Source organism: Carcharodon carcharias, chromosome 5, assembly GCF_017639515.1.
Source record: "Carcharodon carcharias isolate sCarCar2 chromosome 5, sCarCar2.pri, whole genome shotgun sequence".
NCBI classification, from domain to species: Eukaryota; Metazoa; Chordata; class Chondrichthyes; order Lamniformes; family Lamnidae; genus Carcharodon; species Carcharodon carcharias.
Genome location: NC_054471.1, coordinates 125,634,797 through 125,695,744, shown reverse-complemented (window position 1 = coordinate 125,695,744; position 60,948 = coordinate 125,634,797). Strand labels below are relative to the sequence as shown.

At 43.5% G+C, this 60,948-nt stretch overlaps 1 protein-coding gene across 1 annotated transcript; it reads right to left on the bottom strand.

Annotated features, from left to right (window-relative positions):
• Positions 1-278: 278 nt before the first annotated feature.
• Positions 279-18,152, bottom strand: hddc2 (HD domain containing 2). Its single transcript, XM_041187240.1, has 6 exons — positions 18,052-18,152; positions 15,264-15,385; positions 13,588-13,690; positions 6,838-6,906; positions 1,789-1,927; positions 279-1,249 (listed from the first exon to the last, which is right to left on the bottom strand). Exons 1-6 carry the CDS (start codon positions 18,121-18,123, stop codon positions 1,107-1,109), a joined length of 648 nt encoding a protein of 215 aa, XP_041043174.1. The 5' UTR covers positions 18,124-18,152; the 3' UTR covers positions 279-1,106.
• Between the last annotated feature and the right edge of the window lie 42,796 nt (positions 18,153-60,948).

Below are 60,948 nucleotides of genomic sequence, written 5' to 3'. Positions count from 1 at the left end.
CAGTGAGACTTACCTGTTCTTTTAAAGGAACTTTAAGGTAACAACTGCTCTTTTCAGAGCAAATTTTACACGATGTAACTGTAAAATTACTGCTCTCACCATGAAAAGCTTCAAACAACTGAGATCTTTTACAAAAACAGAATTACCTGGAAAAACTCAGCAGATCTGGCAGCATCGGCGGAGAAGAAAAGAGTTGACGTTTCGAGTCCTCATGACCCTTTGACAGAACAGACTGTCGAAGGGTCATGAGGACTCAACGTCAACTCTTTTCTTCCCTGCCGATGCTGCCAGACCTCCTGAGTTTCTCCAGGTAATTCTGTTTTTGTTTTGGATTTCCAGCATCCGCAGTTTTTTGTTTTTGTTGAGATCTTTTCGTTTGCAGTCTTGTAAACAAGTGTTCTATGTATACAGTTTACTTAACGGCATTTTCTAATGTTTTCTATTATATTTGTTTAAGACATCTGCTTTACTGAACTAATGGGGCAATTTTAAAATACCAGCTTCCCCATTGAAAATGTCAAGGAAACAGTCGTTGACTGGCTAGTGTCTTTAACTGGTTTTTAAATGAGTGCCAAGCACTTCCACCCAAAAACAAGTGAGCTTTGCTTGCAAATGCAACCTTGGATGCTATGCTCATTGTCAGACCCCATTTCCAATTTTCAAGTTCAAATGGACAGAGGCCTTTCAAACAACATTGTGGAACATTTTTATGGGGAAAATACTGCAGCCCATTAGGTACTTTTACTGAAGATTTCCAACTCAATTTGCTCATGGAATCACTTGATTTTCAATCCCCTACTTCGGAGTGTTCTCTGCCTGTATTCCAGGGAGGCCCAAATCTGAATCAGGCCTCCTGAAAAGGGTTTAAACACAGCCTACCCCCTGATGAGAATAAATAGATTGAATGTTTTCTTGGTTGGAAAAAATAGCCTTGAGATTTCAAATTTTCATTTTTGTCTTAAGAAAATACATTCTCCATATGCTGGAAATTCACAATGCATAAAACACAAATTTGGTTTTGTTCAGCCAGGTATTTGCTTAAAATTTATATTGATGCAGCTTAAAAAAAACACATTTACTCAACTCCTTTAACCGTCAATGCTGTTCTAGAGTTTTGTGCTTTGAGGCAATATGTTCAGCTCACTCTTGCAAGACTGTGCATCTGAGGTGCTAGATTTTGCTTCCGTGGAATTTCTTTCTGCATTTAAAGTCGCTACCAGTTGAAGAATTTCAGCATGATGAAATTTTCCTGCAAGATACAAGGTCGTATAAATGCAAGAAGGCAACAATGAAAAAAATGCCACTTATTAAATGAATTATATAATAATTTTCTTTTAAAAATGGCTTAGAATGTGGTGCAATAATTATTTAGTAGAACATTGCCTAATATTCACTTAAGAACTTTCCTCCTTTACACACTTCGCATTATTAGTCTGGATAGACTCTAGCCTTCAATACTTGCCCTTCCAGGCAAGTAACGGGAATTAAGTTTTTCCTCCAAATCAGTTTTGAAGATTTAATGCACCACAGTGACTACAAGCTCAGACACAGAATTCAAAATATATGTTAAAATGGGTTAAGCTAGCTTAAGTACTTACAACCATAACTTGAAAATATTCCATCACAGGAACAAGCTCTAGCAGTGTATGTGCCACACAGCTGTACATCACTCAATTAACTGTGCCTGTAATTCACTGAATAGGATCTGCATTTCCACATAGGGTTTGCATCACTCACTGGCGTATAAGCAATCCTTTATTGCTTCACGTAATAAAGAACAACATTAACCTTTTGCTGAATCATAAAACTCTTGCAGTCGACCAGGCTTTTGTTCCAGCTTTTCATATTCAAAAGCTTGCATAATCATTTCAAATTGATCCAGCTCTTTCACATATTTGGCTTCAAGACTTGACTGGTTCTCGTATTCCTGTAGAAAAGTACATTCAAATAAAAATACTTTCTCCTATTTGCACATACTGCATATTAAAGGCAAGAGAATGAAATTTTGCAAAACCTATTAAGTGTTAACAGTCCTTTTATATCAAGCATGAGAATAAAATTTGGGATTAACTGTTGTGTACAAGTCCACAATTCATCTAAACCACTAACCGCTGTCCCCAGCATCACAGATGCCAGTCTTCAACCAATTCGATTAATTCCACATATTAAGAAACAGTTGAAGGCACTGGATACTGCAAAGGCTATGGGCCTTGACAATATTCCGCCAATAGTACTGAAGATTTGTGCTCCAGAATTTGCTGCACCCCTAGCCAAGCTGTTCCAGTACAGCTACAACACTGGCATCTACCCAGTAATGTGGAAAATTGCCTAGATATGTCATGTCCACAAAAAGCAGGACAAATCCAACCTGGCCAATTACTGCCCCCTCGGTCTACTTTCAATTACCAGTAAAATGATGGAAGGGGCTATCAAGCAGCACTTGCTTAGCAATAACCTACTCACTGACGCTCAATTTGGATCTGCCTGAGTCACTCAGCTCCTGACCTCATTACAGCCTTGATTCAAACATGGACAAATGAGCTGAACCCCAGAGGTGAGGTGAGAGTGATTGTCCTTGACATCAAGGCAGCATTTGACCAAGTGTGACATCAAGAAGCACTAGCAAAATTGGTGTCAATGGGAATCAGGAGGAAAACTCTGCTGGTTGGAGTATTACCCAGAAGAAAGGAAGAAGTCAATCATCTCAGTTCCAAGACATCACTGCAGGACTTTCTCAGGATAATGTCCTAGGTCCAACCATCTTCAGCTGCTTCATCAATGACCTTCCTTCCATCGTATGGTCAGAAGTGAGGTGTTTGCATAACTTTCAGCACCATTCACGACTCCTCAGATACTGAAGCAGTCCATGTCCAAATGTAGCAAGACCTGGACAATATCCAGGCTTGGATTGACAAGTGGCAAGTTACATTCATACCAGACAAGTGCTAGGCAATGATCATCTCCAACAAGAGAGAATTTAACCATCGATGCCCTTGTTTTGATAGCACTCATTGGTTTGGAAGGTGCTGTCTCGGGAGCTTTGTTGAGTTCCTGCAGTGCATCTTGTAGATGGTACAAGCAAAATACTGCGGATCTAGGAAATCTGAAAACAGAAAATGCTGGAAAAACTCAGCAGGTCTGACAGCATCTGTGGAGAGAGAAACAGAGTTAACATTTCAATTACATTACCATTGCTGAAGTCCCCACTATCAACACCCTGGGGGTTACCATTGATCAGAAACTGAACAGGACTAGCCATATAAATGCTGTGGTTACAAAAGCAGGTCAGAGGCTAAGAATCCTGCAGTGAGTAACACCTCCTAACTCCAAAAGACCTGTCCGCCATCTACAAGGCACAGGTCAGGAGTGTGATGGAATACTCTTCACTTGCCTGGATGAGTGCAGCTCCAACAACACTCAAGACAAAGCAGCCCACTTGATTGGCATCACATCCACAAACATTCACTCCCTTCCCAACGACCGCTACCATCTAGAAGAACAAGGGCAGCAGACACATGGGAAGACCACTACCTGGAAGTTCCCCTCTAAGTCACTCACCATCCTGACTTTGAAATATATTGCCACTCCTTTACTGTTGCTGGGTCAAAATCCTGGAACTCCCCAGCAGCACTGTGGACTGCAGCGGTTCAAGAAGACAGCTCACCTCCACCTTCTCAAGGCAATTAGGGATGGGCAATAAGTGCTGGCCTAGCCAGCAACACCCACATCCCATAAATGAATAAACTCATTTCTCTATGGAATTGTTGCTAAATGGTTAAGCAATCTTGACATCACTATTGTTTTCTACTTACATCTAAATGTATTTCCTTTAAGTGCTGGTGAATGATGTCAGCCTTGGTTCAAGCCCCACTCCAGAGACTCAAGCACAATCTAGGCTGATGCTTCATCACAGAACTGAGGAAGCACTGCAATGTCTTTCGAATGAGACGTTAAGCTGAAATCCTGCCTGCCCTCTCAAGTGGATATAAAAGATCCCAATAGCATAATAAGTTTTTCCAATGTACTGGTCAATCTATATTGTGCAAATAACAACATAGATTTAGTCATTTATCTCAGACCTCGCTTTGCACAGATTGACAGCTATGGTTTCATATACCAGAGCAGGGACTATGCTTCAAAATTACTTTGCTGGCTATGAAATGCTTCAAGATGTCCTGAGGACTTGAAAGGTGCTATATACATGCAATCCCTTTTCTCTCTATATATACTGGCAGTATCCAATCATCATGTGGGAAGTAGTGAATATCAGGTTATTTGACTGTGAAGGACATCACAGCTGAATCCAAGCCTGTCCTCATCTCACATCAGACTGCTTATTTCCAAGCAATTATGTTCAGTACAAGCTGCAAAACGATATTCCTTTCCTAGCCCATGGGCTTCAAGGTGAGTGCAGTGCCCCATCGTACACACCTCGCCGACAATTTTGTCCCTGCTGGCAGCTCTCTAACCTCAACCTCCCTCTATATCCCTCCAGATTATTTGGTCCTTCATGAATAAAAGCCTTTGCCATCCCATCAAGAATAAGATCCAATAGTTTGTTATTGGCAGTCTAATGGATGTTGAATGCTTCTCCCTCACCGAAGCTTCCTCACCTGGCCACACGTTCCATTGACTGCCCCCCTCCTCCACCGCCCTGCTAGTGTCGAGATGATATTGTTTGCCCAAAATCACCCTCAGCTTATCCCCTTACTCCTCTGGCGAGTTCTCTACCCCAAGGACCTCACCGTCCTCTACCTCTCTCACCTAACATTGAAAATACTTGTCATTTACACTCCTTTCAAGTCCCATGCTGACTTCTTCAATGAGACCTCGTCCCTCAGCCTTTGCACCTAGTGACTACTTAGCTTCAATGATTTCAATCCACGATTCAATTTATTATTGTCGTGTTCTCAGCCAATCTACTTTTTATTTCAACCTCCCCAATACCTTCAGTCCCACCATCTCAGCCTTATCAATGAACCTGATAAGGCTGTGAACATTTCCTGGTCTACCTCATCACCCAAATGTCCCATCCTACATTAACTTGATCCCTCTACCCTCATCATTCATCCTTGGAAATCTCTTTTCCAGCTCCCGGTTTCATCTGATCCTCCTCCACCTGTCACAATAAGATTGTAGCAAGACCTGGACAATATCCAGACATAGCTTGATTAAGTAGCAAGTAATATTCACACCACACAAGTGCCAGGCAAGGACCAACTTAACAAGAGAGAATTAACCATCTCCCCATGATGTTAAATAGCATTATCATTGCTAAATCCCCCACTATCAACTTCCTGGGGGTTACCATTAATCAGAAACTGAACTGGCCCAGCCATATAAATACTGTGGCCAAAAGAACATGTAATAGGCTGGGAATTCTATAGCAAGTAACTCACCTCCTGACTCTCCAAAACCTGGCCACCATCTACAAGGCTGATGTCAGAATTGTAATGGAAAACTCTCCACTTGCCTGGATGAGTGTAGCTCCAACACCACCATCCAGGACAAAGCAACCTGCTTGATTGGCACCCCATCCATCACCTTATATATTCACTCCATTACCGGCACACAGTAGCAGCTGTGAGTAACATCAGCAAAATGCAATGCAGCAACTCACCGAGCTTCCTTTGACAGCACCGTCCAAACCCATGACCTCTACCACCTACAAAGGCAGCATACAGATGGGAGCATTACCACCTGCAAGTTTCCCTCCAAGCCACACACCATCCTGTCTGGAACTATATTATTGTTCCTTCATCATTAGGTCAAAATTCTCCTTAACAGCATTGTGGTATGCTTACACCACATGAACTGTAGCGGTTCAATAAGGAGGCTCACCATCACCTCCTTATGATCTTGTTCTTAGCGAGTTGATCAGTATCTCTGAATCCTGTCATTCTTCCTGATACATTCATCTTCAAGGACAGGCTTGCAAACATTCTATACAACTGTTCTACATTTGTCCTACATTTCCATGACCACATACAGCTCTATAGTATCCCACTGGAGTCCCAACCACCTATCAGAGTATCATCTTGAAAGCCAACTCTTAGGCATCTTTTCTCCATAATTAATCATCCTCACACCCCTTTCTATTGCCTCCTCCTTCTTCACCTCAAATTCAAAGAGGTTGGAATTCCTCACTTCACTCTTAATTGCTCAACTACCCCTCCCGGCCCCCTTGATGATGGCATTGTTAGCAATTCCACAATTCCTCTAACATCATCCCTCTTTCCATCAAAACTGCTACTATCTTCACTGCCAACCCCCTCCCAACACACCGTGACCCCACCCCAACTCATTAAATAAAAATCCTAATTCAATCAGTTCTCTAAATCTACATCCCTTCAACTCTTAAGGTCCTCAAGCACGCTGTTGCCGATCAGTAACATGTCTACCTTGCGCGTAACCCCCCTATTGGTATCCCTGTTATCTACATAATCACAACAGCGGAACACAAATCAAATGGGGCAATGATCCACCTTTGCAGTGCTGTAGTCAGACCTCACCTTAAACACCAAGTTCAGTTCTGATTGCTAAGAAATGAGAGACAGACCAGTAAGCCAGAGTTCCATGCCCAAAGGTTCTGTTTGACTCCTGGGTCTCTTACATTTACACTGATGTGAGGCAGGTTAAAGGCATTCTCTAGTTTGTAGGGTAAACAAGATTTACTAATGTTCATTCAAAAAAACCATCTGTAATCACAAATACAATATTTAATAAAAACAGCCTATGAGAAAACCTACGTTTCCAAAGGAGGCCATTTACCTCATTGTGTCTGTTATAAAATCATAACTATAAAAACTGTTTTATATTACTCAATACGTAACTCACCTCCCAAAGCCCCAGTACCTCTTTACCCATATCATCACTTAACAGTCCAGTTAAATGTTTCATGGCTTCCTGCAGGAAAGGAGGACATTTTTTAAATCAAGGTCCATTTGCTAAAGAAAGCAAGCACTTACATTGTACACAATATTCTTCAGCACAAAAGCTGAAGACCATTTTCCCTTTGGGAGTGGTGAATACTTTGGCTACCGCTGCTTTTTGTTTTAAGATGCACTACATTTGCAGATGGCTACTTTTTCTAATTTTCTTGCCCACTGTGTTTGTGTGGGTCTCTTGGTGATTGGTTTGTTTCTCTGCTCACTCCCTTTCAATTTTCTTGCTTTACTAAAATATGCCTACTTATATTTTCCTACTGTCTTGGGACACAAGGAGGAGTCTGGTGGGACAAAAGCAAAATATCGTAGATACTGGAAACCTGAAATAAAAACCGAAAATACTCAGGTCAGGCAGCATCTGTGGAAAGAAACAGAGCTAACATTTCAGGTCTGTGACTCTTCAGAACTGAGAAAAGCTATAAATGTGATAGATTTTGAGCAAGTGAAAGAGGGGAAGGGAGGAAGAAGAATAAAAGGCAGGATCTATAATAGGGTGGAGGGCAGGACAGATTAAATGACAAAAAGTTTCCTGATACAAAAGCCAAAAGGATTGGAAATGGGGCAAGGAAAGAAATAATAGATGAGGTTTGAATGGCAGGATATCAGCTGTCTAAATGCAAAACAGATGAATTAAGAAAGAAGTGAGAACATAATGAACCAACAAAAAAAAACAAAATAGGGTCAGAGGTTATGATCTAAAACTGTTGAACTTAATGTTGAGTCCAGAAGGCTGCAAAGTGCTGGGTTAAAGATGAGGTGCTGCTCCTCAAGCTTCATTAGAAGACTGCAGCAGGTCAAGGACATAAAGGTTAGAGTGGGATCAAGGTGGAGAATTAAAGTGACAAGCATTGGGAAGTGGAGGGTCATGTTTAGAGACTGAATAGAGATGTTCAGCAAAGCAATCACCTGGCCTGCATTTGGTGTCTCCACTCTAGAGGAGACCACATCATGAACAGCAAATACAATATACTAAATTGAAAGGCTATAAGACATAGGAGCAGAAGTAGGCCATTTGGTCCATTGAGTCTGCTCTGCCATTCAATTAGATCATGGCTGATCTGATAATCCTCAACTCCACTTTCCTGCCTTTTCCCCATAACCCTTGATTCCCTTACTAATTAAAAATCTGTCTATTTCAGCCTTCAGTATACTTAACAACCCAGCCGCTACAGCCCTCCATGGTAAAGGATTCCACATGTTGACTACCCTCAGAAGAAATTCTTCCTCATCTCTGTTTTAAATGGGCGATCCCTTACTCTGAGATTATGCCCTCTGGTCCTAGACTCTCCCACAAGGGGAAACAATCTATCGGCATCTGGCGTGTCAAGTCCCCTAAGAATCTTATAGGTTTCAATAAGGTCACCTCTTATTCTTCTAAACTCCAATGAATACAGGCCCAACCTACTCAACCTCTCCTCATAAGAAAATCTCTCCATATCCGGGATCAACCTAGCGAACCTTCTCTGGATTGCCTCCAATGCCAGTATATCTTTCCTTAGGTAAGGGGACCAAAGTTGTTCACAGTATTCCAGATGTGGTCTAACTACTGCCTTGGATAATTTTAGCAAGGCTTCCCTATTTTTATACTCCATTCCCTTTGAAATAAAGGCCATTTGCCTTCCCTATTACCTGTTGAACTTGTAAGTTAACTGTTTAGGATTCATGCACAAGGACTCCCAAATCACTCTGTGCTTCAACCTTCTGCAGTCTTTCTCCATTTAAATAATATTCAGCTCCTCTATTCTTCCTGCCAAAGTGCATGACTTCACATTTTTCCACGTTATATTTCATCTGCCAAGTTTTTGCCCACTCACTTAATCTGCCTATATCCCCCTGTAGACTCCTTATGTCATCCTCATCACTTGCCTTCCCACCTATTTTTGTGTCATCTGCAAACTTGGCAATAGCACACTCACTTCCCTCATCTAAGTCTTTAATATATATTATAAATAACTGAGGCCCCAGCACTGATCCCTGTGGCACTCCACTAGTCACAGGCTGCCAGCCCGAAAATGCCCCCTTATCCCAACTCTGTCTTTTATTAGTTAGCCAATCCTCTATCCATGCTAGTATACTACCCCCAACACCATGGGCTCTTATCTTATTAAGTAGCCTTATGTGCGGTACCTTATCGAACGCCTTATGGAAATCCAAATATGTTACATCTACTGGTTCCCCTTATCTATTCTGCTTGTTACCTCCTCAAAAGAATTCTAATAAATTTGTTAGGCATGATTTCCCCTTCATGAAGTCATGCTGACACTGCTTGATTAGATTATGTATTTCTGAATGCTCTGCTATTACATCCTTTATATTAGACTCCAACATTTTCCCAATGACAGATGTTAAGCTAACTGGCCTATAGTTACCTGTTTTTTGTCTCCTTCCCTTTTTGAATAAGGGTTTACATTGCCGTTTTCCAATCCCCTGGGACTTTTCCAGACTCTAAAGACTCTTGGAAGATTACTATGAGTGCATTCACTATCTCTGTAGCTACTTCCTTTAATATCCTAGGGTGCAACCCATCAGGTCCAGGGGACTTTTCATTGGGCCTTTAGCCTCCATTAGTTTCCCCGATACTTTTTCTCTAGTGATAGTTATTGTATTTATTTTCTCCCCCCTCTTTTGCCCCTTGATTATTTAGTATTTTTGGAATGCTATTAATATCTTCTACCATGAAGACCGAAGCAAAGTACTTATTCAACTCCTCTACCATTTCCTGGTTCCCCATTATTATTTCCCTAGCTTCTTTCTCTAATGGGCCTAAGTTCACTTTGGCCTCTCTCTTCTATTTTATATAGTTAAATAAGCTCTTACTGTCCATTTTTATATTACTTGCTAGTTTATCCTCAAAGTTTATTTTCTCCCTCACTATTTTTTGGTCATCTTTTGTTGGTCTTTAAAACTTTCCCAATCCTCTGGCTTACCACTAATTCTTGCCACGTTGTATGTTTTTTCTTTCAATTTGATACAGTCCTCAACTTCCTTGGTTAACCATGGTTGGTTTATCCCCTTCCTTGAATCCTTCTTCCTCATTGGGATAAATCTTTGTTGAGAGTTGTGAATTATTTTCTTAAACATCTGCCATTGTTCATCAAACATCTTTTCCGCTAAACTGTTTTCCCAGTTCACTCCAGCCAACATATTTAAGTTTAGCACAGTTGTTTCCAACCCAAGTTTCTCACTCTCAAATGGAATGCTAAATTCTACCATGTTATGGTCAGAAGTATAAGTAAATATTGTCTCACTTGCAAGGATGTTTGGGGTCTTGGAAGTGGCGAAGGGTGCAGGTAAAAGGGAGGTTGTTGCATCTGCAGTGCTTGAATGGAAAGGTGCCATGGGAAAGGGAGAGGATGTCGGGAATAATTGAAGAGTGGACCAGGGTGTTGCAGAGGGACCAGCCCCTTTGGAATGCTGAAAGATGTGTATGGTGGTCACATCACACTGGAGGTGGAGGGAATAGCAGGATTTGATCCGTTGAATGTGGAGACTGGTGGGGTGGAAGGTGAGGACAAGTAGAACCCAATCATAGTTCAGGAAGGGAGGAGAAGGGGTGAGAACAGAAATGCATGAAATTGATTAGAAACAGTGGAGAGCTATGTCAACCACAATGGTAGGGGTTTGGGGAGTAGGGAATCCTTAGTTGAGGAAAAAGGATGACAGATCAGAAAGCACTAGTATGGAAAGTTGCATCATCCAAACAGATGTAACGAAGATGGAGAAACTGGGAGAACGGAATGTTGTCCTTACAGAATGCAGGGTGTTAGGAAATGTGGTCAAGGTAGATGTGGGAGTCCATGGGCTTGTAGTGAATAATAGTTGATCGCCCCTCCCCAGAAATGGAGACAGAGAAGTCAAGGGAAGGAACAAAAGAGTTGGAGATGGACCAGGTGAAGCTGAGAGAAGGGTGGAAATCAGAAACAACGTCAAATGAAATTTTCCAGTTCCGGGTGAGTGCAGCAAACAGTACCAAAAGAGTCATCAATGTGCCGCAAAAAGAGGTAAGGGAGGGGGCCTGAGTAAGACTGGAATAAGGAATGTTCCACATATCACACAAAAAAGCAGTCATGGCTGGGACACTTTGAGTTATCCATTGCAACACCTTTCACTTGGTGGAAATGAGTGGAGCCCATTTCCTGCAGCACCTTTGCATCAAAGTGCAGGAGATGCAACACATTCTACCTCCTCTCACCATCCAAGGCCCCAAATACACTTTCCATGTGAAACAGCAATTTACTTGTAAATCTTTCAATTTAATATACTGTTTGTTGCTAACGGTGTGGTCTCATCTAAACTGGGAAGACCAAAGGCAGACTGAGTGACCGTTTTGTGGAACACCTCCATTCAGTCCCCAAGCTTCCTATCACTTGTCATTTTCATTCTCCACCTTGGTCCCACTCTGACCTCTCTATCCTTGGCCTGCTACAGTGTTCCAATTGAAGGTGCAGAAAATTTGGATTTATTTTAAAGTGCCAGCCAGGACCAGCAGCTAGGACGCCAAAGCATACTCAAACAATCACAGCCTTACATGAAAGCTAAAACTTGTACAAAGGGCTCAGCTGTAAATTTGCAATTAGGAAATGGGAGACACACACGGGCGGGGACATGGAATGACTCGATCAAGAAATGGGGAAGACCATTTCACACCGTCTGATGGCCTTGAGCCACATCCCGTCAGCCTCCGTACCGTAAACCTTTTGTATAAAACAAACATACATTCTTTGCTGTCTCCAAAAGGACAATATCCAGTCCATGAACTGCAATTATTGTACAAGAACACAATTATCAGCCCACCCGGGGTGGGGGGGGTCATTGTGCTGTGACCTTTGTCTAACTAATACCATTAAGTTATAACTGATAGTAAAAAATATATAAACTCTGCTCATTTGAACCCGGCGGAGAAGCGCCTGGATTGCCCAGCGTTTGCTCCCCGCATGCATAATAAAGGAGCCACTTGAATATTGCATCTGGACTCCAGGTGTTGAAATTTTGTACCAGAGTATTCCTCGGACCTTTCACAATGAAGCTCAAAGCAAGCTTGAGGAACAACAACTTTTCTTTAGATTAGGCAATTTGCCACCTTCTGGACTCCACGTTGAGTTAAACAATTTTAGATCATAAACTCTACTCCATTTTTTGGGTGTGATTTTTGCTTATTCAGTCTTTTCTCCTGTTTCTCTATTAATCCCTTTACTTTGCATTCAAACAGCTGCAATCCTGCCATTTACACCTCATCTAGACACATCATTTGTTTCTTTACTTGTCCAATTACCACCCACTTTGGCTTTTGCAGATGGAAACCTTTTGTCATTTAATCTGCCCTGCCCTCCACTCTATCACAAACCTTCCCTTTTGTTTTTTCCTACCCACCAATCCCCTCTTTACGTTGATCAAAACCTTTTACATTTCTCAGTTCTGATGGCCACAGACCTGAAACATTCATTCTATTTCTCTTTACATAGATGCTGTATGACCTGCTGCATATTTACTGCTTTTATTTCAGAGTCTGGTGGCATTGAGAAGAATGCTGGGGAACAGGAGTACTGGCAGGGGGAAATCCTGGGTTGTGCAAGTACGGACATGAAGAATAACCAAGCGTGATGGTTGTGGGAGGATAGTCATGGAGCTCGTAAACAGTGCAATGCAGAGTGTGGGTGCAAGGAACAGGCTTGCTGGGTGTGCACGTGCTGAGGTGGACCCTGGGGTTCGGAATGGTGGGAGGAAGACTGTTGGATGTTGCTGGAAAAAACACATCGAAAGAGGTTTTTACTGGGGAGTGAGTGGAAAAGTATGTAGCTCAGATTGGGGCGGGGAGACAAAAATGACACGGAGCAAGCAGCAAAAGGTACAGGTTCTTGGGGCAAAAGATTAGAAGCAGAAGTGGAAAAAGAAGAATCAATTCCTTTCACTCCCTGAGAGTGGCGTGCTTGTGCCAGCACAAAGCAGGGAAGCCTCCATTATTTAAAAAAGATACAGATGCACAGTGCTGTGGAAAGCCTGCTGTAATTCCAGGCCCTGCCTCAAATCCCAGTGTACATTCCAAGTTGTTGCAGTTCTTTTTGAAGCAAGATAAGGCAGCTGTCTTCTGGAGTACTGCATTCAGTTTTGAGCACCGAATCTCAAAGGTGATATACTGGCCCTGGAAGGGGTACAGCACAGCTTTAACAGAATATTACCTGGGCTTAAAGGGTTAGAATTATGAAGACAGGTTGCATAAACTTGGTTTGTATTCATTTGAGTTTTGAAAGGCTGAGGTATTCAAATTGATGAAAGTATTTGATGGGGTAGTAACAGAAACACTATCTCCTTCGGTGGGGGAATTGAGAACAGGAGAGCATGATCTTAAAATTAGGCCTTTCAGGAGCAAAATCAAGAAGCACTTTTTCACACAAAGTAGTAAGATCTGGAGCTCTTTTCCCTCCCTTAGGAGGGAGTAATGAGAACTATTAGAATATGAAATCAATTTAACTTCAGTTTTGAAAATTGTCCAATAATTGTAGCTACCATCTGATCGTATGCCTTTTCTGTAATGCAAAAGCACCCCATACTCAATACATAAACCCCAGGATAAGAAATCCCATTGTTACCGAGAGAAATCCATCTATGAAATTCAACAGAGCAAGTCTCTATTGGAACCTACTTCTTCTCTCCTGTGCTTTTCCTCTTTACTGATGTTGTCTGCTGGTGCTATATCACCAACAATGCATTCTGCCATATCATGAACCAGGGCTAATTTTATGCATCTGCAAAGGAAAAGCACGTTATTCTAATTAGAATAGAAAAGGAGGAGAAAAAGACTTTTAGTAAGTTTTTCCATCTAAATAAAACGTCAAGCAGGCCTTTTAGCTCTCTTGAATAGGCTGCTAAAACACACAATTCTTCTTTATGGTCCTCAATGCAAGTTACATTTTATAAAACTAGCAGTATAAAAATTACAATAAAATAGCTTAAAAGGAACATTAATTATTCATAATTTCATTGTAAAGTCTCACAGCTTTAGTTTTAAAGTCAGTAATTTTGCAAAGGGACTCCTTTTGTAAAATCATGGCTGTCTGAGATAGGCGAGAAGGAAACATTGGCATCAGGAAAAACAAAATCCTCCCTGAGCACATCTGTCACAGGTCATTGATTAACACAACACTTTGTACACAAATAGTGGCAGCCATATTTATCTTCATACATCAATCACTGCTCCATTTTACTGCATTCTAGCTATTCAGCGGACTCTTCTACAAAAAAAAAGGCATTCCCGATTTATTTGTCTTCAGAATAATTATAGCTCAGTAGTGGCTAAAAGAACTCCATAAAGGTACTTCCATCCTGTTTAATAAATATAGTTACCAGTACCTGCGCGTGCAGTTTAACAACATGCAAAAATACTGTCAAAATCATGCGACTGAACTGCTCGCGAAAAGGTGGAAAATACAGTTGTTTTAAACTCAATTCAAAAAACTTTTAACTTTAATTTCTTAAAAACTAAACTAATTTAGCTGTTATCTATTTAGCGTCATTTGATAAGCATTGCTGAGTTGACAAAAACAGAAAACTGTAGGTTATTATGAACTAACATGTAAACTTAAAACTTCATACAGGTATTTCAAAACAAAAACAGGAAACTGGAAAAACTCAGCAGGTCTGGCAGCATCTGTGAAGAGGAGCACAGTTAATGTTTCGAGTTCGCATGACTCTTCAACAGAGCTAAGGAAAAATAAAAAAGGGGTGAAATATAAGCTGGTTTAAGGGGGGGAGGGATAGGACAAGAAGAGCTGGATAGAGGACCAGTGATAGGTAGAGATAACCAAAAGATGTCACAGACAAAAGGACAAAGAGGTGTTGAAGGTGGTTTTATCTCTACTTTTTGGCCTTTTCGATTCCTTCACCCCAACCCACCCCACCCCCCACTAGGGCTATCTGTACCTTGTTCGTCCTGCTTTCTACCCTTAATTAGCACATTCCTTTAGTTAATATCACCACCTTCAACGCCTCTTTGTCTTTTTGTCCGTGACATCTTTTGATTATCTTTTGGTTATCTCCACCTATCACTGGCCCCCTATCCAGCTCTTCTTGTCCCACCCCGCCGCTTATATTTCACTCCTTTTCTATTTTTCCTTAGTTCTGTTGAAGAGTCATGCGGACTCGAAACGTTAATTGTGCTCCTCTCCACAGATGCTGCCAGACCTGCTGAGTTTTTCCAGGTATTTTTGTTTTTGTTTTGGATTTGGATTTCCAGCATCCGCAGTTTTTTTGCTTTTATACAGGTATTTCATTCTGTTTAAATAAATGACGCATTGACAACAAGTTTCTGATATACTGCACCTGTCTTTGTTGAGTTTTTGATCTTCAGTTAACAGTGCCATAACAGCCATCCTGTACATGTGATCTGACACACTCTCTGGCCTTTCCACATTTCTATATACCCAACCTGTTCGTGGTACTCTCTATTGAAACAAAAAACAGACAATTACACACTTTAAGACTCCAAATGCATTTCATTATATTATATTAATTTACGTTCTCCACACCTCTATAAATTACTCAAACTATTCATAATACTGGAGACTCTCCTTGCACTAAACACCTTAAAATTCTACATATGGTGTATAGGCAGAGCCCAAACTAATCTGATCTATTTTCAATAACCAACATATTTTTTTAAAACACAAAACTTTAAATTTATGCAATAATATTTCATAATTTTAAATATTATGGAGGTGAATTTCGCCAGGGGATTTCCCATTCATCCACTGTAACTTCAGTAGATGAGCTGTGGAAATCATGGTAACACAGTGTATATTTCACTCTCATTGAGGTACTGCACTTTTCTTCCTTGATCTACAGTTAAGAATACCAAAACAGCCATCCTGTAGATGTGGAAATTTGCTGCCAATATGTTGTTGTTAATTTACAATTAATAGTTATCCATAAACAGAAATTGGAATTGCATTTAAAACTACTCGTTTCAATAACAAACTATTTAATATAATCAGCAGCAAAACCTTCATGCCACCTGTATCTCACCTGGAAATTTAAGATAAAAATGTAACCTTTTTAAATGTTACTAGAATTCTGACTGTCCCATTGATTTTTTTTATTTAACATTAAATTCTAACCAGTATTTGGATGACTCCGAATATAACTCTGCAGATTTCACAACATGCAAATTGAGGTTTCCTTGACCTGAGTGACGGTGCCAGTTCTGCGTTACTGCAAGCAGATACAGACTTCAAACTAGCATCAGTTGTATAATAATTGCACCATTAGTGAGATTAGCCATTGGGTCCAAGGACAATTTCTAAACGGTAACATGTATTATATATGTATTTTTTAAATTTGGAATATTCAACCAATGGATGTCGTTATATAGAAAAATTTCATACGGTCAGAAGTCTGCTATTGCAACAACATATCAAGTACAAATTATTTGGGTAATATTCATCAAATTCTAAGTGGCAAAACTGAATTTTTTAAAATATGGTTTGGCATTAAATAAAAACACCACCATTATATTTACCTAAGTATCTCAAAGTGTAACAGTCTGACTGATGTATATCACAGCTACATGAAGGAAACTACTGTCTTTCCCAAGTAGTTTATTTTTATTAAAGACTACTGTCACTTTCCTCTCTTTTGAAGTGTTTCCAACTGAACAAATCAGGGAAAATGAATGTTTGTTAATTCGTTCATTTACTATGAAATTATTACCACTGAGAAGTTTATAGAGTGATTTGATAGAGGTACTAAAATTATGAATGGATGGGTAAGAACAAATTAACCAAGTGTTTTCAGTGGTGGAGGGACCGGGAATGAGGGAATATAGATTAAATGCATGGGATTTAGAACAAAAAAAATGGGAGAAACATTTTTACATTGATCGTTGAGACTGTGGAATGCATTGCCCAAGTTTTTGAAGCAGAGACCACATCAACATTAACAGTTGGTTAGATAGGCTATTGAAAGAAAGAGAGATAAAGGGATATGATAACAAGGAGGCACATGCGATTAGAAGTAAAAAGAGCGTCCATTTAAACAGAATCTTTCATGGTTCCAGGATGTTCCAGTGCATTTTACAGCCAGTGAAGTATATTTGAAGTGCTGTGGGGAAAAGTGACAGCCAATCTGCATACAACACGATCCCACAACAGCAATGAAATCTATGGCTAGATCATTTGTTTTTAATAGGTGTTGGTTGAGGGATAAATGTCAGCCACAACATTGGGAGAACACTCATTCTTCAAATAGCACCATGTGATCTTTAACATCCAACCAAAGGAACAGACAGGGCTTCAGCTTAACATCTCATCCCAATGACAGCACCTCCAACAATGCAGCATTCCCTCAGTATTGTACTGGAGTCTCAGTCTAAATTTTTGTCTTCAAATTTATGGATTAGGCTTTGAACCTATGAAGTGAAAGAGCTACCACTGGGCCAAAGCTGACACCTTGTAGAGAATAAGCACGGAAACACACTAGTTAGGAATTTCAGTATGGAAAATGGCCATTTAGTCTATGCAACTCTCTAATTTTTCTAACCAAGGTCCCATCTGTTCTTGCAGGTGTTTGTAAAAGGTCCCATGGCAGTATTTCAGAGGAGAACAGTAGAGTAATACCTGGTGTTCTAACCAATATTTATCACTCACTCAACATCATGAAAACAGGTGAGCACATGGCTGTTTGCGGGACTTTGCTGTGTGCCAACTGCCGCGTTTCCTAAATTACAACTGTGATTACGCTTTCATTATCTGTAAAGTGTTTTGGGACTTCCCGAGGTAATGAAAGGTGCTATCTAAACGCAAGTCTATTTTGAAGGGAAATCGGATATTGACAGGGTCTGTGGGCGATTCCATTACAGGGCGAGCCGCCAGGGGCCGCTCTGGGCCAAAAAAGCAGAATTTTTTTTTTGGAACATTATGTGATTCGGGAAAACAATGCGTTCGATCCATTCCCAATGAAACAGCGCGATTTCCTGGCCAGGCTGTGCAAGTGAAGCCGCCGCCATCCTGACTGCTTCGGTGCAACGGTAAACTATATGCAATGAAGAGAATCCAATGAAATGCACGTTTGTAACTGGGGCGGCTTTTTATTGCATGGCCCCAGCCGCTCTCACCTTCAGCTGTCCCATACAGTACATGAACTGCAGCAAATTCTTCACATTTCCCGAGCCCTTGCACGCGGCCATCGCCTCCGAGACGGAACTGACGTCACAATCCCCCGGGGCTCCAGCGCGCGCTGCTTGAGTTTGTTTTGGTCAATGAGTTTAAACGGGCGGTAAAATAATGCAAACGACAATAGAAAGGGAATGAGTTAAAATGGAGCACACAGAGAGAAAGAAAACAAACGGCTTGATTGATGATTGGAATTGTTGACTCTAAAAGCCGGCAGGAGTGTTGGTGTATTATTAGCAAATAAACCCGAGGTGATACAGGAATGTTGCTACCTGCTGCATGTTATTGCATTTAGTTTATGAAGATTGGGTGCCCTGTAAGTTGAGTAGCAATAGCTGGTATTGTGCGAGCAGTTCCGAGAACTATGAGACCAGTTCAAGCGGGATGGGCAACAAATGCTGGCCTTGCCAGTGACACCCACATCTTCCAAGCAGAATGCTTGGTCTTTGCACCTTCCCTATTCACCCACCAGTAGAAATAACCTCTCACTTCTTACTGACAGTAAAGTCCCGGTATTTTTTCCCCCCACACCTAAGCCCCAATCCCTCCAACTTCGTTTCGAGTCGGTATGACTTCTTCAGCTGAAGAGTCATACGGACTCGAAACGTTAACTCTGTTTTTCTCTCCACAGATGCTGTCAGACCTGCTGAGTTTTTACAGCATTTTTTGTTTTGTTTCAGATTTCCAGCATCCGCAGTATTTTGCCTTTACCCTTGAACTTTGTTCTCAGTTTCTTCTACAGTAACACAAAAGTCAATTACTGCGGATGTTGGAAGTCTAAAATAAAACAAAACATGCTGGAAATACTCAGTGGGTGAGGCTGCATCTGTGGAGAGAAACAGAGTTGAGTATTGTTGAAAAAAGACATACTGTGGAAGCTTTCCTTCTTGCGCTCTTTAGGACAGACACAAGATTGCCAAATTTCAAAGGGAACAACAATTTATACAGCATGTGTTGGCTCTGATTAAAAAGTTGCTATGGCAAATGCACTAGCTATTGTTCACCGTGTTTTTGTTTATTCAAAAAATGTGCAATGTCTGGACATATTCCTTTCCCCCTGAAGAGGACAGGTCCCTGCGTAGGTCTAGCAAGCGCAAGTCTACTTACACGAAAGAGTTAATGTATCAGATTGAGAAGACAGTTCTAATGACCTCTGAGTATCTCTAGCAGTTTTTTTAACCCCAGTTTCATCTCCCTGACCGAGTCCCAATTCCTTCAACATTCAGTCCACAATCTCCAGCTTTCCCCGAGCTCTGATTTGCTGACTCTATTCTCCTGTTTTTGCTTCGATAACTATGTTTCTCAGTCACCCATTTTTGCCCCAAGTCTGCCTTTCCCCTTCCTGTCTCACTCCCTTCCCCCTGCCCAAACCTCTGTACCCTCTATCCCTGGTCACCCACACTTCCCCCTCCTACAATCTTCTGCCCCCTACTTGGCCTTTTTGCAAAGGGCAGAAATGATGTAGCTGACACACACTGGGATACAGACAGATAATCTCGATCTTAATTCAATTTCCTTATGCTGCCAGGCTCAGGAACTCAATCAAGCTAATTCCTCTGATGAATGTTAAGATGGAATAATTCAGCTTCTCCAATCTTGCCACATAACTGATCATACAGGGGATGATTCTAGTAAATCTCTTCTGCACCTGTCCAAGACCTAAAGTATGCTTCTCAGAATTGAATATAGTACACTAACTGAAGCCTAATTAGTGTTTCATAATTTGCTTATTTTTGTACGGTATGCCTCTACTAATAAAACCAAGGATGCCATTTTTTAAACAACTTTCTAACTTGTCTTTCCACCTTCAAAGCTGTATATAAATATAGGCACCTCCAAGGTCTCTCTGTTCCAACACCATCTTTAAAATGATACATTTTAGTTTATGTTGCCTCTCCACATTCTTCCTTCCAAAGTATATCACTTCACACTTCTCTGCAATCAATTTCATCACAGGATGCACTGCAGCAACTCACCAAGGCTCCTTTGACAGCACCTCCTAAACCCGCAACTTCTACCACCTAGAAGGACAAGGGCAGCAGATGCATGGGAACACCACCACTTGGAAGTTTCCTTCCAAGCCACCCATCATCCTGATTTGGAAAAATATCGCTGTTCCTTCACTGTTACTAAGTCAAAATCCTGGAACTCCCTCCCTAACAGCATTGCGGGTGTACCTGCATCACAAGAACTGCAGCGGTTCAACAAAGCAGGTCACCACCACCTTCTCAAGGGCAATTAGGAATGGGCAATAAATGCTGGCCTAGCCAGCGATGCTCATATCCCTTGAACAAATTAAAAAAACTATCATGTGTCTGCCAATTTCACCAGTCTATATCCTTCTGAAGTCTAATACTATCCTATTCTCTGTTCACTACATTTCCAAGTTTTGTGTGATCTGCAAACTTTGAGACTATGCCCTTTGTACTCAAGTCCAGGGCATTAAGATACATTAAAAGGAGCAGTAATCCTAATATCAACTCCTGGGGAATACCACTGCAAATTAATCTCCAGTCTGAAAAACAGCCATTCACCATCACCATCTGCTCCTGTCCCTTAGCCAATTCCAAACAGCCACTATCATTTAATTACAAGGACTTTAACTTTGCTTGTCTGTTAGGTGGTAATTTGTCAAAGCCCTTTGAAAATTCATATGCACAACATCAACAGCACTATCCTTATCAACTGTCTCCATTACTTCATCAAAGAACTCAATCAAATTAGTCAAAAATAAATTGCCATTAACAATTCTGTGCTTACTTTATTAGCCTATACTTTTACAAATGCCAATGTATTTTATTCTAGATTGTTGTCAGCACTCACCATATAAGGATGATAACTAATGTTATAAAAGGAAGGAAGGTTTGCAAAAGAAGAGAATACTTCCTGCATTAACACTAACCTGTGTGTAAGGTTTTTCAGATGTATACGGAACAATTTCTGGGAAAATGCATCCATCTGCAAAGCATTCAGTGAAGCGATCAGAACTAGAATATTTGAATTAATTACAAGGTGAAACTATTCATTTCTTGGTGTCTACTTATAACTAAGCTAGTTACCAGGGAGAAATGATTCAGCTAAATCTCCCAAATTCAGTAAAATAAATTGGGTAAATTTATTCACCACTTCTTATGTCTTAATTTATCAGTAGTTTGGAATGCAAAATTAAATTGACCTGGGTTTGTTTGACGTATTAATGGTTTAATGATATGCCACAAGTTGGCTGACTTATGACTCTAAAAGTATTTGGATTTAACCAAGCAGATCATATGGATTGCGTGTTTCCAGTCTGATTGCATCTTGTTCTGTCTTCGGGGAGGTGAATTTTGAGATACTGCTTCAGAATTTTTTCAGTGCATTCTTTTGCTCCAACAACTAGTGATTGATGTTGAGCGGAAGACATTAAGATGAAGATTAAATGGTATGGTCAAATTTTGTGGTGAGAGAGAGGACCATGTGGTGAGGCGAGTGATGGAGATGGGAATGCCAAGAAGAAGGAGAAGAGGAAGCAGTGGGACTGGAAGAAGAAACATGGAAAATAGAAGCAGGAGTAGGTCATTCAGCCCTTCGAGCCTGCTTAACCATTCAATATGATTATGGCTGATCCTCTATCTCAATGCCGTACTCCCACGCTCTCCCCATATCCCTTGATGCCATTACACTCTAGAAATCTATCTATTTCCTTCTTAAGTATAATCAGTGTCTTCACCTCCACTGTCTTCTGTGGTAGAGAAGTCCATAGGTTCATCACCCTCTGAGTGAAGAAGTCTCTCCCATCTCAATCCTAAATGGTCTATTACATATCCTGAGACTGTGACCCCTTGTTCTAGACCCCCCAGCCAGAGGAAATATCATCTCTGCATCCAGTCTGTCCATCCCTGTCAGAACTTTATACATTTCAATGAGATCCCCCCTCATTCTTCTAATCTTCAGTGAATACAGGCCTAGTTGGCCGAATCACTCCTCATATGACAATCCAGCCACCCCAAGAATCAGTCTGGTGAGCCTTTGCTGCTCTCCCTCAATGGCAGGTGTATCCTTTCTTAGGTAAGGAGACCAAAACTGTACACAATACTCCAGGTGTGGTCTCACCAAGGCCCTGTACAGCTGCAGTAAGACATCCTTGCTCCTGAGATCAAGTCCTCTTGCAATGAAGGCCAACATACCAGTTGCCTTCTTAACTGCTTGCTGCACCTGTACGATCGCTTTCAATGATTGGTGTACCGAAGGACACCCAGATCCCTTTGTCCATCAACATTTCACAAGCTATCACCATTTAAATAATATCCTGCCATTCTGTTTTTCCTACTGAAGTGAATAGCTTCACACTTATCCATGTTATACTGCATCTGCCATGTATTTGCCCACTCACTCAACCTGTCTAAATCAACTTGAAGCCTCATAATAGCCTCATCATTTCTCACATTCCCACCAAGTTTCGTGTTGTTAGCAAACTTGGAAACATTACATTTGGTTCCCTCATCCAAACCATTGATATATATTGTGAATAGCTGGGGCCCAAGCACTGATCCCTGCGGTACCCCATTAGTCACTCCAAAAAAGACCCATTTATTCATACTCTCTGCTTCCTGTCTGCTAACCAATTCTCAATCCATGTCAATATATTACCCCCAATCCCATGTGCTTTAATTTTACACGCTAACCTCTTATATGAGGCTTTATCAAAAGCTTTCTGAAAATCCAAATATACCACATCCACTGGTTCTACCTTATCTATTCTGCTGGTTACGTCCTCAAAAAACTCCAGTAGGTTTGTCAAACATGATTTCCCTTTCATAAATCCATGCTGACTTTGTCTAATCCCTTTGGATGTTTTCTAAGTGTCTGCTTTCACATTCTTTATAATAGACTCAAACATTTTCCCTACTACTGATGTTAGGCAAACTGGTCTATAGTTCACTGGTTTCTCCCTCCCTCCTTTTTTAAATAATGGGGTTACATTTGCCACCCTCCAATCCGCCGGACTGTTCCAGAATCTACAGAATTTTGGAAGATGACAACCATGGCCACCTCCTTTTGTACTCTGGGGTGTAGATTACCAGGCCCTGGGCATTTATCAGCTTTCAGTCCCATTAATTTCTCTAGCACTATTGTTTTAGTAATGCTAATTTCCTTCAATTCCTCCTTCTCACTAGGCTCTTGGATCCCTATTATTTCTGGGAAGTTATTTGTGTCTTCCTCCATGAAGACAGAACCAAAGTAGTTGTTTAATTGCTCTGCCATTTCCTTGTTCTCTATTATAAATTCTCCCACTTCAGACTGTAAAGGACCTACATTTGTCTTCACTAATCTTTTTCTTTTTACATACTTATAGAAGCTCTTGCAGTCCGCTTTTATGTTCTTTGCAAATTTACTCTCATTCTCTATTTTTCCCATCTTGGCCATCTGCTGAATTCTAAACTGCTCCCAATCCTCAGGCTTGCTACTTTTTCTAGCTACTTTATATGACTCCTCTTTGGATCTAATACTATCCTTAATTTCTTTTGTTAGCCTAGGTTGGGCCACTTTTCCTGTTGAGTTTTTGCACCAGAAATTAATGTATAACTGTTGCAATGCATACATTTGTTCCTTAAATATAAGCCATTGCCTATCCACTGTCACTGCCTTTTAATGAAGTCCCCCAATCTATCTTAGCCAACTCATGCCTCATACCTTTGTAGTTTCCTTTGTTAACATTTAGGATCCTAGTTTCGGATTGGACTACTTCACTTTCCATCCTAATATTATGGCGGCTGTTCCCTAAAGGACCTGCACAACAAAATTATTAATTAACTCCTTCTCATTACACAATACCAAATCTAGGAAAGCTTGTTCCTAAGTTGGTTCCTTAACATACTGGTCTAAAACCATCTCATACACACTCCAGGAATTCATCCGCCACAGTATTATTGCTAATTTGGTTAGCCCAGTCTCCAAGTAAATTAAAGTCACCCAACATTACTGTAGCACCCTTGTTACATGCATCTCTAATTTCCTGTTTAATGCCATCTCTATATAATCACTGCTGTTTGGATGCTTATAGACAACTACCACTAATGTTTTTTTTCATTCATTCAAGGGATGTGGGCTTTGCAGGCTAGGCCAGCATTTATTGCCCATCCCTAATTGCTCTTGAGAAGGTGGTGGTGAGCTGCCTTCTTGAACCACTGCAGTCCATGTGGTGCAAGTACACCCACATTGCTGTTAGGGAGGGAGTTCCAGGATTTTGCCCCAGCGACAATGAAGAAAGGCAATATTTTTCCAAATCAGGATGGTGAGTGGCTTGGAGGGGAACTTCCAGGTAGTGGTGTTCCCATGTATCTGCTGCCCTTGTCCTTCTAGTTGCTAGTGGCCATGGGTTTGGAATGTGCTGTCTAGGGAGTCATGGTGTGTTTCTGCAGTGCATTCTGTAGATGGTACACACAGCTGCCATTGTGTGTCGGTGGTGGAGGGAATGAATGTTTATGGATTAGGTGCCAATCAAGCAGGCTGCTTTGTCCTAGATAGTGTCAAGCTTCTTGAGTGTTGTTGGAGCTGACTCATTCAGGTAAGTGGGGAGTATTCCATCATACTCCTGACTTATGCCTTGTAATTGCGGACAGGATTTGGGGAGTCAGGAGATGAATTACTCGCCTCAAGATGCCTAGCCTCTGACCTGCTTTTGTAGCCGCAGTATTTATTTAGCTATGTTCCACCCCTTGTTGCTTATTAGCCCCACCCACACTGATTCTACATCTAGATTTTCTGAGCCAATATCCTCCCACTATCACACTGATTTCACCCTTAACTAACAATGCCACACCACCTCCTTTTCCTTTTTTGCCTGTCCTTCCTAAATATTGAATACCCCTGGATAACCAGTTCCCAGCAGTGGTCCCTGCAGCCATGTCTCCATAATCACAATCATATCGTACCCATTTACATCTATTTGCATTGTTAATTCGTCGACCTTATTGCGAATGCTCCATGCATTCAGATATAGTGCCTTTAGACTTGCCTCTTTAACCATTTGCACATTTTCTTTGCACTATGGCCCTATTTGCTGCTAGCCCTTGTTTCCTTTGCCTTCCACTTTTACTTTCTATTTTTCAGTCTTTCATTCCTATCTTTGTTTCCCCTTCATGTCTCCCCACTCAGGTTCCCATCCCCCTACCAGCCTAGTTTAAAACCTCCCCTACAGTACTAACGAATACCCTGCGAGGATATTGGTCCCAGTCCTACTGGGGTGCAACCCGTCCAGCTTGTACAGGTCCCATCTTCCCCAGAACCGGTCCTAATGCCTCTGGAATCTAAACCACTTCCTCCTACACCATCTCTCCAGCCAAGCATTCTATTCTCCTATTCCTGATCCCACTAGCACGTGGCACTGGGAGTAATCCTGAGGCTAATACTGTTCCAGTCCTGCTTTTTAATTTATTTCTTAGCTCCCCATATTCTGCTTTCAGAATCTCATCCCTCTTTTTACCTAAGTCATTGGCACCGACATGGACCATGACCTCTGGCTGTTCACCCTCCACCTTCAGAATGTCCTGCAGTCACTCAGTGACATCCTTGACCCGGGCACCAGGGAGGAAACATACCATCTTGGTGTCATGTCTGCAGCCGCAGAAACATCTATCTGTTCCCCTTACGGCAGAATCCCCTATTACCATTGCTCTCGACTCTTCACCTCCCCCACATCCCGCCCCTGTGCAGTTGAGCCACTCATGGTGTGATGGGCTTGGCTCTTGCTACATTCCCCTGAGAAACCATCTTCCCCAGCAGTATCCAAAATGGAAAATCTGTTAAAGAGGGAGATGGACCCATGGACCTCCTGCACTACCAGCCTAGTGTTTTTACTCTGTCTGGCCGTACCCATTCACTTTCTGCCTGTATACTCTTTACCTGCAGTGTGACCACCTCACCGTATGTGCTCTCCATGAAGATCTCATCCTTGCAGATACTCCAAAATGTGGATTTTGAGTAGCTGCAGCTGGACACACTTCCTGCACACACGGTTGTCCTGGACACTGAAAGTGTCCCTGACTTCCCACATCGTGCAGGAGGAGCATTCCACTTGGCCGAGCTGCCCTGCCATGACTTACCCTTAAATTATCCCCTTTACTTTTATTTCCTTTAGTTTAGAGAATATTAAGGACAGAAGAAATGCTCACCAGATCCTATCTACCAATGACGATGCTCTTCTTCCTGAGGAAAGGTAGAAAATGAAAGGATCCTTCCCTCTTTACTGAACTCCCTACTCCCTTGCTCACCAAACTCCAACTGAAGCACTCTAATGCAGCCCAAAGTAGCACTCCAGTGCAGACAAAAACAGCACTGCAGATGACTTGCTTTTATGCTGTCTGAATCTAGCTTCTGAAAGCCTGTTTAAGTTAGTTAACTAATTAACTACTGCAGTTACAAGCATAGCCTGTATAACCCATTTTGAAGCTGCACTAAAACTCATCTTCTCCCAACCCAAAACTCAACTTTTAGTTCATTGCAAAATTACAGAAAGATTAGACTTTAGATAGAAATTAACCCTTAAACGTCCCTCTCTCACCAAACCCCAGCCGAAGCATTCTAATGCAACCCAAAGCAGCACTCCAGTGGGTGACTAACCGGAGGAGATGGTGAAGAGTGATCAACCAGCATTATGGCGACCTGAGGTAAAATCGGAGAAGCTGTAAGAAGAAGAGGAGATTAAATCTTCTGCATTATCCAGTGATGAATCCTGTAAACAACAGTGTTTGATTTTATGGGCGCAACTCGGATGAGCCGCCATGAGTCTTATGTAAATATGGTGTGACACTGGGTCAGCAATTTAATGTTATCCTATCAGTTGCCGATAATACAGAATGTGAAGGGTGAGCGGGCGCCGAAATTGTCAGCCTGCCCAGCATTAAAAAAAAGTTAGTAGGCCATTGAGCTTGTTAAAGAGGCAATTGACTGAGATTTTACATTGCCCACTCCATTTTTCTGTAGTTGCTTGGGAAAAATGTTTGGTGTGATTTAAAGCAGGCATGAGAAGGCAGCCCAACGGTGGATGAAAATGCCTGCACACAGGACAGTGGCTGCATGTAACAGCAGAGGTAGCAGTGTTTGGCTGTTAATAGACTTTAATTCTTCAGTTTTTATAGGCTGACATTACAAATAAGGAAAGAGTGAGAGGCAAGGGCCAGGAGACAGGGCTATCTAGAGGGTGAGGACTCCATCAGAGGAGCCAGAGATCACTGTCCCCATGAGGATTGTTCACTCTGGAGGGGAAGGAGACCAAGTAGGCCAGCAGTCCAGGGATAATTGAGGCCTGCAGTCCAGGCAGGTGAGGGACCTGCTGCTACACAAGGGCCAGAGCAAAACAGACAACAAAGGCAGCTAGTCTGTGGTTGGAGTAAACAATATCCTCCACAGAGAGTCTACAGACAAAGAATGAATTATCTTTAGCTGTCAGAGTGCCAGTGTCTTCACAGACTATATCTCTCCAGGGAGACAGTGACCTGTGAACTGCTGGCTGGGGAGATTAGTTTAAATTGCATTGGTGGCCACACTATGCCTGTCGCTCTCAAGCTGACTGTGGCCTTGAATATTTATACATTGGGTCATTCAAGGAACCATCAGAGTCCTTTGCGGCATATCTCAAGCTTCTGCCCACCATTGCATGAAGGTCATCATGGATGCAATGTCGGGGTGAGCAAATTACTTTTGTCTTCTTCACCACTGATGACGTTAGGCAGGCAGAGAGAGCCAGAGGCTTCGTGTGTATTGCTGGATTTTCCAAATTTCAAAGTGTGATAGGTTGCCTGCATGCAACCTTCAAAGCTCCATCGGGCCATCCAGGGGTATTTGTCTGTTGTAAAAGTTTTCACTCCATCAATGTTCAAGTCGTGTGCATCCATCATCAAAGGCTCATGTACATGTGTGCCCGGTATCCTGGGAGTAGTTACGACTCTTAGGTCCTTAGGCACTCCCAGGTGCCACAGATTTTCTATCCAACAGAGCCATTGGAATGTTGGTTTCCTGAAGACAAGAGATACCCGCTGAAGAGATGGCTCATGACCCCAGTGAGAAGTCTGCAGACAGAGGCTGAGGTGTGTTACAATGAGAGCCACGCATCTACCAGAGCCATCATTGAGCAGAGCATGAGCAAGCCATGTTGTCTGACAACGAGTCTCAGGAAGAGTCTGAGGATGCACAGGAAGTCATTGTCGAACGGTGGGGCCATGCGTGGTCTGAGCCCCACCATTTGACCTGGCAACTGCAAACGGTGATGAGGATTCGAAGCAGAAAGTGCGAGAAATAGTCAGGTGGTGTTTCAGCCTTTGTGGCGGGTCAGAGTTAAAGGGTAGAATATGTCTCTTTTTCTGAACACATTATTCAGAAGGGGAATGGGACAGGTGCGCTCAGATGTTATTTGCTCCCAGAAAGGGGCCTGAATAAGAAACTGCTGGCACAGTAGTCCACAGAAGGAATAATCATGCTCTCACTTGCTGCTGCTGCTCCACTGCTTCAGTGTCAGCTATAGATGCTGTCTTCTTCCCAGACTGATTTCAACCAATGTAGATCACCACAGATGGATTTCCCTTGAAGCTGCCACCAACACATTGCCAACCTGCCTTTAAATAGGTGGCTGTGACCAACTTCTGGTTCATGGCCTAGCCCTGCTCCTGCCGGATGTCCCTCCTAAATGTCCCTTTCCAGCCCTAATTGGCCGCCTACCCCCCAGGCGGCTGTTAATTGGTCGGTGACACTTGATTCGCCATGCTGAAATGATGGGGGTGGGACTGAGCAGATCGCAGACTTCCTGTGCTCCTCCTTCGCCCCACTGGAAACTCTAAAATCCAGCCCCTAGTGTTTAAATGAGATATTAAAGTACATGTAGTTGGTTCATTGCAAATTTTCTTGTTTTGTTCTAAATCATAAAGCAGCCTAACTTGTTTCATCTAGAGTTTTAAAATCCTGAGCATTCGTTTATCTGACTGTTGGTTGTGGAACAGTTTAGTATATTTTGCACCTATGCGGAAATCATAACATTGATGTTCTGATGTTGTCTCACGGATGGGTTTTAATATTTTCTTGTGATAAACTAACAGCAAATGCCAAAACCCAAGATGCCCTCTGCAAAACTGAAGGCACGTTGTGATTCCTGCAGCTATGATACTGTTATAGAGTTGATCTTCCAGACAACTTTTCTTAGTGGAAACATTTAACTTTATCCACAAGACAGCGGCAGCAACTACACATATGCATCAAACTCCATGGGCAGAATTTTCTGCCTGTCGAGCGGGCGGGACCGACCCAATCTCCAGTGTGCAGGGAGCCGATCCCCGCCAGCGAAGCGGGCCACACCCCCATTTTACATGACGGGCCAATTAAGGCCCGCTCAGCCGTGACATCCGGTGGGAAGCACTATGCGCTCCCTGTGCGGTCCGGGGGAAACCCTGAAATCGAGACTGCACTCTTTCACACATGCACACAAAGGAGTGCACATCTCTCTGAGGCTAAGTGCAGCCTCAGGGAGATTGCCTGGACTTTGAAAAATATTAAAAATAGAAAATAATTCCCTAACATGTCCCCTTCATGGAACAATGTCACATGAGTTGGGACATGTTCATAATTTACAGAATAACTTTATTACAATTTTTAAAACCCTGCATGAAACCTCATCCCACCACTGGATGAGGTTTCACGTTTTCTCTATTTGTCACTGGGACTCCTGGCCTGCCCACCAACCTTAAGGTCGGATGGGCAGGTCCTTTAATTGGTTAAATGATCCTGTTAATTGGCCATTGACAGGTCGGCAGGCTTGCAGCTGATTTTGCTGCACCCCCATCTTCCTGAAAATTTAAATAGGGCGAGGTGATGTCGGGGGTTCCGCCCGACGTTGTCCCGCGTCATTTTACACATCGGCAAGTGGGCCCCATCCCCTGCTCACCGACGGCAAAATTTTGTCCCATAACTAAATAAGAACTCCCTCCTTGAGGTTCCCCATGCTGCTAACACATTGGTTTACACAGATCATGTGATCTTACAACTCAGGATTATTCTTAAAGTTACTGTCCTGCATTTATCCAAATTATAATTACTACATTCCTCCCCCTTTAACTTTTCTGTACACTTTGCATTTCCAAGGATATTTATCCTCATGACATTATAATAATTACACAGATCATGAAATTATAAGTCTTTCAAGTGGTTTCCTGATCCGTGTGGATCATTGCAGCTCCATGACTTCAGATTCTTTTGCAGGAAACACAATCTCTGGAACCGCATTAATATCAAGTACCTCATTAGGCACATGCAGTTCAGTGTCTTTCACTCCAACAGAGACATCGGGCATGTCTGTCCTTGATTGAACAACTTCAACAGGAACCACTGGTTCAGCAATGGTAACAGGTGGAACATCATTTTGTTGGGGTATCTCTATTTTTCCTAAATGATCCACATGCTTACTGGTGATCTGGCCCTCCACTTCCACGTGGTACAACAATGATCCGGTCACAGAACTTACTTCACCAGGTAACCACTTCAGAACTCCGCCGAAATTCTTTACATATAATGCTTCACCAATAGTAAATTGATGTTCATGACTACGCAAATCATGAGTCACTCTTTGGGTCGCTTGACTTTACTCCACCTTGCCCTCCAAGTTGGGGAGTATCAGGCTTAGTCTTGTTTGAAGATAATTCTGCATCCTCACTCTACATGTCTTCTTTTTTTTACCACGGAATGTAGTCTTGGCCTTCTTTTTGACCTCACTGTTGGCCAGAATTCTCTCAGACGCAATCTCAGCTTGTCTTAGTTCAGTAGCTGAGCTGCCCATGACTTCAATATCTACTCACATCTTGAAAAGTTCTACGGCTTTTGCTTTTAAAGCCTCGTTAACTTCATTTAGCTGATTCTTCAGCTCTTTCGTCTCCTTCTTGTATCTGTTGGCTTCCTCCTGGAATCTTGAACTTTGCTGCGTCTTCTCTGCCAACTGGTTCTTCAGTTTCTTCAAAGAGATGTTAAATCCTTCCTGTTTTTCTTTGTACTTTTCCAGAGGCACAAACTTTGGTCTGAGGGATCCTTGTAGAGTGTGATGGTTTCAACAGGTTTTCCTTTTCTTTGTGAAGCTCACTTACTTCGTCTTGTATTCTGTACTTCAGCAGAGTCTCCTTGAGTTTATTCTGCTGTTCTTCCATGTTGTTATTTAAGACAGTCTTCATTTCTTCAGGTTGCTGAATGCTTACACACTCCTTTTTCATCCTGTTGGGATCCTTGGGCTCTCCAGACTCTTTCTGAAGTACCTTACCTTGTTCCTTTTTCAGCTCAGGGACTCTTCCAGCTTCCTTCTGAAATCTCACTGGCCAATCAAGGTTATTTTCCCTCAACTAATTTCGACCTAGAGGGCTTGGTCCTTTATCTTCTCATACATCACAGGTAGATGTGCTGTTTGGTGTCTATGATGAACTGTTACTCTGCTGATACCTTTTACCTGGATTTCTTCACCTGTGTACATTTTCAACTTGTCAGATGTTTGTTCCAAATTTAATTGTTGATCACTTTTATTTAAATATCTGAAAGTGTGTTCCCCTATTACAGTGATAGAATCACCTATGCCTACTTCCATTTTTAAGGGCTTACCATTCACTTGCACCGTAACAATAATTGGCTTTGTCTTCCCAACTTTCATGCTAAATAATGAATGAATGTCAGAATTGGTTGTTTTCGATTGTTGCTTGGAAGCCTGTTTAAATCTCGCTTTGCACTATCTCATTATGTGTCCACTTCTGTGACAAAAATAACATTACTTTTTTAAATTGCCAATCGCTAGAGGAATGATTGTTTTCACATCGATGAGAATTAGTTTTTGATTTTATTGCTAAGCTGTTTCCTCTCATTTTTCACTTAGCGAAGGCTGTTGCCCACTTCCCGGCAACATCCCGGCTTCTCACCCCATTTTCGGCTGACTGTTCCCACCCAACTAGGCGAAGGGTGCCATTTTGCATCCCTTGAATTGCTTGTGAATCCCTTACAGCGCTTCCAATCATCAGTGCTATTTCTAACACTTTCTTAAAATCAAAATTCACCTCAGCCAGCAATCTTCGCTGAATAGCATCCTCCTGCACGCCACATACTAAATGATCCCCGAGCATGTCATTCGTGGTTTCACCGAAATCACAATATTCCATTAGTTGCTTTAATTTCACCTCATAGGTAGCAATGGTCTCCTTTGGGGCTCTATTCATGAATTGAACCTTAACCTCTGCATTGTGACTGAGGGCTTGGATTGAAAATGCCTCTTAATGATGTCTACTAATTCACTGAAAGTCTTCAAATCTGGGACAGGGGGCCGTCGAATTAGGTTTTGCTCCCACAAATACTCAGAATCGCTCTCCTCATTTCTTCCCCCGTGATTTCGATGGCTTGAAAGTAGAACGCAAGATCTTCTATATATTGAGATCAATCATCTGTGGCTGGCTCAAAGGGATTGATTCTGCCAAACTGTGGCATTTTGGATGCGTATACCTTCCTTTCTTTTTAATGAACTTAGATACACACAATCGTTGGCCGAGGTACAGCACCGAATTTGATTTATCCTTGTTGCCAGTTTGTTATAGAGTTGATCTTCCAGACAACTTTTCTTAGTGGAAACATTTAAATTTATTTACAAGACAACAGCAGCAACTACATGCGTACATCAAACTTCATAACTAAAGAAGAACTCCCCCTTACAGATCCCCTGCACTGCTAACTCATTGGTTTACACAGATCATGTGATCATACAAGGCAGGATTATTCTTAAAGTTATATTGTTTATCCAAACTATAATGACTACAGATACCATAGCGGAAATCAGCCAATGGAAAAAAAAAATCCCTCAGTAATGTTGGCAGACCTGAATGCATTTAAAAATCAAAATTTGGAATCAAAATTAACCAATGTCTAGGTGAGATGCTTTTGGCTTTCATTTAGGCCTTCCTACTCCCTATACCACTCCACCTCTCCAGGGGAGAGGGAGGAGAAGAGAGAGGGTTCCGATGATAAGCTTAGGAAAAATGGGAGAAGGCTCAAATGGAGCATAAAGGCAGGTATGGACTGATTGGACTGAATGGCCTGTTTCTGCGCTGCAAATCCTTTGTAATCCTATGTACCGCACTTTCTTCCTTTAAGACACTCCTTAAAACCTACCTCATTGACCATGCTTTTGGTCAATAGATCTATTAGCTCCTTTGGTGACTTGGTGTCACATTTCGCTTTATATTGCTCCTGTGAAGCACCTTGGGACATTGCATTATATTAAAGATGCTATATAAATGTAACTGTTGTTTTGCTTCTGCAGGGTGAGTTGAAGCACTGTGTTCGGTGATGTTGGAAGAGTTTAGAAAAGTTTTTGGATTCACAAAGAGTGGTGCAAGACTTTGACAAGTAGGTCAGAAGAGTAGGAAGGCCTGTCAAGAGAAAGCCTGCCTTCAGTGATTGGGTCAATAGATAATGAAATCCCCTCTCCTTTATTCCTTCCCTGATACAGTAATGTATGGCGAGCTTTGATTTGTTGGCAATATCGCCTGCTCCTGCCTAGAACTGGCATAGAAATTGAGAGCAATAGTGATCTTTATGACCACCAGCAGTGCTGTCCTTGCCCTGCTGTACAGCTGTAGACCCATTTGCAGGAAGTGGCACTTTTCAGTGACCACTTCCTTGGTGAAACATAGTAACCTCAAACATTCTTCCTGGTTGAGATGGAGGTAGGAGAAGTGCTCTGTGTAGATCCTTGGGGGTTATATAGGCTTCTACTAAGAAGTCGCCTCCTCCTCCCTCTGCACGCAGCTTCCTTTCTTTGCTGCCAATTCTCCATGTCGCTGTTCTGTTGCAATTCGAGAATCATCTGGTTATAGCCCTTGACACCAGCTCTTTGGAAGGCATCTCAGAAAGAGGAGGAGGAGAAGGTGAGGAGGAGGCATGCACTCCAAACAAGCTACTCAGAATCTGGCTTCCCTGAGATCTCATCCCCACATCATCATTGTTCCATAATTCTCCATATTTTCATTCCTCTGCTAAATACCATTACAGCCTCTTGGCCAAAATCCTGAAATAAAACATATAACAAAAAATTCTACAACAACTTTATCCAACAACATTTCCAATAATACATGCAAAACAGAACTATTTATCCTTGTGCATTCCTTCAGTGCCTGTCTTGTGGGTGCCTTTGTCTATCCCAGTGACTGCAGCATGACTGGTGGAAGGCTACTGACTTTCATTGGAGGAGGCTGCAATGGTGAACAACCGTTCTATATTTTATAGGATAGTCCTGTAATTTTACGTTTTGTCCCATGTGCCGAGGATGCCATTTGTCCCATATTTCTCGGACAGCAACTGGGAGATTGCTGGAGAGTCTCCTCTTGCGATTGCCTTTGTATCCTTGGTGTTTGTGTACTGTGCACCTGCGTATCGAACCAGACGGTCATGAGCTAGTGAGGAGAGGAGGTGGGCTGAAGAAGGCCAGCACTGGAGAATTAAATATTCTGAGTCGGAGAAAAAAATTAAAATACTGATTTACCTGCAGAAGTTCCGCAACAGAACATCTTCAAAATCAATAAACAAGTAAAATTATTAATATGCTTACCCGCCATGACTTTACTTTCACTACCTTTCCCAGTCCCAGAGTGAGGTGAGCGGGGGCAACGATGCTGAGTCAGAGCTGGACTCAGCCGGCACTGCACTTGGTCCCAGCTGGGAGAAAAGGCGCCCAGGGTCAGGACCGGATCCCTTGATTTTAACACTGGATCCAGTCGTCCTGAAGTCTTGAAGCCACTGCTGCATGCCACACGCCGCTGCCTCGAAGCCATTTCTTTCTTCATCCTCTCACAGTGCTGTGTGAGTATGGGCTATGGCTACTCCCTGATGTACAGTGAATGTACATTTTGCATACCTAAACATGAACCTTCCCAGCACAACAATGAAGAGAATTTCTTACTGTTATTTGAAAGTACAGCTGCTGTATATGATTCTCCTGCACCCCTCATTTTAAATAGAGAATTTTCTTTTCTGAAATATCTCATGTTCACTCAGTTAATGCATGGAGGCCAACTGGATAAGGAATGTGCCAGAAAAATATAGAGGCTAAAATAACTGCATGAATCAAACATAAGATCTGAATCAACCTAAATTAGTCCTTCTGCTCTAAATTATCCCCTTCTGGGATAATGCCTTCTGTACAATGCTTTCTGTTGCCAAAAAATTCTGCAGGGCAATTAACAAAAGACACAGTACAAAGCAGCAAATTCTTAATCATTCTCAATGTAGCTAAAAACCCATAGCTTTTAATGGCTGGTATATTTATTTAGATTGCCCTTAATCATTACATTAAGTTATGTAAAATAGAGTATAGCCTTGATGGATAGTGATAACCTTTTTGTACATATTAAGCATTTCAGTTTGTTTTCTTCACTCCAAAGTTGTTTCCAGTGACTGGGAGCCAGATCTAGGAAAAGAAAAAGCACTGGTCACTCTAGTTTAAATCATGATTGTGGAGGTAACACAATTCAGACTTTACTGCACACTGGAAACACCATATTCTGAAACTAAATAAAATTAAAATAAAAATTAAGTTTTTCTTTACAGTAATAATGATCATGTTTTATATCAGAATGGATTCTTCATAAACTACAACTCACCCAAAAGCCCTCCACCCACTGACTCACGTGTGTCCTGTTAACCTCCAAAGTCACTCTATATCTACCCATTGCTTTGAAACCAATGCACATCTGTGGAAGCTGCCATTATCTAGCTCTGGCCCCACAAGATTGTAAATCATAGGAATTAGGAGCAAGCATAGGCCATTTGGCCACTTAAGCCTTGTCCACCATTTGAGAAGATAGTGTTTGATCTGATTGTGGCCTTAACTCCAATTTCCTGCCTGTCCCCCATAACCCTTAGCTCACTATTGATCTAACTCAGCCCTGAATATATCCATTGCTCTCTGTTCAAGAGAATTCCAAGGACTAACGAGCTTCTGAGAGAAGAAATTCCACCTCATCTCAGTCTTTTAAGACCCCTTATTTTTAAACTGTGCCTCTTATATATTTCAATAAGATCACCTCTCATTTCCTAAACTCCAATGAAAATATACTCAACCTGCTCAACCTTTCCTCTTAAGCCAGCCCCTACATCCAATGAATCAACCTAATGAACCACCTCTGAATTGCTTCCAGTGCAAGTATACCCCACCTTTAATAAGGAGAACAAAGTTGTACACAGTACTCCAGGGGCAGGATTTTCCGCTCAGCATACGAGCGCATGCCCGACATGCTCGAGCATGAAATAGCGTGAGATATTTCAGTCGGTGGGCACATGTGAGAGTCGGCAGCACACCTGCTGACAATTAAGAGGCCTATTAAGGCCATTAAAGTATCAGTTAACTAGGTGGCCTTTGCATTTTTCAGGAAATCCAAGGGTGGGATGAGGTTTCTGTAATTAAATTAAAAAATAAAAATCTAGGCACAGAATTTTTATAACATCCACGCACAGGTGACTCATTCTGATGCGTAGACATTTTTTCCAGATTTTAAATTCTGTCCTTATTGATTATAAATTTGTCTGCTCCCTGCAGCAGCTCTCTGCTTCAGGGAGTTTTCCTTCCGTGCTCCCCCGCTCCCGTGCTGACTTCAGCACTCGCCCCTGCCCCCACCCCAGCAGTGCTGAGCCTTTCAGCGCGCCTTTAACACTGGCTGGCCATTAATTGGCGATCGGCCCCCGACCACGATTTCATGCTGGTCGCTAATTGGCCAGCCAGCATGACATCGTGGTCGGGGCCCAATCGCGGACGGCGGCCTGTTCCCCGTTGCTTCTTAGCCCGCTAATCATGGTCACCCGCCGACCCAAAAATTCTACACCAGGTGTGGTCTCACCAATGCCCTGTGCAGCTGTAGCAAGACTTCCCTACTTTTATACTCCAGCCAGCTTGCTATAATGGCCAACATTGTATTTGCATTCCTAATTTCTTGCTGTATTGCATGCTAACTTCTTGTGATTCAGTGATGCACATACAAGAGCACCCAGATCCCTCTCTATTGCAGCATTCTGCACTCTCTCTCCATTATTCTGCTTTTCTATTCTTCCTGCCAAAGTGGACAACCTCACATTTTCCCATATTATACACCTTGTCACACTCAGGCCTTGTCACACTCTGTGCTCCCATACTCTGTTGCTGCACAGATTTTCTAAAACTAGTCTCTCCTTGCAGGTACTACTAACAGGAGCTTAGTGTTCAGAGTTACTTAGGATTTGTCCATCAACTAAGTAGCAGCCCTTTCTAGAGCTTCCAGCTCTGCAAAAGTCAAAAAGCAAAAAGAAATGCCTGGTCTCACCAGCAACCCTCCCCCCCAACCAAACCCCCACCCTGTACCCACCACCCCAGGTCTCGCCAGCACCACCACGACCCCCCCTTCCTTAGTTTTGTGCCATCCCTAACCCACGTCTGAAGCAATACTTCGACTGCAGCACTGAGCCATTGGATGTCTTTGACCTGTGCTGCATTGGAAGCTGAGACATCAGCCACCAGATAGCTGCATCACAGTTGGTAAAAGCACTGCTATAGAATTGGCCACCACTTCTATGATGTAAAGCATGGGCTCCAGGTTCTGCACAATGCCCTTTGCCACATTGTATCCAGACTCCTCCATGATCCTTGACAGTAACAAGAGGCTGTCTGACTGGCCTGCCAATGTACTATACGTTTGCATGCTCACCAGCATTCCCCTGTGTGCTGCCTCATTGATGTCCACATCTGAGCATAACTTGTGTGTGACCCTGCCCTCTGGGAAACTGGCCCACAAACTGTCCTTACACCTGGCCTGGCTGCAGCCCACTTGTGTGTGAAGCTGAGCATTGCAGGTCCCGTCTTCAAACTTTTAATGGGGACTTTTAGGAGCTGTCATTGCCTCCTTTACCTGCTCCTGTGCATGTGTGCCAAGCTTACCAGCTGATGCTAGACGTGCATTAATGTCCACTAACATGAGAGTATTTGACCTGGTGGAGGACCTTGCCTCGACTGATATGATGCTGTCTTCTCGGATGGCATCTCCTCCTCTGATGTCTCATCTGTTCAGATGTCATCACAGCATCTTATCTGTTACTAGCTGTAAGCGGTGTTACCAATGTCCGCATTCACCACATTCTCCAGCCTGTCCTTGCTCTGTACCTTCCAGCAGTCATCAAGGGCCACAAAGGCACCATTGCTAAGACCTGTCAGAAGGTTTGTTGCTTGTACCATTGCTTTCCTCTCTCTTTGTGATCTCCAGATCTACCTTGCCCCTTGTGGCAGGCTGGCCTGCTGCAACTCATCCAATCTCCATTGAATCCTCCCCCATCTTCGTCGTTAGAGCAATGACAGGCATGCCTCCTCACATTTATTTCTGTTCCCTTGCATTATGAGCGTGCTTCTCCTGCAATAGTATAAATACACTCTTGTCTCATGGTCCAGTTTTGCTTGGCAGGTTGTGCTACTTCAAATTTACATCCTCTTGGGAAGTGTCCTGCAAGTGGTAATTTATGCTTGACACTGCATCAAGTGCTTCTGACTGACCATAGTCCTCTGTTGTGAGGATGCTCTATAACTCATGGCACACACTGGTCCATAGTGAGTCCCTGTGCATGGGTCGGACACCTCGCCTCATATCTCATGGTTGCCATATAAGACATGCAGTGCTGCCACCAGTAATAAACTTGGAGAGCTGGGCTTGTAAGAAACGGTAAAGTTTATTTACAGAGCTCCCAACGAAGCTACATGCTTGTACCGAGACCAAGGCTAGGAAGCTCCACCCCTAAGATTACCTGCACTTATGCCTGATTTGTCTGTACAGTCACATGATCCCACACACCTTGTCAGAGCTCACCATGTCATTGAAGCATTTCTGCATTGCATGCATGTCTGCGTGAAGATTCCATGGATGCTCACTTCTTCAACCATCTCCAGCCAGGCCTTCTCGTGAGGCTTGCTGGCCTCCTTCCGTCCACTGGGAACAGAACCTCTCTCCATTCCCTTGTCACTTAGAGGGGCACCTTACTGATGCCAGGACTTGAAACATTAACTCTGTCTTTCTCTCCACAGATGCTGTCAGACCTGCTGAGTTTTTCCAGCAATTTTTGTTTTTGATTCTACTAAGTAAGGTGGAAGCGAGATGTCACCATATCCTAGTAGATGGAAAAGTGAAACTGCCCAGGCAAGTGATCTCCTTAGCCTGGAAGGAAGTTGCACAGGCAGTGAGCACAAGTTGCAGTGGTGGAACCTATGATAGAACAATGCTGGAAAAACTTAGCAACTTAATGCGTTCTGCCAGTGTATATGGAAGTTATTTTGTTAAACTTAAAATCCTAGTTGTAGAGTTGAAAATACAGAAAGGTCATGAGATGTTGTTTTTGTGTACTAATTTTATGAGGTATCGTAAAATACAATTGCCTTGGAGGTGGTTTTGACTTAGTCATTAATGTTATTTCTAATCACAACCTCCCTTGCAACCCTGCCAAAAGAATCATGCAAGCTGTCTCCAGTAGTTAGTAAAATGTTACACAAGACAGCACAGCATGATCTGGAACTTGATTTTTTAAAATACTCATTTCTTCCTTTAGACAAAGTTGGCTCATGATGCCCAGGAGTGCTCTTTGCTCGGGGATAATGCGATATACATGAAGGAGCTGGCAGAACATGAGGAGTTGAATCGGCAGCTATTTAGTATTTCCAACCCCATGATAACCAGTGGTGGATCAAATGTGGAGATAAGTGAAGGTGATGTCATCAGCTAAATGCTTAAACCATCAGGTGGAAAGTTAATTTATGTAACAAAAAATAATGGTGAATTTTTTTGTCTGGGAGATCCACAAGTGTCCATGGACATATCAGACGGTGAAACAGGTGAGTTGTCGGTTACGTCTGAGGCTCCCTAAAGGGATGATGTGGAAGGAATGGACCCAAATGTTTCAAACGAGGAAGAGGAATGTCAAACATTGGAGCAGGAAGGTAAGATATCTGAGTTTGAGGGTAATCATTGTGTTGCTGAGACTTCTGTCTTAACATTAAACCTTCTGGCATGCACAGACTGCTGGGTCCAATGGCGACCTGGCAGCCTGTTTACATGAAGACCTGGCAGCCTTTTCTAGGCTGCTCACAATGGCAAATGCAAGGCCACAGCAGAGGGCTTCTGGTGAGCAGGCCAGTCGGGAGGGTAGGCCAGTGGGATAGGCCAGACCGGAGGATAGGGCGGGGGGGCCAGTGTTCCTCCCATTTTTCGGATGATTGCCTTGCTGCCCTCCTTGAGGAGGTGGCAGCACGGTGGGAGGTGATGGTCCCCCAGAATGGAAGGAGGAGGCCCCCCCTGCATGTAGAAATGTGCTTAGGAGGAGGTGGTGAGCGCCCACGACGTGGTGCAGCGCAACTGGATCAGTCACAAGCGCTTCAACGACTTGTTGCACTTTGGCAGGGTGAGTACCATATTGACATTGGTCTTGTAACCCAGCAGGTCAGCTTACACCTCTGCTGCCCACCACCAACCGCCCCCACCCCCACCCTCCCACCACCGCCAAGTTTGAGAGTCATGGTTGCATTGAATCATTGATGGCATGTGTCCTTGCTGGGTGGGCCAGCAGATATTGCCCATGCTGAGGTCACCCTGAGAGGGTGATGAGGAGATGTGTTTTGTCCCCACAGCATGTATTACACTGAGTCCCACATGGTGTGGGGACAACCTGGAAGAGCTGCACCTAAGCGCTGAACTCCAGGGCATGTCCTAGACAGGGTGATGAGATGGTGGGAGGGGAGATTCAAGGTGGCGTGGCAATGATCCATCTGCTGCGCTCTGCGCTCCATATGCTCGCGCCTCCTTGCTATGGAAGGATATACCGCATAGTGCCTAATGTGATGTCGGCAGCATGTGTCCAAGGAGGGTGGTGGTTGGGTGGGGACAGGCCTAACACCTTTGTGTGAGTGTTTGGCAGCAGCGGGGTGAGGAGGCACCAGAGCCCTGATATGTCCCACTCTGGTTGGGGTGGGCTGTACGTGAAGCAAGTCCAATTTGCACTAATCAATGCTCGTCTCTCATTTACAGGAGAAGAATGCTCATAACATGGCAGAGCGTGCGAGGACTGGCAGCGGCCAGGCGCAGATCGTGATTCTAAGCCGTTTCGAGCAGGAGGCCCTGGATCTGGAGAGGTGCCATGTGCCCAGGTCCACTGGTGACGGTGAGGCTGGGGTGCCACGGCCAGGTATGAGTACCCAGCAGTGAGGTCAGCATTGTTTTCCCAACAGCCATAGCAGTGCTGAATGTTAAATGATTTAATTTTGTAACATGGCTTGACCATTGGTTATGGAAGAATAAGTGCATAATGATCCGGGGGAACAGGGATGAACTTTGTCATTGTCTCCACGCTAAGTGATCCACTGTCCTTGTTCTTCCTTTCAGCATCATCAGAGCAGGGCCGGGAGGAGGAGCAGCAGATGCCCCCTCTCACACCTGAGGGGCCTAAAGTCTCACCAGTGTCATACCATCTCTGCCAGGCAGGCACCAGCACAGATACTAGCACCTCAGTGAGAATTCGAACAATGGCTAGTGTTCTGGGGCACAGCAGTGAGAGCACTTCATAGTCACTGGAGGAGCTGGCAGAGACAGAGAGACCCCATGGCGCCAGCAGTTGGAGGAATGCAGGGGACTAGGCACATGCTCAGTTGCTGCCTGTTGATGTACCTCTGGAGACGTCCGCAAAGCAGCAGAGACAGGAAATGTGGCCGGGTAAGCGGGAGCAGCTGGGGGAGATACATGAGGCTATGGTTGGCTTGGTCTCCGTGGTGGAGGAGTCTACACGGACGCTCAGCGAAGCATTGAGCCACATATCTGAGCACCATGCGTCCTCCATGGAGAGAGTGGCGACTCTCATGGTGAGGCTCCTCCAGGAGATCAGTCTGGGCTTCCTGGGGATGCGCTCTGACCAGCAAACCCTCACATCGGCATTGACCTCAGCTGGTCAGTGCCAATGTGGGAGATGGTCTGGGCACCAAGTTTCCCAGCTCTGTGCCCATCCATCCACGGTGAGCAAGGAGATCTGATGCGACCTCACGTTGGCGCAGCAGCTGCCTGTTGTCTCTGCGGGCTCCTGATGGGGCGCTCTGGATGAGGGTGGCAGCTCCTCAGCCCCTCTCCCACTGACCGTATCATCCGGTGAGGCTACAACGACTGGGGAGATGTCAGCTGCAGAACTGGCAGCTCCCTCACAGGCGGGGCCAGCACAGGCTCCACGGGCCAGAGGATGACCGCCAAGATCATCAAGGCCTGCAGGACAGCAGAGTCAGCAGGCTGTCTCAGATGCCGGGCAGCACCAAGACGTAGCACCCGGAAATGAAAGCACAAGGTACCTTAGGCACACCACGGGTTTTTCACTGGTGCTTTTGCATTGGCCTGAGATGAGGCCCTTATGATTTTATTTGATTTGTAACACTATTGTCTTTTTTTTGTAATAAGTTGCTTTGCTTAACACTTTAAATTCAGATATGTCACCATGGCTGAGGGTGCCTCTTTTCTTTTGCATGTGTATGGTTTCCAAAACTGTAATGAGTGCTTTGTTGGACATTCAGCTTTATTAACAAGGCCCTTAGTTACTGTTGCTAACCTGGAAGATTTTACACTTAGGTGTTGAGTATGGAGCCTACAGCCCAGGCTTGTCCTGGTGGTCCATCTGTGGTGTGCTAGCTGATGGTTCATTGGATTAAAGCCTCCTGGATGTCCCTGCCTCCCTGGAGCATGCCTGGGTCAGTGTCTACCCCCTCAGCATTTACAAGTGCGTGCTCATCCTTGGATTCACTGCTGGACTCATTGTGTGCAGCTGCAGCCACTGCGTCAATGTCTTCAATGTCCACAGCATCCCCCCTTTCCAGTGCAAGATTGTGGCAAATGCAGCATGCAACCACTATCACCGAGACGTGATCTGGGAGTACTGGAGTGTGCCCCCTGAATGATCCAGGCATTGGAAGTGCATCTTGAGAAGACCAATGGTTATCTCCACCACAGCCCTTGTGGAGGCATGGCTCATATTGTACCGCTGCTCGGCTTCTGTTCTTGGATAGCGGAGAGGCGTCATGAGCCACCTTCTGAAGGGATAGCCCTTGTCACCCAGGAGCCAACCATCCAGCCGGGCTGGAGCACTGAAGAGCCTCAGCACCTGGAAGTGTCTGAGGATGTAGGCGTCGTGGGAGCTGCCTGGGTACCTTGCACAGACTTGTAGAATCAGCATCCTGTGATCACACGCTATCTGCATATTCATGGAGTAGAAGCCCTTCCTATTAACGAAGGCACCCGGCTCAGCTGCTGGCGCCTTGATGGCCACATGTGTACAGTCTATTGCACTCTGGACATGGGGGAGGCCAGCAATGGCCGTGAAGCCTCTGGCTCGCTGTGTCTGGCTTGCCTGGTCCCAGTGGAAGTGGATGAAGAGTGGATGCATGCTGCACTTGCCACAATCTTGCACTGGAAAGGGGGTCTGCTGTGGACGTTGAAGACGTTGACGCAGTGGCTGCGGCTGCACACAGTGAGTCCAGCAGTGAATCCAAGGATGAACACGCACAGGGAAATGTTGAGGGGGTAGACGCTGAACAGAGGGTCTGTAACCTGCTTGACACAAGTGTGGACAGCTGATTGGGAGACACTGCAAAGATCACCCACCATTCCCTGGAAGGAGCCATAGGCATAGAAGTTAAGGGCAGCTGTGGCCTTTAGAGCCACCGGCATGGGTGTCCACCCACACAGTTAGTGGAGATCTCAGGCCCAATCATCTGACAGACATAGTTGACTGTCTCCCTTGAAAGGCAGAGCCTCCTTCGGCACTGCAGCTTTGACATATTGAGGTAGCTGCTTCGCTGCCTGTATACCCTGGCAGCAGGATAGTGGCGTCTTCTGCGGCCCCTTCCACCTTGGACTTCCTGTTGGCTCTGCGCCCCTTGTACCTGTGCCTGTGCTCACAAAGATGGCTCCCCTGAAGACTGAATGTGCACTCCTGGCCTCCTCCCCCTTCTAGCCCTCCCTTCCTCCTCAGAGGAGCTGCCTCTAGTGGATAGTTCAGCTCCCATTCCCAGGCTAAGGGAAGGCTTCCTGATACTTGCAGGCCCAGAAAAGGTTACTCACTGCCGATGCTGACCTGAAGGTTAAGAGTCCAGAAAAAGCAGCTGGTATGTGTTTTGAAGTACTGCAGATCACAGATGCAAGTTTGAAAAACTTACAGAAATAAATACTTGACTGTGCACATTCAAGACCCCACTGAGCCCCCTTATGCTGCCTGTGGATGGGGTTAATACAAATGTATCCTACCTGCCTGCCCGTTGTACCCATGCGCCGACCCAAAGATTGAACAGGTGCCGAAAAATCAGTGTCGACTGAACACTCAAGGGTATTAAATGGCCCGTTAATTAATGGCGGACATGTGTCGGACATCATTGCGTGCCTGCCCCGCGAAATATCACAATGGCATGTGGTGACGTCGGGACGCTCACCCAACGTCACCGCGCGTCATTTTACATGTGGATGTGTGGGACCCCACCCCCGTTGACAATAGGAAAATTCTGCCCCTGGTGAATGCGGGCCCTATCAGCACGGAGATGTTGTACATGCCACCAGTATCTGACTGAAATGACACACATGCATAAAAATTCAGTCCAGTGATTATTTTCATTGCCACTCATAAGGCAGTGTTTGGCTTCAGGTCTTCCCTGCAAGATATTGCAGAGGCAGCCGTTCACTTTCATACTGAAACATAGTCGCCTAGTGCACGACTCCTCTGATTTCATTTCATATGGCGTCCTCTTCCATTCGCAGGGCCGGGTATATTATCTTTCTGGTCAGCAAGTGGGTATGGTGCCTTTCGTGGTCCCTGCACCAGTGTTGTGCCCTCTCCCAAACTTCCACTTGCATGACGGAAAGCAAGATTTCTGAAGCACCAAAAAGAAAACATGACTCCAGCTCAATCTGCACAGATACTGGAATTCCTGTTAAAGTGGTAGCTTGCATCACCTTACAGGTGTCTAGTCATATGTCATTTATAACACATTGCGCTTTTATAAACATCCTAAGAAAAAACAAAATTACATATATCACATTTTAAAAAGATTCTAAAAATCCATATTCATTAAAGAGACTTTTAAAACTGAACCATGCTTTTTTTATTCATTCGTGGGATGTGGGCTTTGCTGGCTGGGCCAGCATTTATTCCCCATCCCTAGTTGCCCTTGAGAAGGTAGTGGTGAGCTGCCTTTTTGAACCACTGCAGTCCAGTGCTGTTAGGAAGGAAGTTCTGGGATTTTGACCCAGCAATAGTGAAGGAACGCCGATATATTTGCAAATCAGGGTGGTGAGGGACTTGGAGGGGAACTTCCAAGTGGTGGTGTTCCATCTATCTGCTGCCCTTGTTCTTCTAGATGGTAGCAGTTGTGGGTTTGAAAGGTGCTGTCAAAGGAGCCTTGGTGAATTTCAGCAGTGTATCTTGTACACACTGCTGCTGCTGTGCGTCAGTGGTGGAGGGAGTAAATGTTTGTGGATGTGGTGCCAATCAAGCAGGCTGCTTTGTCCTGGATTTGTGTCAAGCTTCTTGAGTGTTGACATACTCCTGACTTGTGCCTTGAGATGGTGGACAGGTTTTGGGGAGTCAAGAGGTGAGTCCCTCGTCAGATGATTCCTAGCTTCTGACCTGCTCTTGTAGCTACAGTATTTATATGGCTGGTCCAGTTCAGTTTCTGGTCAATGGTAACCCCCAGGATGTTGATACCTATATCACATGCCTATGTGATTGCATACCTATATCACATGGCCCTTTTATAAAGCAAGTTAAACAGCCAAATTGCATGAAAAAGTTAAAAGAAATTCACATATCTATCTGTTTTAAACATCCTGGAGAGTTACATATTGAACATTTTATTAAGTACTAAAATTATTTACATAATCTGTTATCCTGGTCTAACACCAGCAATTACATCGACCAGGTAGCTGAGTGTAATTTTCTGTGCAACTTCTGGGTACCTACCCCAAGTCTCTGTGGTTATGCCGCCACGACAGGGCCGGAAAATTCCTGCCTTAGTCTCCCTTTGTCTTGTATCCATGACATCTTTGTCAAATCTCTCCTGAGCTCCTTCCTATCCCTGACCTATTTTGCTCCACTTCCACCCATCACATTTCTACCTCTCTTTAGCTCTGAAAAAGAGTCATACGGATTCGAAACATTAACTGTTTCTCTCTCCACAGATGCTGCCAGACCTGCTGAGTTTTTCCAGCATTTTCTGTTTATATTCCATCGCAGCTGATTGCTCATCGTTGCTGAGAAAGTTATGTACAACGACCTTGAGGGAGTATGCAAAACAGTCATTTTGCTAATGATTTCCTTGCCTCAAAGGCCACCTTTTGTCAAGAATTACTTTGTCCCTAGTGGGATAACAGAATGGCTTGCATGAATCCCGTGTCTGAATACAAAAATTTAATAGCTGTTGAAATCCTGTATCTGCAGCCATTCAACAGGATTGTAGGCTTTGGAAAATCATTTCCTCATTAAATATGTATTTCTATGGAAGGATGCTGTCTCTAACAGGAAGTTCGAGCCTGGCAGGCTTTTCATCTTATCATTTGTTTTGCTTTCAGAGCTGAATAAGCCAATAATTACTGACAGATCTAATTAGTCTGACCTTAGAAATGACCCAGCCAGAATCTGATTCAAATCACTCAATGTTGTTGAATGAAACAGTATCTTTACACCATTGCCCATTACTGACAGTGGCTCACGTACAGAAAATTCAAAGATGTTGGTAGAATTACTCTTTTTCATTACTGTTCCTTTAGACATAGAAACTGCTGAGCAAGAGAGAGCCTTGCCCTATGCCTATGCATATCAGATACTTGTGGGCACATTACCTATAATTTTCCAGTGAAATAGATAGAAACTCCTGCAACGTCTCTGCTATTTTCCAAGCTACACTGGCAGTGGGTGAGATTCCCGCTTCACCGGTGTATAATCAAAAATATCACCTCCTAGTTCTTATTTACTGATACATTCCATTTGAATTTTCTGTGCCAGGAGGTTTGAAAAAAACGTTCTCACTGCTGTTACTCCATTGGTGATGAATCAGATCATATTTCTGTCAGCCTCGGCAACTTAAAATACAAAATGACTATTGGGAACATGGATTTAAACTTTGTGGGATAGATTTTCATCTTCGCTGCTAAAGTGATTATTAATCATCCTTTATGGAACCCACATGATCTTAATTCCAATTTTTGGCAGATTCCCCTTCAAGGCATACAGCATCCTGATTTGGAAATATACCGCCAGTCCTTTACTGTCACTGGATCAAAATCCTGGAACCCCCTCTCCAACAGCACTGTGTCTGTACCTACAGCACATGGACTACAGCAGTTCAAGAAGGTGCCACTTTCTTAAGTGCAATTAGGGCTGGCAATAAATGTTGGCCTTGACATCAACACCGAGATCCAAGGATCAATAAAAAGGAGGTTCTATAAAGGACAGGCAATCCACTCTGCTATTTATCGGTGAAAACAAAAACTACCCATTTACTGTGGCTCAGAGGCATTATGATTCACACTTATGTGCTAAAAATCTTGGGCACTTTCGAACTAGGGACACACATGGGGAATGGTGATCTAGATGACTTACCAGAAGGCTACCTGCAACAGTAGAATAGTATTACAGCAACATTGTACAGCATCATGAGAGGACAAGAAAACTACAGGGGTGTAAATAGAAAATGGTTTGAAATATTGAATGTAAGATGACATTTTATTTATCAGATGCTCACAGAGTGGACTTGAGTCTGCTACTAAAGTTCCTGAGGCAGGGCTCTTAGGGAAGATTTTCATCTTCATTTTCTGGGCAGTAATCTAGCAAAGCAGGACTCCTCTCTGTATGAAATTCATCTGATTCGTAAACGAATGGATATTGGTGATTTGCTCCATTAGAACACCACTCAGGTAGTGATGATGAAAATCCACCCTCAGAACTTAAAAGGAGAAGTGCCAAGTTTTTCAGTAAAATTCAGGTGTCTGAACTTTTTGTCATTTCCCCAATTTTGAATAAACTACAAGAAATTCAGGAGTAGGAGATTGCTGATCTAGAGACAGATTGTGGGTCTGGGAGGGATATTGCGAGCCAGGAGATCACCAGCTGGAGTAAGAAGGTGGTCGAGAGGAAGATCACAGGTTGGGGAAGGAGATTGCAGGCTGTGGGGGGAAGGCCATGGGTCAATGGGGGCAACATCAGTGCATGGGTCAAGTTTACTTTAGGGTTATGGGGGAGGGGAAAGTACTGACCTGATAGATCCAGATCTTATTGTTTCCCCTCAGCTGCTATGTGTTTAAGACTAATAAAATTAGAGACATGCAGCCTTATTAACATATTTAAATAGCGGATTGCTCTCAAGAACAGGATAGTTGTTAACCTCTGTTAAAATCAGAAATAGAAACTGCGTTGGGGGCAGTTTAGGGTCTGGTTTCAGATTTTTTAGAATTTTAACTAACCAACATTATGGGGGTTAACATGACCCCTTTATTGTATATACTGGATATGGCCAGGCAGAGAGAGGGTGTAATTTTGGTATATTCATTACCCAGTTGTAAATGGGACAATATTGGCTGGGAAATGAGAATGATTTGGTCCTGCTTTTGTGCCGAATGCAGAGACCTCTCATCTGAAGCAACTGGGAGCCTATGTAAGAAAGGGTGGTGCAGTGTTATGCTCCACTGTCCAGCTTATACACATGCTGTTTCCAAGACACCCATGTGAGGCTGCCAGAAACCAGCTAATCCTGAGGCAAGAGCCCACAGATTTTGAAGGTGCATGATTCTGGCATTTGAAAGCTTTCTTTTGATTTTTGTTTATTTGAATTGCTGGTACTTAGACCTTCAAGAGCTGTTTTGCTAATTACCCTTATTCATTTTTGCCCTGAGCTTCCAGCGGACCAGTGGATTGACCAGTAGGGATCTGTTGAGATGACATGGCTTCGGTAGACAGTGGGCAGAATTGAATGCCTTCCCTGAGGTGGGTTTACAGGCAGGGGTTATTTAATCAGAAGGGTGCCAGGTGCCGTCTTCCTGCCTCTGTCCCAACTGAGACCCTTAAGTGGTCAATTAAGCAGGCTCCCTGGTATTTGGGCGGGTGGTGCGGTGGGTGTCCTCATTGAAAGGTACTCAATGCCTGATCAAAGGGCTTTGCATCGGGAACTGGGGGCTGGGGGCTAGGGGCTTTTGGGGGGGCGGGGGTGGGGGGGGGGGGGGGTGGGGGGGGGGGGTTGTGGTTGACTACTGAAAGCCAATGCCCTGCCTTTGCTGTTGAACCCCATCCCCCACACCACAAACCCAACCCCACCCCGCCCTCACTCACCCATAGCCTGGGGAACCTTGCTGCCCCTAGGCCTCTGGTGGGTTCATTGCCAGCAGCTTCCACTGCTCCTCCAGTGGCGTTGCCTACAATTTACAGCTGCTGGCCTCTGAATAACCAGCACCGGTCAGAACGGGATTTCCACCCTGGAGTCCATGATCCTGGGGAAGACCTACCCCAGCTGGAGAGGCTGGCTCTCCAGCTGTCCAGGTGTGTGGTTCAAAGCTTGTGTGTTGCATGATGCCGCATGGGAGAAAGGTCACTTGGATGGTCAGGGGTTAGTGTTATTTGTTTGGCCACCTTCAGCTTTTAACAAAGATTCCACCTGCCTTTTAAGAGTGACAGCCTCCCTGGTTCACACCCCAGAGAACATCTCTGCTCACAGTAAAACCATGCACGAAGTATAATTCAATTATTTAGAAGAGCTAGCTTTGTGGAATCTGATGAAGTCAGTTTTCTGCTCAATCAGGGCAGGTGTGCCTGGGAGTTGAGAGCACTGGCCATTTTACGGCCTTCCCATGGAATCGACTCTTAAACTTAAATAAAGTGCTAGCATTTTCTTACAAGTGAGTTGCATACGTGGCATCAATATTTGTCAACATGGTGCTTTCCCTTGCTTATAGTATATAATGTGTGTCTTCTCTAACTTAATCTACTATCCCTTTGAAGGGATATCACTGTTTCGGTGAGCGGCATGCAATGGCAGGCTAATGATTCTTGGATGATTGATGTAGCCCATTTCCCTTTCTTATTCTGTGCATGCTATCTGATTTTGGCCACTAATCATCATTCCATCAGCCCTTCACAGTGACCACCTACACCAGTGCAGTCCTTTGTCACTTTGAGAGGCAGTGACCTCATCAGTACTTTCTGCAGCTGGCATGGAGCATTGTCATCTTATGGTCTTGTACTCTTTCTTCCAAATGACATCATTAGTTTGGCCATATGGGGTTTCAACTCACCAAACAAATATCCTCAACTTGTCATCAATCTCTGGAGGGACATACATGCAACATTATGCTTTACATTTTACCTCAAGTATATATTGACCAAAAGTAATGAAAATGTAACCCAAAGGAAATATTGAGGCTTAGGTAAAGTATTTATAAATGAAGTTGAAACAGGCACTTCTTTTTATTTCTACTGATATTTGGGGTTTGACCCTCATCTCCAGCAGCAGTCAAGCTGTTGAACTGAAATTTTGGTTTAGAATGTTTCTAATATGGCAGCCAGAACCCTCAAAAGAATCACCCACTATCTTTTATACAACTCACAATCCAGCCATAGTGACCATTAGACCATAAGACATAGGAACAGAAGTAGGCCATTCAGCCCACTGAGTCTGCTCCACCATTCAGTGAAATCATGGCTGATCTGATAATCCTCACTTTCCTGCCATTTCCCCATAACCTTTCTTTCCCTTGCTGATTAAAAATCTATCTCAGACTTGAATATACTTAACCACCCAGCTTCTACAGCTTTCTGTGGTAAAGAATTCCACAGGTTAACTACCCTCTGAGAGAAGAAATTGCCCCTCATCTCTGTTTTAAATGGGCAACCCCTTACTCTGAGATTATGCCCTCTGGTCCTAGACTCTCCCATGGGGAAACAACCTCTCAGCATCTACCCTGTCAAGCCCCCTAAGAATGTTATAGGTTTCAATATGGTCGCCTCTCATTCTCCTAAACTCCAATGAGTACAGGCCCAACCTACTCAACCTCTCCTCATAAAAAAGTCCCTCTATACCCGGAATCAACCTAGTGAACCTTCACTGACTGCCTCCAATGCCAGTATATATTTCCTTAGATAAGGGGACCAAAACTGTTCACAGTATTCTAGGTGTGGTCTAACTAGTGCCTTGTATACATTTAGCAAGACTTCCTTATTTTTATACTCCATTCCCTTTGAAATAAAGGCCAACATTCCATTCACCTTCCTTATTACCCGTTGAACTTGTATGTTAGCTTTTTGGGATTCATGCACAAGGACTCCCAAATCCCTCTGTGCTGCAGACTTTTGCAGTCTTTCTCTATTTAAATAATATTCAGCTCCTCTACTCTTCCTGCCAAAGTGCATAACCTCACATTTTCCCACATTATTTTCCATCTGCCACTTTTTGCCCACTCACTTAACCTGTCTGTATCCCTCTGTAGACTCCTTGTGTCATCCTCACCACTTGCCCTCCCACCAATTTTTGTATCGTTCACAAATTTGGCAATAGTACATTTGCTTCCCTCATCTAAGTCATTTATATATTATAAATAATTGAGGCACCAGCACTTATCCCTGTGGCACTCCGCTAGTTACAGATTACCATCCTGAAAATGCCCCCCTTATCCCAACTTTCTGTCTTCTATTAGTTAGTCAATCCTCTATCCATGCTAATATACTACCCCCAACACCATGGGCTCTTATCTTATTAAGTAGCCTTATGTGCAGTACCTTATCAAATGCCTTTTGGAAATCCAAATATGTTACATCTACTAATTCTCATTTATCTTTCCTGCTTGTTTCCTCCTTAAAGAATTCTAATAAATTTGTTAGGCATGATTTCCCCTTCATGAAGTCATGCTGACTCTGCATGATTAGATAATGTATTTCTAAATGCTCTGCTATTACATCCTTTATAATAGACTCTAACATTTTCCCAATGACAGATGTTAAGCTAAGTGGCCTATAGTTACCTGTTTTTTGTCTCCCTCCATTTTTGAATAAGGGTGTTACATTGGAAGTTTTCTAATCCACTGGGACTTTTCCAAAATCTAAGGATTCTTGGAAGATTACTACCAGTGCATCCACTATCTCTGTAGCTACTTCCTTTAATATCCTAGGATGCAAACCATCAGGTCCAGGGGACTTATCATTGGACCTTTAGTCCCATTAGTTTCCCTAGTACTTTTTCTCTAGTGATAGTTATTGTACTTATTTCCTCCCTCTATTTTGCCCCTTGGTTATTTAGTATTGGAATGCTATTAGTGTCTCCTACTGTGAAGACCGAAGCAAAGTATTTATTCAGCTCCTCTGCCATTTCCTCGTTCCTCATTATTATTTCCCCATCCTCATTCTGTAAGGGGCCTATGTTCTCTTTGGTCCCTCTTCCTTTTTATATATTTAAAGAAGCTCTTACTCTTCTTAATATTTTTATATTACTTGCTAGACAACCATCAAAGTTTATTTTCTCCCTCTTTATTATTTTTTGGTCATCTTTTGTTGGTTTTTAAAACTTTCCCAATCCGTTAGTGTTTTAATATATAATCATAATCCTGTAAGCTAATTGCTGGACACACAGACCCTTGTCATTCTAGCTCATCAGCCACCTGTCACAGATGAGAAATATATTATAAAGATGATAATTCTGTTAATAAGGCATTTAACTTGCATGCAATCAACAGCCACCACTTCCATATTTAGCACTCTTTCTTGCCAGGAGATGCCTACTATTCGTATTTGCTGTCTTGAGAGTTGGCTGCATCATGTGAGCCGAATGGATGATGGCCATATCCCTAAAGACATGCTTTATGGCGAGCTTGCTATCAGCATGAGACTAATGGGTCACCTATGTCAGGACATCTGCAAGCAAGACTTTAAGTTGACCAGGATCAGATTTGATGCATGGGAAGTCCTTGCTACTGACTGAAATACTGGGAGACAAGCAGTCAGGAAGGGTGTGGAAAAAGCAGAGAACAAAAGAAACCATTTGCAGGTAAAGAGAGCCCCATGAAAGGGAAAAACAAACATCTGTCAAATTTGGGCCAACGCTAATTATCTGTGCCAGCTGTGGAAGGGTCTGCCACCCATGAATCAGCCTCTACAGCCACAACAGACAATGTTCAATACAGAAGTGACATACACCCTGTCAGTCCATCGTCTCCCAAGATGAACGTATGCCAATAACATTAGGAAACATGAGTTATTTTGTGGGTTCAGATATAAACATTATAGTTACCAGCTTTTGTATTATTAATAATCTACAGAAATCTTAATACAAATATAACATTTATGAATAAACCTGTTCAACTAAATTCTCTTGGATCAACAACGGTCACATACCATGAACAAATAAAAAAAACTGTCTCACAAATGTCTTTCTCTTGTTACAGAAAGTAACAAACAATGGTTAAGAAAAAAATACATAGAATAAAGGCTATTGATAATTTTTATAAATGTCTAATTTGCTGCCGAATCAGAAGAATTTAGCATGTATGCACTAACATTATTTTACACATAGATCACAAGATGCAGGCAAAGCAAACTGCAGGATTTATATATGAACAACAGGTGGTAGTATGCACTAACTGCGATAAGAGTTTGAAGCCACGTGAGTAGGCCTCACTTGAGTGAGCACTGTTGTCTGAAAACCAAGGCCAGAATTTTACGGTGTTAGTTTTGGGCTTGTGGCCGACCCAGAAGAATGTTAAATCACGTGTGATGACGTCAGGCACATGTCCCATTGTCATCGAGCGCTCATGTGATATTACGGTCGACGGGCGCACGTGGGAATCAGCAGCATGCCTGCCGACAATAGTCGGCCACTTAAGGCAATTAAAAGGGCAATTGTCTGCAATTTTATGTTGCCTGTGTGGTCAGAGCAGGCAGCCATCCTGTTTTCCTCACTTTTCTCATCCAAGAGCCAGATAAAAGGAGGCATTGGCTGTGTGAGTTGTTAGGAATTCAGGTGAGAGTTTGCTGGTGCTTTATTGTTGCGATTTCAGACATTTTCCTCTGGTTTCTTCTGAAGTATTTGCTTTGTTAGCCTTGTTCTGAGGACGCTTTTGTTTTGTCAACTCTATTGGAGTATTTCTGCCCAATGCAGCCTTCAGTGCATGGGGCAGTGCCATCTGCATCTCAGCAGATGGTGATTGTGTACTCAGCTGGGGGCACTCCTCTGAGGAGGAAGAGGGGGCAGAAGGGACTGGAGGCCACATGTCCACAGGTAGCATCACAGAGAGAAACTATGGGATGAGACCAGGGGGAGGTGGTGGTGTATTGGTATTGTCATTAGACTAGTAAATCAAATATCCAGGATGATGCTCTGGGGAACCGGTTTCAAATCCCACCTCAACAGGTGGTGAAATTTGAATCCAATGAGAAAAAAATCTGGAATTAAAAGTCTAACGATGACCATGAAACCATTGCCAATTATTGTAAAAACCCATCTGTTTCACTGATGTCCTTTAGGGAAGGAAATCCGCTGTCCTCACCTGGCCTGGCCTACATGTGACTCCAGACCCATAGCAATGTGACTGACTCTTAAATAATCTCTAAAATGGTCAACAAGCCATTTAGTTTTCAAGGGCAATTAGGGATGGGCAATGAATGGTGGCCTAGCCAGCGACACCCACATTCCATGAGCAAGTGAAAAAAGGTGCAGGCACAGGGATACAGGGATAGCTGGGACAGCAAGGTGGATGGGACCACAGAGAACACCACTATCCTGCTGCCAGAATGCACAGTCAGTGATCCAGCTACCTCAACATGTCCAAGTCCAGTCCTGCAGGAGGGTCCACCTCTCTAGGGACACTGTGTGGATGGGAATCCAATGCCAGTGGCTTTGAAGGTCATAGTAGCCCTCAATTTTTATGCATCCGGATCTTTCCAGGGATAAGTGGGGGATCTGTGTGGAACATCCCAATCAGCTGTCCATAGCTGCGTCAAGCTCATAATGGATGCTGACAGTCATTCATTACCATAAGGATGAAGCAGCCACGCTAAGCGAGCCAGAGGCTTTGCAGATATTGCTGGGTTCCCCCACATCCAGAGTGCCATAGACTGGACTCATGTGGCCACCAAGGTACCAGTGGGTCAGCCAGGTGCCGTTGTGAATAGGAAGGGTTACTACTCCATGAACATGGAGATAGTATGCGATCACTAGAACCAGATTCTGCAAGTCTATGCAAGGTACCCTAGCAGCTCCCATGATGCATACATCCTACGACACTCTCAGGTGCCAAGGCCATTTGTGGCTCCAGCTCAGCTGGATGGTTGGTTGCTGGGTGACATAGGGTATCTGTTGAAATTGACGCCTTGCAGTACCCCAGGATGGAGGCAGAAGAGAGGAGTCATGCCTCCTCAAAGGCAGTGGTTGAGAGGACAATAGGGCTGCTGAAGATGAGGTTCTGCTGCTTGGACCGTTAAGGGGTGTACGGCAATATCCTCCAGAGCTCCAGTCGGTTATCTTCATGGTCTGCTGCACTCTGCACAATCTGGCACTGGCAAGGGGGATCCCACTTGAGGATGAGGATACCGAGGCAGCTCCACATGCCTCAGAGGAAGACTCTACAGTTGGAACTGATGAGGAGCCTGGGCAGGCACAGGTGGAGGATGTGGCAGCAGACTTGCGATACCTTCAGGGAGGCAGGGACACCATGGAGGCCTTGATTCAACAATCCCTTAGCTAGGCTGCCAAGGCTTGGCTACCACTGTCAGGGAGTAACCTCAGGCTTTGCAGTTGTCGAACAGGTTTGAGTTGCTCGCAACCTGTGTGGATGAAAGCAATGTCTGCAAGGGGGATGAGCTGACTGGCCATTGCGCTGTGGTACAGGAAGCCATTCAAACGGGGGGGTGGGGGGGGGAGCAAAAAGGAATGTGGTGCTAGTAGGAGATGGTATGGGGGGGGGGAATTGACATTGCAGCAAAGAGCGAGAGTCCAGACGGCTTTGTTGCCTGCCCGGTGCCAGGGTTCGGGACATCTTCTCAGGGCTGGAGAGGAATTTGCAATGGGAGGGGGAGGATTCAGTTGTCGTGGTCCATGTAGGCACCAATGACATAGGTAGAACTAGGAAAGAGATTCTATAAAGCCAGTATGAGGAGCTAGGTATCAAATTAAGAAGCAGAACCTCAAAGGTAATAATTTCTGGATTATTACCTGAGACACGTGCAAATTGGCATAAGGCAAATAAGATTAGAGAAATGAATGCATGGTTCAAAGACTGGTGTGGAAGAAGTGGGTTCTGGTTTGTGGGGCACTGGCATCAGTACTGGGGAAAGTTGGGCTGTACCATTGGGATGGTTTAAACCTGAACTGTGCTGGAACAAGTGTCGTCGCAAATCGCATAATTAGGGAAGTAAGCTAAGCAATAGGGGAGAGGGATCAAGCTTAGGTAGAGGTAGAAATTCAAAGTGTAGAGTCAAGACAGGAGAGCAAAATAGTAATATGAGAAATGAGGGTCAGAGAATGGCAGGAAGGGACAGAGAGAAAAAAACCTAAGAATACATCAACAATCAAGACCAGATGTTACAAAGGTAACAAAAAGACAAAACTGAAGGCTCCCTATCTGAATGTGTGTAGAACTCATAACAAAGCAAATGAATTAATGGCTCAAATTGAAGAAAATAAATATGACCTGATAGCAATTACAGAGACATGGCTGCAGGGCAACAAAGATTGGGTCCTTAATATTGAAGGGTACATGACATTCAAGAAGAATAGGCAGCTAGATAAAGGTGGAGGATTAGCACTGTTAATCAAAGAGGGCATTGGTGCAATAGTTAGAGATGACCTTGGTTCAGGAGATCATGATGTAGAATCAGTCTGGATGGAGATGAGGAATAGTTGGGGAAAAACATCATAGTGGAAGTGGTCTACAGGCCCCCTAACAGTAGCCACAGTGTAGGACAAAGTATTCAAGAGAAAATATTGTGTGCTCTTGACAAAGGGACAACAATAATCAAGGGTGATTTTAATCTACACATAAACTGGAAAAATCAGATTTGCAGTAGTAGCCTGGATGAGGAGTTCTTAGAAAGCTTTTGAGATAGTTTTTTTAAATCAGCATGTTCTGGAACCAACCAGAAAGCAAGTTATATTAGATTTGGTATTGTGTAATCTGACAGGATTAATAAAAGACCTTAGAGTAAAGGCACCCCTAGGTAGTGGCGACCATAATATGATTGAATTTTACATCCAGTTTAAAAGAGAGAAGAGTGGGACTAAGACTACTATCGTAAACTTAAATAAAGGCAACTATGTAGGGATGAAAGTTGAGCTAGCTGTAGTAAACTGGGAAACTAGGCTAGAGGACAGATCAATAGAAAAGCAATGGCAGACATTTAAGGGGATATTTCAGAGTATTCAGAATAAATACATTCCTACTATGATGAAAAATTCTAAGGGGAAGAACCACCATCCGTGGTTAACTAGAGATTTTAAGGAAAACATCAAACTTAAGGAAAAAGCAAACAACTCCACAAAGATAAGTGGCAGGACAGATGATTGGCAGAGAATGACAGAGAATGGCTAAAAGATTAATAAGGAGAAAGAAATTAGAGTGTGAGAGGAAGCTAGCTAGAAATGTAAAAACAGATAGCAAGAGTTTCTACTGGTACTTAAAAAGGAAAAGAGTAAGTAAAGTGAATGTTGGTCCTCTAGAGAGTGACAGTGGGGAGTTAATAGATAATAAGGAAATGGCAGAAGAAATGAACAAATATTTTGTTTCTGTGTTCACTATAGAGAATGCAAAAAACATTCCAGTAATAGCTGCAAATCAGGAGATGAATGGGAGAAAATTACTTGGTGAAATTACAATCACTAGGGAAATGGTACTGAGCAAATTGATGGAACTGTAGGCTGGCAAGTCTCCAGGTCCTGATGGACTACACCCTAGGGTCTCAAAAGAGGTGGCTAATGAGGTAGTCAGTGCACTGGTGTTGACATTCCAAAATTTGCTAGATTCTGGAAACGTTCCACCAGATTGGAAAGTAGCAAATATAACCCCTCTATTCAAGAATAGAGGGAGGCAGAAAACAGGAAATTATAGGCCAGTTAGCTTGACATCTGTTGTGAGGACGTTATTAGAATCGATCATTATGGAGGTTATAGCTGGGCACTTAGAAGAGCTCAAGGCAATTGGGAAGAATCAGCATGGTTTTGTAAAAGGAAAATCAATTTATTGGAGTTTTGTGAAGGAGCAACATGTGCAGTGGATAAAGGGGAGCCTGTCGATGTGCTGTACTTGGATTTCCAGAAGATATTTGATAAGGTACCACATCAAAGATTATTATGGAAAATAAAAGCATATGGGGTAGTGGGTAACATATTAGTATGGATAGAAGATTGGCTGGCTGGCAGAAAGCAGAGAGCATGCAAATATATGTCTTTTTCTGATTGGCAATATGTGACAAGTATCGTCCCACAGGAGTCTGTGCTGGGGCCTCAGCTTTTTATGATTTACATCAATAACTTAGATGAGGGGAGTGAAGACATGGTAGCTAAATTTGCAGATGACACAAAGATAGGTAGGAAAGTATGTTGTGAAGAGGACATGAGAAAGTTGCAGATGGGTATAGATAGGTTGAGTGAATGGGCAAAGATCTGGCAAATGGAGTTTAATGTGGGAAAATGTGAAGTTGTTCACTTTGGCAGGAAGAACAAAAAAGTAGAGTATTAACTAAATGGAGAACGGCTGCATAATTCTGAGATGCAAAGGGATCTAGGTGTTCCAGTACATGAGTTACAAAAATTCAGTATGCAGGTAGACCAAGTAATTAAGAAGGCTAATGGAATGCTATCCTAAATTATGAGAGGTATTGAACATAAAAGTAAGGATGTTATGCTTCAGTTATACAGGGTACTGGTGAGGCCACACCTTGAATACTGTGTGCAGTTTTGATCTCCTTATTTAAGGAAGGATGTTAATGCATTGGAGGTGGTTCAAAGGAGGTTTACTAGATTGATACCTGGAATGAATGGATTGTCCTATGATGAAAGGTTAGACAGACTGGGCTTGTTTCCATTGGAGTTTAGAAGAGTAAGGGGTGATTTAATTATGTATATAAGATCCTGAATGGTCTTGTGGACGTTGACAGGATGTTTCCTCTTGTGATGAGTCCAGAGCTAGAGGGCACTGTTTTCAAATTATGGGTCGCCTTTTTAGGACAGAGATGAGGAGAAATTTTTTCTCTTAGGGGGTTGTGCGACTTTGGAATTCTCTCTGCCTCCTCTAGCTCCTCATGCAAGTGTCATGTGCCATCACCACATTACAAATGGGGCCAACTCGCTATAGTCCACTAATGTGCCTGTATTTGCACTGGTGCATGGTGCAGAGAGCATATGTGACGAGGGGGCATCTCTCAGTGGTTCCTTCTCGGGTGTCAAGGGGGGTCCTCGCTGTCAGCTGCACATTGTGAGGATGGCGCTTCTGAGGGAGAAACTTAATATTTCAGTTAAGAACATCATCACTAAGTGTCTATGCAAGCATGACGGTAACTTGCCAAAATGGACATGTGCCTCACTGAGGCATTGTGAGTTGCCAAGTGATGGGTACTCTGGATTTGAATGGAGATGCCATGACCCTCTCCTTCTTGCATATTCCCCAGTCTCTCATCAGCCCAGTGCACTCTTACCATCCTCTGAGACTCCTGCCTCTCAGAGACCTGAGGACCTTGCTCCTCGCTTGCATTCCACGTCCAGGGCATCCATTTCAAACCTGGACAGGATCAGGATGTTGGGCACCCCACTACTTGTTCTTCAGCATTCCAGCATGTTATGACTTCTCTTCTCCTGAATGTAAGCAAGTGCATTAATTAGTCCATACTCTTATAGCATCATCATTCCAGCCTTGTGACCCACCCCCAACCCCGGGAGAGCCAGCTTGAGGTGCCCATCAGATTGGCATTCCTCACCCTCCTGTACACACAAGGTGAGCAGTAACATTTCCCATCCCTAGTAGGCACAGGGATATATGCCATTTGACACTGTGCCTCTCACACCACTGAGCACCGTGTCTTATGGCCACCCTCCAAGACATTTATACTCACTTCCATGCCAAGTTGGTACTCACCTTTGTGGAAAGCAGAAGATTATTGAACCATTTCTGGCACTTGATCCATGTGTGGCACACCACATCATGCCTGGTCACCTGGTCAGCCATCTCCGTCCAGGCCTTCTTCGTCTGGTGGGGTAGCTGCCTGTTGCCGTCATGATGTATGAGTATTTCACGCTGGGCACCCACTGCCTCCACTAGACTATGCAGGCAGTTGTCTGAGAATCATGGGACAGAGTACCTAGTACCATTGACATCCTTCCTGCCATAGCAACCGGGTGCTGAGGCCATAACTTATACCAAGTTTCCCAGTCTTTTGTCAACAGTTCCATTAGGCTCCTCCTGGCAGCCTTCAGGGAACTGCTGGGGCTTGTTTTATACCCCCCTCCAGGTCACCATTCCACCCAGCACCCGCCATGCACCAATGCCCGAGAGCATTTCATGCTGGCCAGCCCTTAATTATCCAGCCAGCATGAAATCGCGTCACACCAACATTCACGGTGGAAACAGACACCACGGCCAGTTCTGGGCCTGCTGATCAGGTGTGCCCGATGAGCACGAAAGTCAGGCCCAAGGTTAGAATTTTGCCAATAGAGAGAAAAAAATATATATGCTGCATATAGTACTTATTTTACCAGGCTAGTGATCCAGAGTTCAAATCCCACTGGAGCAGTTTGAGAATTTGAATTCAGTTTTTGTTTTAAAAAC

Excerpts from the sequence above, each read along its gene's own strand:
- hddc2 (XM_041187240.1), bottom strand. The coding sequence starts at position 18,123 with ATGGCCGCGTGCAAGGGCTCGGGAAATGTGAAGAATTTGCTGCAGTTC. Across the intron at positions 15,386-18,051 it reads ACTGTATGGGACAGCTGAAG|AGAGTACCACGAACAGGTTG; the intron begins GTGAGAGCGGCT and ends TTGTTTCAATAG. Across the intron at positions 13,691-15,263 it reads CAAAAACTCAACAAAGACAG|ATGCATAAAATTAGCCCTGG; the intron begins GTGCAGTATATC and ends TTTCCTTTGCAG.